This window comes from Micropterus salmoides, unplaced genomic scaffold (assembly GCF_014851395.1).
Source record: "Micropterus salmoides isolate LMB-PRFRI ecotype aquatic unplaced genomic scaffold, ASM1485139v1 Ms_hic_scaffold_18, whole genome shotgun sequence".
NCBI lineage: Eukaryota > Metazoa > Chordata > Actinopteri > Centrarchiformes > Centrarchidae > Micropterus > Micropterus salmoides.
Genome location: NW_024040928.1, coordinates 13,382,735 through 13,452,527, shown reverse-complemented (window position 1 = coordinate 13,452,527; position 69,793 = coordinate 13,382,735). Strand labels below are relative to the sequence as shown.

Below are 69,793 nucleotides of genomic sequence, written 5' to 3'. Positions count from 1 at the left end.
AGGAAAACAGAAGGACACCAAAAACTACAACTCATGACACCATAAGCTGTTTTCTTTGGTTAATTTCAGACAGATGACAACGATTTCACACCTATAGAGAGCCTAAGTCCCTCCCCTGCTGATGGACCGCCATTTATTTCGGAAAAGATTTGTACTGTAGTCAAAGGCAAGAGACAACACATTTTTTTATCCCGTTTGAATTGTGCCCTGAATTCCACATATGATGTTTGTCAATTTTAAATATAAATTTGAAAGTCAAGAAATTCGCAATTTATTGTAAAACTGTTGAGGTATGAGACTGTGAAAATACTTAATTACAAAGATCACAAACCCAAAAGTTGTGTATGTGACGTCGTAACTTTTTCTCTCAGTGACTGAAGCTAATGTTACTGAAGCTAACGTCAAAGAGCTGACATGAGAAGATGATGTGATGACCAAGAGTCCTTAGCAACATAATACATGGACGTCTTTGATATGACGTCAGAACCCTAACTTTACGCTGATCATGTTAGTCCATGTTTTAAGTTTTAAAATAAAAAAATCTGGTTGTCTCTGGCTAAATAACGGCATTAAAGTAGATTTCTACAACTTTCTCTTGTTCTGTCAGTTACAAACGTTTCTTTCTTTTGGAGAAGAGGCTTATGCTATAAGTTGAAACATGAGTGAAAGTTTTTCAGGCAGAAATTGAAAACTAAAAGACTGGCTGGGATGTGTGTGTGTGTGTGTGTGTGCGTGTGTGTGTGTGGGTGCGTGCGTGGCATGTGTGTGTGTGAGAATATTCAGACAAATGCTTACCTGGACAATGGCCTGAGGAATCAGAGGCCCAACTGAGCCATCTGGTCCTACAGCCTGGAACTGACCAGTCAGCATTAAGTAGACAACTCTCTCTCTCTCTCTCTCTCTGTCTTTCTTTTTCTCCCCTCTCTCCCCCTCATGCACACACTTATCCACAAATGCACTGACAGACAGGCCGTGGATCTTTGCAGTCTCAGGGGAGCTCTGATGGCCTTTGTGAGGTAGCCATGCTGGAGGCGACAGTCCTGACACACGCTGTTCCACCATGACATGTTGGCTTCGTTATTCCTCCAATGAGGGGAGGATTTGGTGTCATCCTTCCCCCTCTGCATGGAAAATTAAATCAAGCTTTGTGTGCCTTTTTCCAGTGAGACAGTAATGTGATGAGGTATATTTTTATTGCAGAGAATTTAAATTCATATATTCATCGGTATGCAGCAGAGAAACCCAGCTTGAGATCCTGTAAGACTAAATGTCTTTCCTGGTCAAGACGTTTTTGTGTGTCTGCTGTTTTGTGTAATAAATGTTGTTTTGGATTAGAATTAAAACAAATTGATGTGTATGCGGACATCCATTTCGTTGGGTGTTAATTATTTCCAACTGTAAGTTCGTAGAAGCTAGTTAGTCTCAAACTGATATGTTACTTTGGGTTCCATCACTGAAACCTATTGTCTTAGCCAGAAATTTTCTAGTCTACTCAAAAGGAAAAAACTGGTAAATGTTGGTAGTACTTTATCAAACTTAAATGTTTATTTGTACATACATGGAGAGATGTGCGTTTCAGAGTTTGTAGTATTAAAGCAATTCAGAATGAGAATATCCAATTATGCTAACCTAGCTGACCTTAAGTCATTTAGCAAAACATTTTGTTATTTTGAGGTATGTTGTGTAATTTAAAAAAAATTTGTATTTAATCTCCACACATCATTGTTGAACACCAAGTGTATGGTCACATGCATCGGACATATTTGATATTATCTCTTACATTTCACTCTAAACAGGTCATATGAACAAGCTAACGTTAGATTTTTCAGTTGGTTCTCTTACTGTAGCTACCTAATATAAATATTACACCTGGCAGTTAGTGGGTGTAAATATTTAGTAACAACTAATCTCTATCTACAGTAATAACTGGTTTGTTCAACACTTTTCAATTCAGTGATGCGCAAACCTTCACTTAGTACATGTAGAGCTGGTGCTGATCTGTTATGTACAAAAAATCTAATTTTCAGTTGTCCAGTGGGGTAGTAGCCAACAATAAAACAAAATACACTGTTTAAAGCAGTCATGCCATTAAAGTTGTTTGCAAGCACACTCATTTTTTCAAAAATTTTAATAACTGGCAACTCCTGTATCTTACATCTATTCAACTTTAAAGAGTAAGTGACTCCCATTGGGAAGACCTCTGAATCAAATATACCAACCCGAAAGGTCAACTGTCTGCTTCCACTCCCACTCTTTAATTAAGGCTCAATAAATCTAGGCCAAGCAGGCACTCAAGGCCAGGATCCCAGCACTGAACAGATTCAACTAAATTTTAAATGCAAAGATAAGAGATACTGAATAAAGAGAGAATGAGAGAGTCCAGATAATATACTAATGAAAGGCTATTTTGCAGAGGTGGGAGTAAGTCACACATGTCCAAGTCACAAGCAAGTCTCAAGTTACTGTGATGAAAGTCAAGTCAAGTCAAAGCTTGGATCAAGCAAGTCACAAGTCAAGGCATAGGAAAATCTTAGGAATTCAGTTTATGTTTAAATAGTTTAAGAGAGGTGGCAATTCAACTGTATGATCATTTTTGAAGATGTAGTGAGTTTTTCTGTTCTAACTATATTGAACTATAAAGGTGTCAATTATTTAGTCAACTAATAGCTTCACTGATTATTGAAATGAGGTAGAGTAATGTAACAGAGTAATAGAAACACTTATCAGTAACAGTAACCTCTTACCATTCCTGTAAAATTCGTTTTAAACTATATTTGTATTTAATATATTTTTTGTTTCCCCTTGAAAAAAGTTTGCTAACAAATGCATGATGCAGACAACTACAGCTGGGATTTATTAGCTGGAAAATACTGTGGGTCCACAGCATAAAGCCTTACCTAGTCCAATTTTAAATTTTATACCAATACCATGAAAAAGGAACATCTTACACAGGTTTTTCTAAGGGTATGCCTTAGCATATGTTTTTCAAAAACAGCACTGCCCCTTGGCAGCAAGGGGCTGCTGCTGCATCCTGTCGTAGATTGACACAGATGTGTTATTTTGCTGGTGGATCATGAACTTCATGAGCTGGATATCGTTATTTTCAGAATTTTACTGGCTACACAAAGTGCCAGTCATCAGCACAATTGCTTGCAATTTGCTCAGCCTACCCTATCTATAATAGGGGCTGGCCCTTCCTTATAGCACGGACGGGACGTGAGCTCCTATTGAGTCGAATTAGCTGTCAGTCAAAAGGTCAGAGTTCAGCTGCTAATTTGAATACAAGATATCTAGTTGTTTACATCCAAATTGGATTTATTACAGTTATAATGACATTCTAGCCACGTCTGCCATCAAATATGAAACGATTCCGCAGCAGTCTCTGGGGATTTATTGATGGAATAATGTGTTTTACACAAAATGTTTTTACTGGATTGGATGGTCTGGACCTTTGACAATGTAACAAGACCATTTTTGTTTGTGAGTATATTCGATCGGTGGATTAATATGAGGCTTCAAAGGTGAGTCGCGACAATTTTGATTGTACTGGTTGGTCTGACAGGGGCACTGATTGTACCAGCTGCGGTGATTATATCTTGAAATGGTTTGCATTAGTCGAATCACAGGGATTTTAGCTTTCAAATGGTGTATCATATAGCAGTTGTGGGCACATAACAAAAGCTGTCATCAGGACCATGTTACCACTAGGAATGTTTAGAGGTTTTCACATAAAGTTAACGTTACAACAGCACCAAACTGCAGCCAAACAACTGGGTTAGCTTAAACTTAACGCTAGCTTTCTATGCGTTTGACCAGCCTATAAGTTAGCTAAAAAGCCACAGTCACGTAACGTACCTTTCTTTATAGGTTCTGTAGTGACGGATGAAGTTGGATGTTGTGGTGGTCGTTTCACTGAGCTGCAGACCTTGCACGCCGACGTTCTTTTCTTCCTACCGTCATCGACAACATGATCCTTAAATGTCTGTATTGTACGTTACACATAACGGTCTTTTTCCACACCGCTGGTTACGGAGATTCGGACTGCTTTGTGAAAGCACACATGGGTGCAGGATTATCACAAACGTTAACATGAGGGAATGCAATCAAGTCATCTGTCTCAAGTCTAAGTGAAGTCTCAAGTCATGAATACCAAGTCAAAGTCAAGTCGAGTCTTTTGTCTGTTTTAGTCAAGCAAGTCTCAAGTCTTCAAATTAGCAACTCGAGTCTGACTCGAGTCAAGTCAAACCTCTGCTATTTTGTCTACGACACATTTGTAGGCTTCAAAAGGGGATGTTTTGGTCCACGTCCTCCACCCTGTACCTCAGCCATTCATGCACAGTTATAAAAACACCAAACATGCAGAACAGTTTACTGACAATATGTATCAACCATAGACTGTATATAAAAAGGTATCACTGTATAGTAGTATGAAAGGGCTGTATAATATGTAATATGTATTCATCATATGGCGCCCGATGTCAGTTGGGATTGGCTCCAGCCCCCGCGACCCTGTATGCAGGATAAGCGGTTGACGATGGATGGATGGATGGTATTCATCATGTCAAATGCTGAACATCGTCCCACACTGAGCAAACACACACAAATACTAGTGGTGAGCGATTACCTACATGACAGCCCACGTGTCAGTGACAAGATGGTGAGTGCTTTGTTCCCCTGTGTCAGATGAGAGCTGTTAGATAACCAAGAGAGACGCAGCGTTAGGTATAATGTCCTACAGCGCCGGTCACCTGCCTACCTTGTGCCACTGCCCTTCAGCTGAGGAGCTCTGAGTCAACAGGCCCGCTACACAACATCTGTATTGACTCTTAACCTCTGTTTTGTTTTGTCAAACATTTTAAGTACAGTATGTCTAGTGACTGTTCTGTCTTGTTTGTACATTTTGTGTCTGTGTCTCATTCATTTGAATCTTTCTTGAGCAATGTCCCGTCACTTTTTGTAACCCTAGTACAACCAGTTTCTAGTGCATTCAAACACACTGCAACAACAGTCTTTTTACTATTAATATTTGTCACTGTAGCATTTATAAAATATTCCTCGTATCCCATAAACTCATTTGTTTCCTTTCTTCTCTGGACTCTTCTAGTATTTCAGGCCCTCATACCAATAAATGCCCTGGTGTAAACAGCTAATATTTTCATGCTGACCTGGTTTCTCTGTATTGTTTGTTCTGCTGTGGTTTACTCAAGCTTTTGTGTTCTCTTTTGTCTGCATTAGCTATGCTGTGCAAACTTGTCTCAACTGCTTCGATATGGTGACGTCCTCTGCAATAGAAATGAGCAAACAGACAACCTGTGCTCAGTACAAAGGACCATGAGAAGGTCATCCCTCCTCAGTGGTTCATTAGTTTTTCAACCACCAAAAGGATGATAAAGATGGATATGATAAGCACAAAAGTCTTTTTCTACTTAACCACCAGGACAACCCAAAGTCTAGCTACATCATTACTCAGTTTAATCTCTTCCTGTACTTGTTCCTGTATCATAGTAGTGAGAGAGTGAGATACTACCTGGCTCTTCCTAAATGGGTGTGGATAATTCCCAACGGCAAAATACTAGCAAGATAATGAGCGGGGAACCACTTCAAGATAGAGGAACTATTTATTCAAGCATGAATCATTGCTGCCTGAGGAACTGAACTGTAATGCCTAAAAGTGTGCTTGCATTCTACAGCCATATTTAGAAAATAGGCAACACATTTTTATCTTCACAACAGTCTGCATTAGTACTGTTGTACTTATCTTTCAGATTTTTCCTAAAGCTAAAATATGCCATATTTCTTCCACTAAATTTTCCTGTGGGTTTTTTCAGTTACAATCCTACCCTTTCCATCTTTCAACAAAACAATGTCTTATTTCAATGTCACTTTGCCATCGGAGTGCACGGATTAATGTGAACATTTCAAATGCAAAACCAGACCTGGAACCATACCCAGACCTTTTCACATTGTTATATTTACATGACCCAGGGCTTCCTGACACATGTTTTCACTGTGTTTCATTTGACACCAACTTAAATCATCATCCCTTTGCACTTTACTTTGTTTGTCCACACTAGTGTTAGTATAGTTTGGCATGGAATATGCTGGACTAAGAAGCTTCAACCACAACAAGAAGAGAACTGCCTCACTAGGAGCCAAAGTCCTGCCCTACTTTCAAGCAGTAGCCTCTGTTCAACTGACATGAGTCTTTGGCATTCACACACTGTCAAACCTATTAGTTTAGTTATTGAATGCTAAAAAAGAATCCTGATAGTGCCTGTGCTAAAAATACAGTGACAAAATAAGTATAGGAAAAGATAAAATGCAATATCATTTCTCTGTGTCCCATGATGTATTTATCAAATATGGGTACATTGTGTAAATACAATCCACATGTACATAAGTACATTGTGGATTTCTGAATTTGTCTCTTTATTACATTATTGTGGTGATATGGTGTGAAGCATAATGCTGTAAATGATAATCGAGATAAACACATCTTATCTGGGCCACATTTTGGCAACTACAATGTTACATTAACATGACAAAACTTATTATAGCTAAGGAAATTGCTAAAAACCCACTGTACACTGGAGAGTCAATACTTGACTTACACTGGCCAGGTAGCTAGAAACATGATGCCAAACGGATGCTAATGTAAGTCTGTATTGTATTAGGCAACTGTTCGCTAACACATTTGCCATGTCAACTTCATAAGGTGATATTAGGTGCATTCGAGATGACGGCGGCTGACTTTTGCCAACTTGATAGTCTAACGTGAGCTGCAGGTGACTGCAGGGGCGGGGAATAAAAACGGCACCGTCAAGTCGGACACATTCTACCTGCGTGAGCTTACTGTGAGCTGAGATCAATGATTGATCTCAGACCAGACAATAGTGTGGTTCCAACTTGGTGCAGCCGGGGAAAAGCAACTGCGGCCGCTGGCCACCTTGCTCCCACGAGGTTTTAATGTCATGTGACATGGTGAAGTTTTGCAGCACCAGCGAAAGTCGGACACAATTTCTAACCAGCATGCCTTATATATATGTTATTAATATAAGTCCAGCATGCATCACGTTAAGTCAGCGCTGCGCAGCGCCGCATGAAGTCAAACGCACCTAGTATGTCTCTGTTGTCTCTCCTACACCCAAGTGGCCAAAAATAATCTAATGCAGGTTTAAGGAAATGTAAGTTACCTTAAAACTTTGAATAATATCCCAGGCTTTTATTTGCTAAAATCACTGAATTGACCCTGCCTATATTTGAGACAGGCGTCCATATGGGACAGGCCTTTAATTCCTTTTGCATAAAAATGAAACTACTATGAAACAGTTTATTTATTTCAAACAGAATATTACTTGTATAAAACTTATCCAATAATATCAATTACACGTCATTCATTTGATCTGATCTTTATTTTGAAGTAACATCACAAAAACAACAAGTTGCAAGAAGAGAGAAGTTAGCAGACAGAGGGCGAGGGACTTCACATGACAGGATTTACAACTTGGATTAATTCTTATGAAAAGTTGTTTTAATTATTTTGACTGGTCGACCCTTACAGACTAAAAGAATATAAATAATCAAGGAACAGACACATTCGGACTTAACAAGCAGATTTAACGAGTGCTTCAAAGGTAAGGGCAGTCAGCACTTTTTTTCCTTTTCCTCTCCAGGCAGGTTACACAAAAATAAAATCTACCGGTAAAGAATTAGACTCTGGGGCTCGTTGTTTCCGTTAAATGAACTTCACGACTGAATTGTGGAGAATCTAACCGATCTAACTATGTGTAGCATGTCCATACTGACATATTGATCATACGTTTAAACATTGATATTTGTATTAATGATCTAAGCAGCTTAGAAGCAGTTTAGAAGCAGCTAAAGCGTGTGACCCTGCGGTTTTATACATCCAAAGAACTTATATAAAAACCAGACCAGGCGTTTAATGGGGACCTGCTTTTATTTGCCAAAATGTGTTCCAACACCAGGCCAGTAAAGGAGATAGGCGGCTATTTGGGACTGAGCTATTAATTTAAGTTCTACGGTATGCAACTTTGTTGGGCAAGCAAGTCACTGAAATTGAAGATAATGCTAACTTAGTGATTCAATCACATTTTCCTATGCAAACCTTAGGGTAAAATACTATTTTTTACCTGTCATTTCGCTTTTTCAGACAGGTCAATATACTGCACCTAACAAAGAATGACTGCAAACATTTGGCCTTTTGTGGCCGAGTAGCTCCGCACATACACATGGGGTTTCTTGGCTGAGTTTGCTTAACCTGGTTGAACTGCAGCATTTTCTCAGGACTTTCCGCCCGCTGTGGAAAATACCCTGAACCCAAATTTGTCAGAAGGCCTTGTGAGAAAGGAGCATGGTGAGAGAAGGAGAGGCTGGTTGTGAGAAAGAGCAAGCTTGCTGTGTGTGACACATGACATTCAAAGTGAGAGAAAAGGAGAAGGGGGGAAAAAGGAACAATCAAAGTCAAAAGGCAAATGCCAGAGCTAGGATAAAGGAAAGACATAAAGACTGGAAACCACTGATTGCTGGTTTTGTCTTTACTGTTCCATATTCTGCTCTGTTTCTCCTACGACCAAGAAAAGACCTTTCTTTTCAATGACCAAGCCCACAGCCTATGATTTGAACTCTGATATCAGATGGCATGCTGCACGAGGTTGTGTTAGTTTGAGCAATATGTGTAAACCAATCTAACACAAGGAAACATAATGATTGCAGGTAACACCAGGATTGGATTTCTCTCAACCTTTCTTTGTCAGTTGCCTTTTCTCTTGTTATCCATCTCATTCTTTCTATATATCTCTCTCTCATACACACACACATTCACATATAACCCTTTCCAAACTGAAAATCAAATATTTCTGTGTGTACATTTTTAATAAAAACACAGGAAAAGATAACATTTCACCGACTTATTGCACTGAGCTTTGGCCAAAAGAAGCGAGAAAACGGCTGTTGGCTGTGACTGTTCTCTCCACATACATTTCAGTGAGAAGGCCCTCTGCGGGCGGCCTATCACATCCCTGCAGCCAGCATGAAAACAGATCCTTTATATATTCCAACTGGCTAGACTTTCCAGTTTCCTCGTGGATATAAAATGGAAGGATGCTACGTTTTAATTTCTCCCTGTGCCCGATAAGTGAGGTGAAAGTTAAATGCTTGGTTTGGCTGAGGCTACCGGCAGAGTCCTCAAAGTCACGTACAGCGGGGCGAAACCAGCTTGAATGAGCCTTTTCCTTCAATGGAACATCCACAAGAGGGGGAGATGAAAGATAAATCAAGAAAAAAGGGCGGAAACGGAGGAAAATTAAATAACTGCTGACTTATCCCTGTTCCCATTCTGTTTGAAAGATTATGAGTTGATGGGTGGATGTGTATGCTGGTGCAACAAAACACGTCGTTTCATACCTAACCTGACTTTTGGGTGGTATCCATTTCATTCCTCGCTATGTTGTATATGTGTGCAATCATGGAGCGTGACATAGCACAATGCCCATTTCCTAGCCAAAACACAGAGGGTGGGACACACACAGGCTCTGTGGTAAATGTCACATACGCCTCAACAGGGTGCGTCCCTCATGTACCCTCCTTTCCTAAATTGGTAATGGGGGGGAGTGCAACACATGCTTATCTGCATGCATGACGTGCACTACTCATGTCAGTCTCATCTCACGCTGCATTAAGTCATGATCAGATGTTAAGCAATGAGAGGAGACGTGTTTAATAGGGAGCAAAGAGGGGAGGGGTAGTGTGCTGAAAAGTAGAACAGCAGACGTGATCAGAAGAATATGAAAGGAGAGAGAGATTTTGATCATTACTTAAAAAGTCTACTTAATTTTAATTAACTTACTAAAAGATTCATAGCTTTGTGATACCAATGATGACTTTTTTAATAATAAATATACATCAGAATCTGATATAAACACACATAAGCATGCCTGAGCAGTGCTTCACATGAATTCATGATGTGTGGTTTAAAGAAATATAACCTTTAGACACACTTCGGCGTGGCCGTAGGGATGGCTGCGTCAATCAATCCGCCACGTTGATCCAGACTAAAATATCACAACAACTATATATTTAATTTGGTACATACATGCATGTGGACATGTGGTGTAAAAATGTTTCTCCAGCCAGACAGTCGTACAGTTCACTCCTATTTCTCTCTCAAAACATGTTGTCCAACCACCACACAGGACAGTTTGGCATTTATTTACCTTTCCTACATCAGCAGGTCGGACATAAAAACAACTCAATGTAAAACAGTTACTTCTGAGTACATACTGTTTGCATGACAACAGTAAGTCTGCAACAGAACAGACCATAAAGGATGACACCAAGACACATGACGAGTACTTTGACTCCTTCATTTCCAGTGACCTGTAGACTTGTTTTCTTGTAACAGACTCATAATCTGATGGCTATCTATCTTTTACTAGATACTATCAAGAGTTACTGCATACCAGAGACAACGATGACATAAGTCAGACTTTGAGGTACAGATAAAGAACAATGAACTCCATTTGGCATTTATATAAGGTGTTTTAATGTGGGACAACAGTTGTGTTACAAAACAACTGGAGAAATACTTCTACAGTCATGAAGTTATGTTTTGAGGAACAGATTTTTTGGGTAAGCCTGAGGCACACACTGTACCAGCTCTAGTTTCTATTAGTATTGTCAGTGTTTGTATGCCTTCTTTTCAGAATGGTTACCTCCTGAGCTGTCATGCAGGACACACACCTGCAGTTTAAACTTTTAAAGGATGTGGGATTACATTGCTGTTCCTACATTCAGAAATTGTGCTCTTGACTTTCTTGAAAATGGCAATAAATAAGCTTTTGCCTTATCTGATTTTATCTTGTTTGGTCTGTACTTTTTCAAATTCTAAGCCCTGACACACGCTACTCGATGCATTTCAACTGCTCCACAGTAGAGGATGATGGTACAAAATATTCAGCAAAGAATGATTGAAAAAGGTATGAACGTCCCAGTGTTTTGCAAAGTGATATGGTCCCACTTCACTTGATGTTTCTATTTGATCTCTGCTGGTTTATATATTTGTTTTCTTCCATTGTGACTTTCTCTGACTTTTGTATTCTACAAATGTGACTTAATTACAGGCTCCAGTAATCCAAGGAGGAGGCATTTGTTGTTGAAATTCCTAAGAATTGCCGACAGAGGTTGAACTAACAACAAAACTTTCTCCACATTTGAAGAGACTGGAGCAACAGAAAATGTTCCTCTAATCCAGACCTGCCACTGCTGTTCCTCCCTCAGTGTTTGATCGTGATAGTCTTCACCTCGGTGAAGAAGTGGTAGGAATCCTTCCCCCCTTCCCTCCCCACCCCAGATCTTTTCATCCCTCCAAACGGCAGGTTCAGATCTCTCACCAGCCAGCAGTTGGTCCACACCATACCTGCCTGTAAGCGCTTGACCAACCGGTGAACCTTTCCCACGTCCCGGGACCACACGGTGGCCCCCAGACCATAACGTACGCCGTTACCTTTGGAAACAGCCTCTTCCTCTGTGTCAAAGGGGCTGATGCATGTGACAGGGCCAAAGATCTCTTCCTGCATGACGCGGGAGCTGTCAGATATGCCTGAGATGACAGTGGCTGGCATAAAGTAGCCACTGGTGTTGCTCTCAGGCAGGTCCAGCTGGTCAACCCCTTCACCACAGTGGACGATACCGCCTTCAGATTTGGCAAGTGCTACGAAGCTTCGAACCTGGGGATCACGGAAAAGAGGGATTTCAACTTCAAGTCCACGAGTCTTTATAAATGGAAAAATGTTCTTTCACTTTATTTCATCACCTTCTCCAGGTGTTCTTTGCTGATGAGCGCCCCATTGTTATTGCTGGGGTCAGAGGGCACGCCAGTCTTCCACTTCTTAGCTGCAGCCACAAACCTTTCCAGGAACTCAGAGTAAATACTCCTCTCTACATAAATCCTACTGGTGCACAAGCAGATTTCCCCCTGAGAGAAGGAAGGAACGGAAATACAGAGGATTTTGTCTAAAGCACTCACACTTGCTCAGGGGATTGTTTTCATGCAGCCACCTTGTGACAAAATATGGGCCATGATCGCCCCCGTGTGGACAAATCATGTCATCTTCATCATGCATGCATTCAATACACAATAAGAATAAAACTAATCTTTACTTACGTGGCACTTTCAAAAACAAAATCACAAGTGTTTTAACGAGTAAACAGATAAAAGGCCACAAGGACCTTCTAACCCAACTATAATCTGGCCCCTGGACGATCCTCTGTTCTTTTGTGTGAAGTGTTCTGTTTTTCTATGCTAGAATACAACATGATCCAAAGTTTGCTGTGTGTTAGAAATATTCAACATATCAATTGAGTTCTTGAGAAAGTTTGCCAGCAAAGAAATGTAGCAATAGTAAAAGTAAGGTAAAAACAAACTTTTAAAAAAAAAAGTCTTAAACAGAGCCTGAAAACACTCTTTCTTACCTGATTGGAGAAACTAGAGCGAATTGTGGTCTCAATGCACTGGTCCAAGTCTGCATCAGCAAATATAATGGCAGGGTTTTTACCTCCCAGCTCCAGTGAGAGCTTCTTACAGTAGGGAGCGCTCCGCCTTGTGATGTGCTGGGCAGTTGCTGTGGAACCAGTGAAGGAGACCAACGGGACATCAGGATGGCCAACAAGGGCATCGCCTGCTCTCGGGCCAGTGCCAAATACGATGTTGACTACTCCTGGAGGAACACCTGCAGCGATAGATAGGTGTCCATCATTCATTTCTTATTACTCATGTCTAATAAAGGTGATAGTGTAAAGTGTTTTAATTGTAATCATGCAAAGTATAAAGATGGATGTATACATAAAGATAATATAAAGAATCATGTTTATGTGCAATAATTCATGAGAGAACTCTTATATACTCTAGCATCTCTGTGTGTGCGTGACTTGCTATTGTATTGTGGGTGCTGTAGTCCTACCAGCCTGCTGCATCAACTTGCACATCATCCATGCAGTTACAGAGGTCATCTCACTGGGTTTTGCCACCACTGTGTTGCCCGTAGCGATTGCGGGTGCAATCTTCCAGGTCAGCAAGTACAGGGGGAGATTCCAGGGGCTGATCAGACCAGCTACCCACAACAACAATACCATTTAAAAACACATAAAGAAAAAACATAACCTTTACAGGTTTTAATGCAAACACACTGAGCTCTCACCCACTCCCACAGGGCAGCGGATAGTGTAGTTGATACAGCCCATGTGGTCCATCTGGCTGCAGTCAGTGGTGTGGTGGAGCACCGATGACGCAAAGAAGCGGAAGTTGTATGCTGATCGAGGGATGTCCACAGTCCGTGCAAATGTTACTGTTTTACCTGTAATGTTACAGCGAAAATGTAGAAGTAATGAATGGCAGAGAATGATACAGCACTGGAATGATTTAACTAATGTCCTGTACTATGTGTTGGTGTTTTATTTAGGTTATAAACATTCTGCCTTAGTTGGTGCGTACAAAAACACAAAGATACCAGACAAATTATGTAGCAAATTTGTGTAATGAAACACTGATCAAATACTTTGATCATTCTATCTTTAATACTATTATCAAAATGTCCCTTTCATAGCTGTGAATGTTTGCATCATCAACACACAGATTACCATAAAATTGAACCATAAGCGCAAATTACTTTCATGCTCTTTTGATTTTACTGACCCCATGTCATGACCCTTCCTCCGGCACCGTTTTATTCCCGCGGCTGGTACAAGCCAAAAAATAACTATATCATCAGTATGTTGTTGACCGCAACGCCAAAGAGCCAGGCTCGTTGGTATGGCAGTTACAGCGCATACTCAACCGTAGTGACGTTGGTCCGTCACAATGCCACTAACATAAACAAGGAATCTCAAAGGATTAATAGACAAAGGAGCAGTCAGAAGCAAATCTGTACAGTTTAATTTAGTGAATTACGATAATTATCGCATTTGGTACTGACTAAATAATTGTAACCATGTTTATAGTTGCAACAAATAGTCAATCCACTTAAAATGAATGAACATTTTATGGTTCCAACGGCAAATGTGAGAATTTGCTGCTTTTCCCTGTCTTACATTATAGCAAACTGAATATCTTTGGGTTTTGGACTGTTGGTCAGACTAAAGATATTGATATTGATAATGATATCTGATAACATTAACCAGAGCTATAGGAAAGTTAGAGGACATTTTTAACTATTTTCTGATGATTAGTAGACAAAACAATTAACCAATTAATCCAGAAAATAACTGGCAGATTAATTGGTAATGACAATAACCGATGTAGGCCTGAACATGTTATTAATCATCAGTTACCACTGCACTTGAACAGAAATAGAAACAGAAATAGACTAAGGGTTTAAAAATTTGAATTTGAGTGTTAAACAGTGTTGTCTCACTGTCTACCTGACTGATAACCTGACTGACTCTTGTGTTGATACAACATGTGCTTAAATAGTACAAGTCACCTTGGTCTCTGGATTCGGCTTGGGCAAACTCCTCCAGGTGGGCATCTATCAGGTCGGCCAGCTTGTTGAGAACCTGTGCTCGCTGCTCTGGGCTGCGGGCGGACCAGCCGGGGAAAGCTTCTGTAGCTGCTGCCACCGCGGCCTCCACCTGCAGACAGCAAAACCACTGACAGATTAGCTCCTTATTCTGTGTGACTTTCAGGTGACTCTTACTCCACATCTGTGGTTCCAAACATAGGGGTCACAAGCACATTATAAATAAAGTCTGTGTATACATTATAATATTGGCTGAAAACTTTGATTTCACAAAAAAGGTGAATTGGGTCGAAATGATAACTCAATATCAGTGGTGGAAGAAGTATTCAGATCCTTGACTTAAGTAGTTTGTGCAGAGGATGTGAAATGTTATCCATAGTTTTGAGTAGTTTGTGCAACAACCATGCAATATGATTAATATTACTGCTGCCTTAATGTGTATGTAGTATTTTACTGCTGTATAGGGTTGTTCTAACTTTAAACTACTTTATCTACTGCAATACATCATTTTCTATAAGGTCATCATATCTTTGTAGCATTGCTGTCCTGTGAGAACCACATACTATATCTCTAAAAAGTCAACTTTTCATGAACTCAGAAAAAACAGCCATTTCCCAGGCTGATCCAAGGTCGGTTTTAATTACTTTATTTAGATTATGAAGTAGGATCACTTCATTCTTCAGTATATCAGGAAAAATCTAATGCAAACACATTTTGAGATACATGGTTTTCACTGGACAGGAAAAGTCTGTAGAAGTAGTAGTATTTGTATTGGAGTAGAAGTATAAGTAGCATGGAAATAGAAAATACTCAAGTAAAGCACAAGTACCTCAAATTTTTACAGTACTCGAGTAAATGTAATCAGTTACGTTCCACCACTGCTCACTATAATCTCGCCACTGTTAAGCGCATTATATTAAGGTTTATTGACATGTGTTTAATGATTACTTGACTGTTGACTCTGCAAAGAGCAAAGGTGCTTCCCTCTGACGATAAGCTCTCTGAAACTGTACATCTGAACTAACTTGACCGCTGTTCAACAAGAATAGGCCTACGTGACACATAAAAACACTTTTCCAGTTCATTTCCTCGGCCATCTGCAAGTTCTCTATGCAAAATAAAATCTGGTTTACATACAGTAACAGTGCTTGTAATAAAATACAATCCAGCACGATATCCCTGCAATAAAAGATTACCTTTGTAAAGCTAATGAGATTCAAATAGTTACTTTAACAAAGCAGGAAAGTAAGCACTGCTCCAGTAATGATAGTTTATTTCTGTTTACCATTTTTCGTAATTGATTCTTTATTAATGCATATTGTCTGCTATGTAGCAGAAGGGAGTTACACAATTTAATTTCACTCTATAACTTGTTATATTGTGACAATAAAACTACCATGGACATGATTAACTCAAAAACACTGATACAAGACAAGCAAAGGTCTCAGAAATTGCAACATAAGCCAAACAGGACAACAGATCTTATCTAACCCGACAAATATTTCTTTGCACTTGCATTCACTCTCAGTACAAATGAGGCTCCTGCAGAGAAAGTACCAAATGCAGAGAGCAGTATCATAAAAATAAAGATAATTGGATAAATTGCTGTCTGGGAATGTCCCACCTCCTCCTGGCCGCTGTCAGGCACTTTGCAGTACACCTCTCCGGTGGACGGGTCATAGGAGTCGATGTGACTCCGACAAGGGACGAACTTCCCTCCGATGTAGTTCTCCAGAACCAGGTATGAGCGCTGCTCCACGGTTTTCGACATGGCTGTGGACCGATGCTACCAAACTAATAAAAACACACCGAGAAAGTGACAGCAGACCGTTTCTATCCACATGAATCCAACTGCAAAGAGAAGAAAACCCGGCCTCGCACTGATCCTCCCACTTTTCACAATGAAACGTACTGTGATAGGTTAATTATTCTCTCAGGCACCGGTTACTAGGCTAATCATTAAAACAATCAATTCAGTTTTCCAAAGCAGGTGTAGAAACTAATAACAAACCAAAAAAAAAAAAAAACATTATGGTACCGGTATGATAACTCATGATAAGTCATTTTTGGAGCGACTTCTTTCTCTATTGAGCCCACTCAGGTGAGACAGGTGTACCCTGGACTGCCCCACTGTGTTGGAGTTCAACTTCTGAGATCATTCTTGACCTTGTCGACCAGAAGCAAGGTTATTCTCATAGTGCTCAAGAAAAAATATCTAGCTACATTTTAACTGGGCAAACTCCCATCTGCTGGTGAAGAATATGTTGGACCTCGAGGTGAGATTGATTTGCTGCAGCAGGTAAAGAAGAGTTGCAGGCCTGCAGCCAAGGCCTGGCCTTTGTGCTTTAATTTAGTTTCCTATTTTAAAAATAAACTGGACATCAGTGTGTCTAACTCTCATTTTTCATGTGTTGTAGTATTATTCCCATGAGCACAAGGAGAATTGCTATCACGCACTGGAGTGGCCACAGAAGAACTCACCCTCCTGTCATGACTAATGGTGAGAAGATGATAATGCATTTGGTGTTTGTTTTACGTTTGTGTGCACATGTGGGAGAACCATTTGAGTCATTTTTTTTTTAGAAGGTACTGATTCTGAAAGGCAGCTTCTGGTGAAGAAGCCACAGCATCACTCATCCATTTACAGAGAAAGTGATTCACCATCATGGTATGGGGCCTTGTAGCATTACAGTTTTTATTATCATCCTCCTATTAGCTCCTCTAGATGTCCCACAGGCCTGCATAGACACAAAGACTTGCAGGTTTGTTTTTTTAATAGTGTTCCAAGGTGAATAACACTTGACCGCATGATTTGATGCAACTTGACTGATGAAATCTGTCCTTTTGCACTAATTTCTCACACACTGTCTGTACGTTGTGAACAAGGTGTTTTAAGCATGTTGCATGAACGTGTGTGTGCATCTTTGTGCTTATTACTGGAGTACCTACACACTGTGGTGGAAGGTCCTCTACGCTGGGCTGAATTTGGAGGGCGCGACAATCACTGACACAAGCACAATCAATATCAAGTAAACTAACAGTCCAAAGCAAGCAAATATGTCTTCAAGAGTCTTTCAGGCAGTGTCTACTTGATCACCATTCTTCTGGAATGAGTCATCGTGATTTTTTTAGACCTTCACCCATGCTACGGTAGATAATTTTGTTTGTGACTGATGGCAATGCAGGCAGCAACTATGGCAGCTGTACAAGTGAGTCAGATCAAATTGAATGAATGTCCATCAGCGGTCAACTATCAGATAGTGGAGGAATTTTCTTTCTGTCCATTCTCAGCCTAACTAACCCATTATCTGACTTTCATGCACAATTTCTGGTGGGCATACAGTTTCCTGTGTATGCAGCCCGGAAACCCTCACAAATGCAAAGACACTTTAATTTGTCATTATGAAAATCTGGATCTGATTGTAATTTCTTTTTAAATCAATTTAGCACTATTTTGTTCTTTTAATTTGTGTGTTATCCTACCCTGAATGTGTCACACTTTTTTGGTGAGTGTATGGCTTTTGCGGACAGAAGTGTACACTAACAGATCTTTTTGTCCCCTTTGATTCATAATTCACATATAAAACTCTATAATTCTTCAACAAAGCTTATATTTAGTTCCCCTTAGAGTTCTTTAGGTTATTGTTTTTGTTTACTCACTTACAGATTAGTCAGACATGTCTACATTTAATTTTGAAACCATAAAACAGCTTTGATTTTCTGTAATTGCTTTGTCTCCATCTCTTAGGAATTCAGTGGGATTTGTGATGCCTTTGAAAAAGTGTTTGTCTTGGGATTCATTTTCATTCACACTTTCCACTGACTAGTCTACCTTAATTCAATTCTGATCTCCTCTGATGTTTCCCGTCTTTCTCACACTTTACCTGAACATCTCCATGACTGTCTGTTTCCACCATCTCAACAATTACTTTTGTAAAAACTAGAATTGCTGAGCAACTTTGTCCACCGCAGTCACACGTGTATATCGCCTCAGGAGTCCACAGCTAGAAACAGAAAAACTAGTTTAGTTAAGTGTTGTGAGCATTTTTTTTCACTCCCTACGGTGCTCAGTGACCGCATCAGTGTGTTTGTGGTGCTTTCCACTCCAGCGGGAACAACCCCCGCTTTGTAAACGTCAAACCTGACGGGAAATTATCACCGCTATATTTTCACTTCCTACTAACTTTTAAATATGTCCTTCGACAGATAGGGAAAAAACCAAACAGCTTTTCTTTCACACTTTGATGCCAGTGTGCTGGCGTTCAGGATGCTCATTTTCACATACTTAATGCCATAAAGCTGTTGCAAGGAGTTTGTTTTCAGTTGGACAGGTAGAGACAGTGAAATCAAAACTCCACCACGTATTACTTATGTCATGTTCATTTCACATCATCTTCCTTCACACCATCATCAACCATCTAGTCCAATTTAATACATGGAGAAACAGAAACACAGCTCCTTCAACTCTCCTCCTCCTCCACTTAGCTGAGTCTTTGATTCAGATCGGCACTTTAAAAAGCAATGTTGTGCTTAACTGTAGAAGCATTTCAAGTAATGTATCTTTTGTTACCATCAATAAAAGTTTCCCTTTTTTTTTCCCAGACACTACTCTACCTTAGTAAGAGTGGACCTTGTCCTGTCAGCTATGTAATTTAAGATGCAAAATATACTTATTAAAAATATCAAATGTTTTACCTTTGCTGCGTGACATTACATCTTAGTCTTTCATTTCTGTCTCAATTTAAAATAAATGTCATTACACCACAGCTCATTTGTAAACAACTCCAGTTAAACTATCTGCACTGGCCGCCACACCACGATTCTTCTGATCAGCCGTAGCTCCTCCAAGTAAAATGAATGACTGTGGAAACCTCAGCATGGTAGGATTGTATTTCAGAGTTTGATTGTATTATTGATTTGGCTTGATCAAACAGTTACTTGAGAGCAACAGGTTTTTACTAACAGACGGATGGACATACAGGTGGGGGAAGTGTTAAGGTAGCTGGGTAATGTGCCTGTTTGATGGAGGAGGCTACTCAGCATCTTGCTACATGGTTGTTATCTGTGCAGTTTAGTGTTGATCAGAGCTGTCAGGTGAAGCAGCAACTGTAGCGCTGGATAGAGAGATGGATGGATGGATGAATGTGACGCTCTGAGTCCATGCGTGACATCTCCTGAGGAATTGCACTTCGTCTCTGGCTGCATGCAGTCTCCAGATCCAAGGTCTGACTGGCATTGTACCAATGGATATGCTCATCATCCTTTGATCTGCAGGGAGGAAAAAGGACACTTTATCAAAGAGGGGTAAAAAGTTGATTTCATCTCAAAAGATAGCTCTTCCACAGGATTGAATTTCAATATTAATTACTTCTTACAGGCCTAAATCCTGAGATATAAAAGATATATAAAGTAGATTGGTCCACTTCAACAACAGGATAGTAGTTTCAAACATCCACCTGTTTACATGCAAGAATATGCAATCAATATGTTGCTTTGACTTTGTCCTAAAGTGGGTTGCACTTTACCTCAGTGACGACCCCTGCAGCAATGGTGGAGCCGACATATCGTAGCATGAAGCGGCCCAGTTCCTTGTAGTCCTTGTACAGCTCTAATGCCACAGGCCTCTGGGTCTGGATCTCCACGATGGCATTCATACCCTTACTCAAACACCTTAACAGGAACAGAGAACCTGGATTTTAATGTTCTAACAAGAATTTGATTTTCTAGCATTATATCATTTAGATAGAAAGTAATATGGAGCACTTACGAAAAATTAAATTAGCTGTACACTTCAGCGCTACACATTCAATTTAATTAGGAAATACCCACAGACCATCTCTTTATGACTGGAGAACAGTAAGGTAAATACTTATGTCTACTTCATATTTATAATGAAAACTGCATCCCACCAACACTCACTTTGGTTTCTTCTTGAGGACCTCACCGCTGCTCTTGTGTAGAACACTGATCAGTTTCCTAATGGTTGCAGGCTCACTGACTGTTTGGTAATGCAGCAAGATCTACACAAACAAACAATGAACGAACATGCATATAGAATGAAACAGAGCATGTGCATCCAGCACACATGTGCAATTAATATTTTTTTAAAAACTTGGTAGTAAGTGTATGTGTGAGTGTGTATGTGCTTGCCCTTACTGGGAAGCCTTGTGTGATGGGGACCTCGATATTGAAGAGAAGGATTCGGGCTCTGAATCGAGTACAGACTCGAATTGGCTCCTTAGGCTCACAGAACACACAGCCCACACTGGAAGGAAGCAGTTATCGCTAAATACAGCCGAACGTTCACAATCCAAACATATACAACAGACATCACCAGTGAAGACGGTGACAGCAAAACAGACCTCCGTACTTATAGTAAATAATAAGTCGCAAAAGTTTTGTTTACTTGATCTTGATGATGTCCATGCCGGTGACAGTCAGGCTGACATGGTCTCCGGCTGCAGCCCAGTCCAGAGCCTCGTCATGTAGAGTAATACCTGCAGTAGACAGACACTAGTGTTTTGTCACCCAACTGCCACAGGATGGCAGTGTTGATCACCACTCACTCGCTAGTCATCCACATTCAAAAAAGGCGCGATCAGATATAGTCTATGGCTCAGATCCTGCAGGTGTGTTTGAAGCTGACATTCTATTCACTCAACAAGAATTCTGCCAGAGAAAGTAACTTTCTAATAATGTATGATCTGACATCTTTAGGGCAACATTTTGAATTAATTTGCATTGTGTATTTTCCTTTTGTTAATCTCTTCTTTTGAGCATACTACTCATTGTTGCTATTACATGCTGAAAAGACTTGCCCCTTAAAGTTACAGTAATGTATTGTCTGGACGCTGAAACAAGAACAATAGTGTAATAATAATGGAGCTTTGATGAGACTTTTTAAACTGCTCTCATGATCATTTTATAATAGGGGAATCTCTGTGTCTTTTCTTAGTGCCATCTATCAAGAGAAAATATTCCGTAGGACACAATGCTAGACTGCAGCAAAGACACACCAGCGCTTACCTTTGACAGTACACGTTTCATTGGGGGGCATAGCCAGTATTCTGTCTCCTGTCTGAATATAACCAGCCTCTATTTTCCCAGTAACACAGAAGCCTGAACCCTGGTCTGTGAAGAGAAAATGCAACATCAGCAGTCTTTTCATTTAGAAAAAGAGAAATGAAAAGTCATGTGAACAAAATATGCAGTTTGAAAGTATGTATGTGTCGTGACTTTACCTTTGAATACATCTGAGACGCACAGTCTGAAAGGTTTCTCTACAGACCTCTGAGGAGCTTTGAAGGCATCTTTAGCAGAGATGGGAAAAGACAAACCAAAATAAAAAATAAAAAAAAGAGGAAGAAAACAATGAGAAACCGGGATGTCCAGTGGAGATGAATAATTTTCTCTGGTACTGGATGAATAATGGCCATTAGTTCGGTTGATCAGCACTTGTGACTAATGTCACAAAACGGTGAAGAAACTAGAAATCACTTCCCTCTTATTCATCCACAAATCATTCGGTGCTGCCGTGAGTAATTCTAAAGCAATATTCCACTCAGAATTTGTGCGCTACGTAACATACATTCACCAGCCCCCCTGTAGGCTTTCCCGGTGGCTAGCATTAATAGCATTCGTAAAAACATCTCAAACCACTCCAGGAGCATAACCACCTTCTCCACTCGTATGCTCAGTATATTGCTTACGCTACAGTTATAGCAATATACGGCTGCAGCAGCTCTGAAACAAAAATGCAATCTGATTGGAACAAATTGAGCATACAAAAAGGCAAGACAGCAAAGAAGTGAATTATTAATTTTCTGGTGCACACTTTCACAGTGCAAAGTTGCCACCACATAACTGAATGAATTTAAGGTGATCACAACTGTGATTCTCTGTGACTGAAGAAACTACAAAGGTTTTAGAGTCATTTCTCAAACAGGGGTAGGGGGGCTAATATATTTTGGTTAGTTGACTTAAGATGTACTTAATCTACTTATGCCTACAGTACCACTTAAAAAAAAACACGGAAAAAGTTGTTGGCTGCATTTGTTTTGGCTTTTAATGTGTTCCAGGAACTCTCTTGAAGTGATCACTTGCTTTTTTTCTTTTTTTTTTACTTAACTGTAGAAGCATTTCAAGTAGGATTACTACAGGCGGCCATTTAATGCAGTGCAATCACCTTGCACAAAAAAACTTAACAAATGACATTCATGCTTGTTCACGCAGTTGCAAGAGACCCATGATGGAAAAAAGGGCAGAAATGCACTCTGCAGCTTTTATATTTTTTTACTTTCCCTCAGAGAAACCTATGTCTAAGAGTCAAAGGGAAGTAAACACTTTGGGCAGATCGAACCCTGCCAAGGTGCATTACCAATCTGCTCCAGCAGGCTGGGGCCAAAGAACCACGAGGTAAGCTGCGACACTGAACTTCTGGTGACGAGGTTCTCTCCTGACAGGCCGCTCGTGGGGATGTAAAAAACATCAGAATCCTGAACAAAAATACCGGGTCAAACAACCGCAAAGAAAACCAGCAAATACTTCTTCTTAGCCAAATATATAAAATGACAGTCAATATACTGCTGCCAGTAAAGACTTGATAATCCCAAGATGTCAAGAAGTTATCAGTGGAAACTCACCTTAAATCCGGCCTGCTTGAGAAAATGGCCCAGTTTGGAAATTATTTCTTGGAAACGCTCTTGTTGCCAGTTCACCTGAATTATATACACACACAAAGCAAAAAGGAAAAATACACAGAAAGTTTCCTCTTCAGCATGGCTTTGAAATGGAAATGTTACCACATTCACAACATGACACAACATGCCAGTGATTATAGGAAACAAAACATGAAAATACAATCAATCACACACAAAGCTCCGCAAGGCCTTCGTCTCTCCAGACAGAAACGTTTAGAAGTGTTAAAGTCTGGAACTAACCACTAAAAAAGGTCCATTTTAATTGCAGTCCAACATCTGTGAAGTGTAAGGCAGCCAACACAAAATTCTGCTGCTTGCTAAACTGTTTTTTCTTTTTTCCTAAAATGTGTTTGTGAGTATTACTTGGATCATTTCAAGGAGATCATTTTTTTATTTCACCATTTTAATTAATTCTCCAGCATATTTTAGTCTTTTAGTGCATCCTGTGTCAGTAATGTGTAGCAGGTCTGACCTGGTCCATCTTGTTGACAGCTACAGCCAGCTGAGTGACACCAAGCGAACGCACCAACAGGGCATGCTCTCTGGTCTGACCGCCCGCCTCGAAGCCTGCCTCAAATTCTCCTCGGCTGGCATCCACCACAAGCACCGCCACATCGGCCTGGGAGAGAGAACCCGAGGGGAAAGATTAGATCCACGTGCATCCGTTTCTGCTGAGGCATCGGAAGCACGTGCTTTCAAAAATCAAACAAAAACTCAACTCACCGGGTATTTTAACAGGTGGATTCTGTTTTAAACACACGTACATGTAAAATGAGGCTTGACAATAGTGTCTGTAATGTTAGAAATACTTTTCCAGCCCTATCAAACCATCAAATTAGATATCTTAATGTCTTATGCTCAGGTCCTGCACAGAGGCTGATACAGAACGTAAAATAACCTAAAAAGACAAACTGTAGTTAGAGCTTAAAGCCAGTGTGACACAAGACTAACGATGCTCACAATTTACTGCTGATGTTCCAATAAAGGTTTATTGGAACAATCAAGTGACTTTCTCTACAAAATATTAATTTCATCAGTACATGTGCTCAACAATCTAGATGGAGACAAGAGATGAACTCATTTGCTGCTCTTCAATTATGGATATTTTAACTTGTATTAAGTACTAGAAAGCAAACAACAGTCAAATATTTCATATAGGCAGTACAGTTAAATATTGCAATTTTTTGTTCTAAATTAATTAAACGCATGCTATACTGGAGATAATTTCAGGCTGTGAAAACATCATCTTGAGCGTCTGAGTATGTGACTTTCTGATACCTTCATTTGTGTAAAAACAGAAACCCCTTAGTCACTACACGATGAGACTGAACGTGAGGACAGTCATTTGGCAAAAAGAGAAATTACATTAATGCCTCAAAACAGACACAGACAAGCACACCCATGCCTGCAAAAACACCATGCGACACCAACACCCAAAACCACGAAAGCTATTTCAAATCATGCTGACAGGTGTGGCATACTGAAGGAGGGAGAGAAACCATTTTGATCAAGCGGAGGTTTGCAAAGGAAAAAGGAGAAAAAGCTTTCACCGTGATCATCATAAATGGTTAAGCCACAAATATACCTAACTTCAGAGGTACTGGAAGAATCTTAATATTTTTGTACTAATTGTATACAATCAATATTTATCAGAGATGCACAATATAACAATGTGCACTGATAGAGGAACTTTCTTTCAAACATAAACTGAGATTTTACAAAGCCATGTGGTAAATCAAGCAGGACTGCTTTATGGCAATATTGGATTTTTGTATCAATGTATTGCAGTACTTTTATATGTCACGTATTTAATTAGCTGGATTACCCAAATACAGTTATTCCAGTCTGCTTATATTATCCATGAACAGCTTTTCAATTGATTCTTCATGTGCGTTTCTATGCAAATGATGTATCTCAGTAAACAGAATTCCCCATTTGCGATCAGGTGGAAGGCTGCAGGAACATCTTAGGTGAAGATCAAGAATAATGTGCATCAAGAACATAAGCTGGATTTTGTCCATATCATCCTTTCCTATACTACATTATATTTATAAGTCACCTCTTCCATACATGTACTCTACACTTGCTGTGGAATATTGGAAGAACTGCCCCAATAGTCTTTCACTAGCATTATAAACATTGTGTTTCATTAAACAGTATTTAACATACATGTTTTTAATCTATTCATCTGCATCCTGTTCATCTGTTTTGTGTTATTGTAACACATGGGATCATCCACCCTGGGGAACAAAAAGTAAAATAAAATGCTCACTAAAAACGTAATGTTTTCAAAAAGAATATTTTGACTTAAACCAGATTGAACTGGTCCTGCACCATTATTGTACTTTTCAACATAGATACACACTCAGACTGTTCCTCACACCTGTAACAGCAACATTAGGAGGTACATACTTTAATACCTGGAGATATCTCCTCCTTCACTGCTTGAACACTTCTACACTGTATACCTGTGCAGCTCCTGTGATCATGTTGGGGATGAAGTCTTTGTGTCCTGGCGCATCCATCAGGGTCACCACCTTAGAGTTTGTCTCAAATTTGGTCATGCCCACATCCATTGTCACACCTCTGGAGCAAATAAATCAGAGGATTTCTTTTTTATAACCATTTGACCGAGTTCAAAAAAATGCATCTGCAAATGTGTACAATAATTTATGTACAAGTACAAAACTATGTGTGACTGCCATATAAGGGAGGGTAGATTTAAAGCCTAAAGTCAATTTCAGCGAAAGAGCAACGTCTTCTAGTGGGGCGTGGCTCTCAGTCAGCATTACACATTTGATTCAGAAGGTACTGATAAGTGAATATGGATTGCCGGCCCGAGTCACTTTCTGTTTCTGGCGTACTTCGCTTCCGTTTCACTCCGGTAACAACAACAGAAGGGGGGGGGACAGGAACATATTTCACATGTCTAAGGTGCACTATCAGTGATGACACTTATCAGCAAAACTAGTGTAGGGAAGATCTGGTCCTTCTATGTACATTTGTTACCAAACCTGACCCCTGTCCCATACATGAAGGGGGGGACAACAGAGACATTTCATGTTTGTGTGATGCTTCACGCTCAAAATGTACCTGTCCCTCTCCTCGCCAGTTTCATCCAGGACCCAAGCATAAGCGAAGGAGGCCTTTCCCGCCTTCTTTGATTCCTGCTCATATTTGTGCATGGTGCGCTTGTTGACATTGCCCAGCAGATAAAGAAGGTGGCCCATCAGTGTGCTTTTACCTGCATCCACATGGCCTGCAGAGAAGAATAACGTAATGATGCCAAGGCGTTAAGGATGTAGAAAGAAAAGAAACAGAAACTGAAAAAAAGGGGCTCATGGGGGGCTGGGAGTGACAGAAGACACCAGGGAGGGATGGAGGGGAGGGTGAGGATAGACAGAAAGACAGGAAGAATGTAACAAGAGTGATAAGATATGCAGGGGAAAGAGAGAAGATAAGATAAGGCAAAGTGGGAGAAAAAGATGTGGCATTGCACAAGAGGAGGGAGACAGACAGAAATGGGAACAAGGATGGTGAGTGAGAGGGGGAAGGGAGGGGACCGTGGTAACACGAAAGGTTTCACAGGCTGTGAGAAACTAGAATCATCTGCACTTCTGAAACTACCAAGTCACTTTTTCTGGTGAAACTAAGAATGAAAAAAAATATGATGAGCAACTGCACTGATCTGCAGGTCGACTCATTTACGACTATTTAACTTAGAAAATGTGCACAAAACAGGCAGACTGAAAATTAAAAGCAACTGCCCAGCGTTACAGAAAAGCCAGACATGTGTATGAGGAACATACTGTGTACATTTGCGAATTCAAGGATGTGGCAGAAAAAAACTGGAACTGTTTTTTTTTTCTTTTCTTCCAACAACCGCTGTGTGTTGCAACGTGTGGGTATTTTGATACTGTATTTCTAATTGTGTAAAATCCCCAACAATAAAAAATGTTGTGACTAAAACGAATGCTGATCTTTCCCCACTTTAGTATCCAGCTTTTTAATGACCAGTCTGAAAATGTTACAGTAATACTGTATATTGCTTAACAAATGAAGCAGTACTTCCTCTGTGTGTTTAACTGTTAGAACAATGTGTGCACTGAAGGATAGTATGCAAGTAAGTAATTGTTGTATGAAGATGGAAGTGGACATAATTGCATTCAATTGTGTTTTGCAGAACTTTACCCTTGTAATTGTGTTAATCCCTTAATGTGCAATGAACTGAAATAACAGTTTATGTGATGAGTGGTTTTAGTGGTGGTTTATGAGTGGTTTTGCATATTTCCTTCCTACCTATAACCACCAAATTTAACAGAGGTTTGCCACCCTGCCTCTTCTCCAGCTCAGCTTTGATATTGATTGCCTGCCGGGCCTTTCCAGAGGAGCGGCCTGGTGTGGGAACTGTGGGGGCCTCTTCTCCATTTGACCCTTTGGATGGAGTCTCGGGACGTTTGGACATGGCATCTGAGGTAGGGGCTGCGGCTGTGTTTTCAGGGCTGCCACCTCGACGTACTGAAGCAGTGACTACGCCGTTCTCCCCTATGCTGAGGAGAGAGATGTGGATGCGTTTTAACCCAGTTGAAACGTGGATTCTCTTTGCTGATAATGATGCCAGCATGCAGCTTCTAAATTCATTAGCAGCACTGATGTATTCATAAACACCCACTCAGGTTGAAGTGTCAGGAATGCTCATCAACAGCTCATTTAAATTTATAGTCCTTCCTACTAACCTGTCATTTTAAATAAAAATACTATTTTGCCAAAGATTCAATTATTTCCAATATAAAGAGAGGGGGGCATCTCATCACAGGTTATTTCTTTTGTACCGTTTTATGAGAACAATGTGTATTTGTGTACAGAGGTGTGTTAGATACCTGGGAACATCGAAGCCCATGGTCTGCTTCTTGCCAGAGACGGTCATGCGGGCCACTTTCGGTACCACTTCAGAGTCCAGTTTATTGTGAGACACATCTCTGCTTTTAGCTAAAAGGGAACAGAGGAACAAAATTGCACACTTTCACAAAAAGGTAATCATGACTCACTGTGGCCAACGCCTACTACACGAGGAGCATATTGCATTTTTTTTTCTATTTAAAAAAGGGCACAGCTTATCTGTATTAGATCAGAACAGCCACAAACCATCTCTCATAACCAGGGTGAAACTAAAAAATTTCTCCCACTACATTTTCCAGATACATTTATTGATCCTCAGTAAAGCCCGTGATTATTGTATGAAGGCGATATAAACATTTACACACCCATTTTCAGAGGTCACTTGATAGTTGACAGTCAGCGTATTGGCCGAAGATTTAGCATTTGTCTACACATGGGATTTCATCTTCTGGTTTCTGCTTCTTCTGCTTTCCTAGCTCTAGACATGGAGTTGTTGATAATAGTGCATTATGCATCTCCACAACATCAGAAAAATGTCTTAATGGGTTTTTCCCTTTTCAAAATGACTAATTTCCAACACATGCATGTGCAAAATAGTAACATAAAATACACGGTAACGTAATAAAACACCAACATAGCTTCTTCAGCAATGAAAACCACTGTGGTGTTGATCCAGAGGATATTACTACAATTACAGCTACTGTCCTGGTCATAGCTGTGTGTCTTCCTGGCATATAAAGAATATATTCTCTAGTGTAAGCATATGATGCAATCAGTTGAGCCTCCACCTATCTGATTGGTAGTTCATATTCTGCAGGAGCGAGACTTGCTGAGGTCATTGCTTTGTCATCCCAGTCCCAAATGGCCACCAGTCCCAGTCATATCAACCCGCTAGTGATTCATTTAGACTGGGGTGCACAGCCAAGCCTACTGCACCCTGTGTGTGTCTTTGTGTGAATGTGTGTGGCAGTGACATCCTGGCTCAGAGAGGGTTAATTTCAGAAGTGGCCGTTGCCTCCTGTCTCCACGTAAATAGAGCAGTGTGACACAGCATTTCACAGAATGAATCTCTTGAAAATGTGTCACCTCAGCAAAGTACAGGGCAGGAGGTGAATGTGTGTATTATCACTCACTCACTTACTCTCTCTCTCTCTCACACGCGCACACACGCGCGCGCACACACACCCCTGATTAAAGGAAACTTGCATAAAGACCTCCACAAAATACATATCTCCCATTTTTTACAACTTGGAAAAGTGATGTTGGTCATAAAATGTCATTTCTGTAGATTATATTTTTGGTTAGTATCAAAACAGGACAAACTCCCACCCGCTGTCCTCACTGATTTTATTTCATTTTAGTCCTAGGACCTTCATCAGCCAAAAAAACAAAATACTATACAGAGGTTTGTTCCCTTTTAATGCTTGTCCGTTCAGTCTTCATCTTATAGCATGCATTTTAGCAAGCATACTAATCCCTTATGTGGCTCCTTCATGCAATGCTTCATTCAGTTTATTAATCTTTTTGTTTTTTAAAAACACAGTTTATTCATCATAAAAAAAATACCCTGAAGGAAAATGAGGGGAGAGGAGGTGTGATTCAACAGAATTATTAATGGACTTTCTCCAACCAAGCTTTCTCTGAATGACTCGCTCTGCAATAGAGAAAAAGCCCCTTTCATTCTGAAACACTGATACACAACTGAGGCTGCTCACCACACCTGAAGATGCTTCTTTTTTTTTCTTTTTTTTTTAAGTAATGGCATTTACATGCTCAAAAGTTGGAAAACATGGACAACCGAGGCAAAGCTGCTTCGAAGATATTCTCATTTTTAAAAAGAAAATGTTATAGCTTATTAAAACTGCTAGCTGCACATAAAAATGAGGACAGATAAATGTATTTTTACACAGAAAGTTCAGACAACGACCCGTACTTGTAATAGTTGGGCCCATGCAGAAAAGGCACCTAAAAACAGTTCTAGATGTTTAACACCACTGTCATTGCTGAAGTCTGCATCATCACGGTGTGATCTGTCGTGCAGTAGGCAGCAACATGAGAAAAAGTACTCACTGGGGAATTTAGGTTCTTCCTGCAGCTGGGGGCTTTTCTTGTCCATACAGTGACATGGAGGTTTCTACCACCTGTGTCAAACAGGACAACAGCTTGCCAGCTTGCAATTCACTTACAAGGAACATCAGCTGTAAAACAAATGATCTCATTAGATCATATTAAATCTAATAAGGGCATTAGGATCACCTGTTTAAACTGCATTTATGAAATAAGCTACAACATAAAACCTACACATCCTACACAGTACTTCACCTCTATATTTTAACCTGGGGTTCAACAGACAGGCGCACCCTACATAACACTCCCAAGGTCTTAAACAATGAACAACCACCTTGTTAACTACCGGACAAGTTGCTCTGTCAAAAGGCTGTAACACCTTTGCAAACAACTGCCATGCCAGATCATTTTCTTGGGTTGGCCTCAGGACAGCCTTAACAGGAAGGCAGCCTGAGAACAACTATACAGTGCAATCAGGCTTGGAGCAGGATCTCTTTACACTGTTTGGACTGGCAGGTAAACAGCTGGCGTCCTCCCATCCAGGATTTCTCTAATATATGGGACCCTTGCAGACTAAGAGCAAGTGAGTCATCTGTACACCTTGGCCTGAGGGCCCAACTGAGCACAGGATCAGAGGAGTCCGCCCAGGATATGCAAATATCAACCCCCATCCAAATACACACGAGTATGCAAGCAAATGTTAAATAACAAGGGTTGGTGATGGGGTCACTGACAACCTTGCAGGGCAAGGTAGTTGCGCAAGTCAGACTAAAAGACCAAAAAAAAAAAAGAAAGAGAGGATGCAGGATGGAGTAGGATGCTATACCTTGATACTGAATTCCCTGCATTAGGTGTTTTAACTGATAATGTCTATGTTCTTTGTCCATGTCTGATAGCATCAAGTACACACCGTGCCATCCTCTGAATTTCAGGAAAGCACAACACGTACCCAAGGATGTTATAGCAGAATATTTTATGAACTGCTTTGAGGGTCATCACAGTAAAAACACCTGACTGGGGAATACAGTCAAACATTAGCCAAGCTCGCTAAAGTGGCACACTTACGGTTTATTAAATGTGCACTGCCCCTGTAACTTTAAACTGTATAAATAAAAAAACAACTTTAAAAAAAACTGAGAATTCTGGAAATAATTTTGATAATGAGGCTCCCCACCACTTGAGGCCGCTAAAGGCTGTGAAAGACGAGAATTATGTTCAACTCAAAACTTTAAAAAGGCATCCTACCGTGGGGGAAAGTGTTGGGGGGGGGGGGGGTTATATTTGATCAATTTAAACTTTCAGTCTAGGCTACATATGCTGATTTCCACCAGAGGGAATGAAGTCACAGTATGTTTGGAATTACAACCTCACTTGCACACGTTAGCCTACGTCTGTTCAAAATGAATGTATATACCAGGGAACCAAACTAACAGCTAAACTTCATTCACGCTTGAAAAGTCGATGAAAATATGAATGAAATGACTATGAAAGGAAATGGGACCGCTGGCTGAGGGAAGAGCTCTGAGTGAGACCCATTTGACCACTTTCAAAATGAGTCACACACACAGTCGGTACCACCACTCAAACATTTCAGAGTATCACATATATAAAAAATACCTCCTCGTCTTCTACACCTACCTAGTCAGCAGACAGTCAACCTTGAGTCATACCAACCACCTGAGAAGTCTCAACTACTGTTTACAGGCAGATTTCATAACAGCTTGATAACCATAATGTCAACGCACAGTTGCAGTTTAACAAAATAACAGACCTATTAACATTCTAGAAACTATTTTAAGTGACACTCTGTGGTGCATTCACTTTCCATTCTGTGCTCTCCTGCTTAACTTAGTCACAGAGTCCAGTCCAGTGGTGGCCAATTTTTTGAGTGACGAACATCAAAACAGCACATCTGAAGTTTCTAGACGCAATAATAAAGATTAATGCTTGAGCTCTCAAAGAAAAGCTGTCTGTATGGTAACAGACCGGCATGGTAATCATAATGTGAAGGTAATTTTCAGTTTGCGTCTCTGAAAGACTTATAATACTCAATAGAGGCAAGATAGCCAAAAATACTATGTGTGGAGCGTAGAGGATCATCTTTCTTTATATTTTCTACATATCTTGTAAGGCACCAATATAGCAAGGATAATTCCTTGTATGTGCAAACCTAATTGGCAGTAAACTTGATTCTGATTCAATGTGGTTCCTTTTAGGCACTCAAATCAAACTGACCATGCCGTGAATTTAGTTGTTTTCCTGTTCTGCATGTTAGTCAAGCAGCTGGATATGAATAGCAGTGTTGCCTGTCTGTTGTGCAAAATTGAAATGACCTGAGTCATGATCATACTGTCATGATCATACTGGTCATCCCGGCTGCATCAAGCACTGAATGTTTGTGAAAATTTGAGATAAAAAAATCACAAATGCTTAACTTCCAAATCTGGCAAGCAACAGCAAAACTGTAAATTCTAGTATATGGATCGGTACAAATATGCCTAAGAACATCCATAGTTACTCAAGAAGACTCTACAATGTGGTGAATCATGACCCCTCTAAACAAGATGCTTCTGCACCTCCACTGATACGTTCGCACATAAAATGATTGCTGTCATAGCAGAGGGTTTTTGATCCAAGCATTACCACAAAATGCATACGATAAATGAACCAGAAAGCTCTCTGAAACCGCCGGGCATGCCTGCTGCAAACTGTCACATCACTGCTTTATGAGGACTTTTAGGACTTTTTATTTGCCTATAGCCACTGTGGAAGTAAACGCTTGCATTTCTTGTAAGAAGTGCAGCTTTTTCCATTTAAGTAAAGACTCACATTTCACTCTAAGCCTTTTTTTCCTGTTAACATGTTGCACCACAACAAAGCAGCAGTACTGATGGCATGCAAGTCCATGTTCACCCGCTTTTCTTTTGACCACTTGTTGTGAGTAAAATGGTATTTTCCAGTGTTGGCACCACATCACAACAGAACTATGTTTGTGCAACATCTCCGCCTTGCAGAAATGCAGCGCCTGTAAAGACACAATATGATTTGATCTGTCAAAGCTTTAGACAAAGCTGTGAAAGTTGAGAGACATGATCAGATTTTCCTACGTAGGTGGTGTAAAAGACACACACACACACACACACACACACACACACACACACACACACACAGACAGTGTAAGATGATCGGCTGCTGTGCTGAGTCGGTGTGTGCTTGAGGTGACATTTTCTCCAAGAGTGCAGCTTCCTGCCATAACCCACACACTGGCTCGCCTTAAGAGGAAAGGACAAAACTGTTGCTGGTCAAACCCAGTTGTTAATAACACTCATTTCGATCACATCTTCCCTTACAAAACAGACCACAACAACCCTAATACGCCCAATTATTTCCAAACATCATAATGCTCACAGGATTAAGCTGACACCGGGAAACCTGTTAGACTTGCAATGTTTGACATGACTATTACCTCTATCTGCCCTTTATTATCTATCATTTCCTTCAGGCTCACCAGTCTGTTTGACCCCCCGAGGGTCCATTTACTCCATTTTCTGTACCTGTAAACTGTTCACACACATCTAGCCCAAACCCTACCTCTTCACTCAAAGACAGTTCTCACCTTTAGGACAATAATGAGATACTGCAAAAAAAAAAAAAAGATTAAACCGTAAGGAAAGTTTGATGTCAGCCCTTATCAACTTCCCCTGTCTCATGCCTACAACATGGACCAGGGGCCTGATGACAACAGTAAGAATATTCCCCATTTTTAGGGTCAACAAGACCGCATATACAACAGGTCTCCTCACAGTTCTTCGTACATGATGTTATCTACCAACCCTTGAAGCAGTCCTTATCCAATCTTAAGTCATTCATTTCTTTAAGCGCAAGATTCTTCAAATCAATACCAATGACTCACACTAGAAATTGGAACAGCATTAAGAAACTTTGGGCTAACCTGAAAAAAAAAAAAAAAAAAAAAATGCACACACTGCACCAGATTCATAATGCAGGGGTTTTCTTTCTAAAACTTTTCACTTCACAAAATGGACATGGCCTCTATTCAACGTGTGAATATTATTACATTAATACCAATAGTTCGTTCTTAAGCATAGACTTAACTACAAACATGCATACTCAGATTTCAAATAGGGAAAAGAGCACTGTTTTAACAGGGTAACAGAGAATTAGTTCAATACAACAACCCTAAAAAGATGTATTTTAACACTCAGACTCACAAAAAGCACGCCCACACACAACCAGAGAAAAATGTCCAGACACAGGTGCATTCAGGGTCCATATACTCAGTCATCTTTATTTCAAAATTGACAAATTAACCTCTAGCAGAGTGTGATGGCACACCCCGCATAAATCAAATTCATTTGTACATTGTAATATTAAAAGCTTGTAAGAAAGTACTCATTCTCTGCACTCTTTATTCACAGTGCCTGCATTCATAGTAAACTCTTATCAAATATTAAAGATTAAAAGTGTTCATTTGTCTCGTGTGTGTGTGTGTGTTCGTTCTCTCTCCCTCATGGGAAAATCTCCAGGTGTCTTCTAAACCAAAATGTCTACCCCATGATCTCAAACACAAGCAGCAGTAAACCAGTACAATGGTTAACTGATCCATATTCCAATAGCTGCAGCACACCTGCAAAAAAATCAACCTCTTTTTTCCTCTTTTGAGGGTTCATGCAGCTCGAAACTAGAAAAGAGGCCATGCAAAAAGAGATACACTTTGAATTTTCCCTGGCTAAGATTAAACTACTTTACTTTCATACAAACATGTCAATTAAAAAGCCAATGGCCATCTTAGCATACAAAAAATAAGAATCAAATTTAAAATGTAGAAAAAATGTTAACTACAGTAAATGATGAAAAAAAGTTAAAAATACTGTACGTTTACATAGCTGCGAGTATTTTCAAGCTGCCAGTGTGACTGACTTTGATCCTGTTTGACCTAAACATCATTGTTCTGCATGTAGTAGCAACGTAAGAATCGTCTGCCTGTATAAAATAAAGCAATACATGAATGCTATAGTAATACTGTTTTTAGCTGTTTTTAAGCAGCGTTCAGCAGTGAGTGTGTTATTCGGTCATGCTGTTGGTCCAAAACGTTTCTGTACTCCACATGACTGATTGTGGGACACAGTTAAAAAAGGTTCATAAAGACTGAGGACCCTGAGTGCTGTATCTCTTTGACTTTAGTTCACTTGGTGGAGCAAGGGCAACAAAGATCTCCCCAATCTGGTTGCAACCGAATTAAGTGCTTTTTATTTCCTCTTGTCTACCTGGTGAAGGCTTTTTGCTGATTAGCACGGACAATGTCGTCGGGGGACGGAGTGTTGAAGCGGAATGGTATAATTGGTGAGAGTGGAGTTTGCTGCTCTTTGATGTTGTCTTGCGATTTACAGAGAAAGGCCTGGTAACCACTACCTGCCCTTAACCCTCTTATTTTCCCCTTCCTCTTCGGTTGTCTGTGGCTCTGAATCGACAAAGTAATGGCAAATACTGATGGTTGTGCAAAAACAGAAGAGCCCAGCCCCAAGACAACTGGAGCTTGGGAGGACGGTGAAGGGAGGTCGTGGTCGAAGTGACGAGGGCCCGCTCCATCTGACTGGGCGATGAGTGCGCTCAAATCAATAGTCTGCCTCAGCTTAGGTGACCTGGAGTTTTGGTGGTATTGTTTGTGGTCGAGTTTGTGCTTGGTAGCACCCTCTATAGTACTTTCTGCCAACACACCAGCCCTCTCTGGTTTTGCTGGTGAAGGGAGCGAGGCTACAGAGAAATGTGACCCACTTGAGGTGGTTGAGGTTTTGCTTTTGTGTTCAGACGCCAAATGTGACAAAGCGGGCAGCTCAGAGATGCCAGGTGGTTGTTTCAGAGCATCTGCTGGAGATTCAGTGCTGACGGGTTCAAAGGAAGTTAAGGAACTGTTGGTTTGATGCTGCAGGGCAAGCTGAGACAATGAGACAGCCCCAGTCCCGGAGCATGCAGGAATAATCTTAGCTCGTTTAGAAAAGAGGAGTGTGTTTTCTGGTCGTTCGTGTGTTTTCCTGTTTTGATGCTGTGAAGCAAGCTCAGACAACGAGAGCATTTGTGCTGGTGCAGCTATCCCCTGGCACTTCACAGAGGTTTTGCTGCTTTGGGGAGTAGGGAAGCAGTTACTGATAGTTGTTGGGCTGCGGTTTGAATGCTCCTGGATTAAATCAGCCAATGACAAACTTCCCTTCGGATCAGCCATTGTGGCTTTGCCTCCAGTCCCAACTCCCACTGAGTGTTGATTGCCTTGGAGGACAGAACTTAGACTCCCGAACCCAGGAGGAGCAGCCAGAGAAGAGCTTGCAGTTGTTGTCTTGGGGATGTTTAGCGAAAGACTACTGAGTGAAACTGAAAGCAGGGAGGGAGCGGAGCTGTGAGATGCTGAAGACATGTTTAAAGATGCCAAAGTTCCCAAAGAAAGACTATTCTGATTGGATATAATGGACGGAGGTGAATTAGGTCCAATGGTGAGAGCACTTAATGAGGGAACATCCAAACCTCGCACTGTGTCATCTACTCCTGACACCTTCTGCTCATGCTCAGACATGAGCTGTGCCAGACCGGTCGCACTAATGCCAGGACCAACGTTTTGACGAATACAATTTTGATTTTCAGAGCTGCTAACCACTGGCTCAGCCTTATGTTGCGATAAGAGGTCACGCAAGTTTGGTGCATTCGCTTGCACATGTGATGGTGTATGCTTGCACTCATCAGTGTGGGGTTTATGTGCCTTGGATGTAATGTCTGTGTGAGAAGCAGACAAGCAGGCTCCTTACCTTACGAAAGCCAAGTGCAGTTGTCAAAGAGGAGGGACAGGAGGACCACAGAACAGAAGTCAGTTGAGTCATACCATAAACAAGAGGGAAAAGAACAGACAGAAGGCAATTTCTTAAACATCTGCATAATTTTGAAATAAACAATGAAATGCCCCTGGCTGTGAAGCTTCCATGTACACAACACCGGTGAACTTTTCACTTTCTTTTTTATATTCTGCTCAGCGAGTCTCGTTCATCAAGCTAAACCAGTAGCACAAAGAGACTAGCAACAGCAGAGGGAGCCAGCAGGGAAAAACAGCGTCTATAGCCACACCTCTCACATCTAACTGGATAAATTTAGGGTTTCTTAAGACCAAACCATAGTATTTTTCGGTCGAGTTTGAATGAAACGTTTTACCACGAGTTACAGTTTTTTTCTGAGTTGCTGAAATTTATTCTTTCCTTTTATTTATTTATTTTTGTACATTTATTGCTGTACATTTTGAATTGCTTTTGGGTATAACAAAGTAGGTGGGGGGGGGTTAATAAGTATTTTTTCTTCTTCCCACGCCTTTTCGAATATGTAATGGCCATTGACAAGAGTTTAAAAAGTCTTCGGCTGTAACTATTATTAATTTATTTATTATTGTTATTGTTATTCTAATCACTTTGATTTGTTTATTTCATTGCATTTTCTTGTTTCTTTTAACATATATTCAAAATAAACATAAAAAATTTGCTTTTCTTAGTTCAGTCAAAGAGAGAAACTTGAAATCAGAAGGTGTACGGTTGTATCTGTTTAATAAGGAAACTAGGTGTAAGAATATTTCCCTTGACATTCTGAGAGTATATTTTGTTTGTTTTTAATCAGACTAGAGCCGCACACCCACACCTGTGGAAATTTTTAATATATCACCCAACCCTATTATGAACTAGGAACAGTGAAATAGATCAATAATTTTGAAAACAAAATAAAAACTGTTTCAGATCCTGCGCTTTGTTTTGCGAATAACTAGAGATTAATTAAATTATCAAATGCCACTATCAGCCATTCTCTTAATATGTAACTACAGTGGACCAGTCAAGGATGACAATTCCTGACCAACAAAATTATAATAAATTTGATCCAGTCCAGGCGTACCTTTCTCAGCAATGACCTCTTGTTTGGTTCTTTGTGGAAGCGGCGCTTTTTCCAAGCTAACTCTTGCTACCGAAGCCGTCTCTTCACTTTTACTTCCGGTAAGTGGGACTGTCTTAGTGTCTTCAGACAAAACTGCATCCAGTGCCCTCTGTGGGTCGAATCCACATTTTATGGCTGCCTGGGTCAGCACTGAGTCTGGCACTGCATCTCCCAGCACAGTCCGCATATGGTCCAGACAGGAATACAGCTTGGCTACAGAGCACAACACACACGTTAGACACACACTGTATTTGTGATTCAGAATACAAGAACAACAATAAATCAAGAAAATGAAAATAAAATCACTAATTTAACACGGTCTTTGTCTCCAATTAGCACATTTTTCAAAGACAAAGATTAAAGGTAAGTCAGAAGCGCCGTCATTTCTCACTGGCTTCCCGTTGCATGGATTTCATTTTGTTACCTTGATCAAGAGGATCAAGGTTGTCGCTGATGGTAGGGGACAAGGGTACAACCTCATCTTCATATTCTTCCTCTAAAGGCTCCTCCTTTGGCACTTGCCTCTCTTGACGTGAGTAGATGAACTGATTCGCTGTATAAACCAAAAAGATCTTGTGGTATATGGTGTATAATTTATGTGGTCTTTTAATCAGATCAATCCTTCATTGAAAATTAAAATAAACCTTTTAAAAATTATTCATGTTTTTGGAAGTAGCGATTGTTTTCTTTAACTGGAAAAAAAACAAGTTAAAGAAAATTCTTGTATATTAAAATTGTCTATTAATCAGCAAACATTCACACTTTCTGATATACCATTAACATTTACTGATACCAACCTGTTGCTGGTGATATACAGCAGTAGTCATCGTCCACAGACTGTCCATATATGTCATCATCGTCAAAGTCTAGAAAAAAATGTAACTGAGCTTCAAAAGGTTTGCCTTTCTCTGCTTTACACACACATTCAGGTGTAGAAATGCAGATGTAGTAAAGAGAAAGAGTCTTTTGTTAGAGCTGTCACTTTGCCTTGTCAGCAACTTTACAGAATGCATTACAAACTGTAACTTTATATTGGAAGCCAGGTAACTTTCTGTAACGTTACGTTAATTAAGTTAACTTTCTTACCATTAGATTTCACAAAATGGGAGGTTTAACAAGTGAATACGGTAATGGGATGTTAATAAACCATATCCAACAATGAATTCGAGTTTTGTATCATTTCTTGCAAATAAAACGGCAAAGATAACAAGCTAGCTAACTTTACGTAGCTGTCATCTACTTTCGTTAACATAAACATTAACGTTACCTACATTAGTAGTTACAGACACATCACATAGATTTTTAAAATTATAACGTTAGCCGAAAGGTTTGGGTATGTACGTAGATACTTGTAGAATAACGCATTTCATCTTGTGCCAGGTACCAAGTGACACGACAACAACGTTATCTTGCCAACTAGCTAGCGTTAGCCGCTAGAGCTAACGTTACAATCAACAATGAACTTTAGCTTAGCCGCTAACGAGTTTAGCGGGCCTGGCCGTGACGCTTAAACCGTTACCCGCGCGTAGTTAATGTTATCTACCTTCATCGTAGTTGTAACCTCGAACATTTCTATGTCGAGACATGTTGCTTATGTGTCTTCTCTCGGCCCCAGTGTAAATGTTTTTCGGCTCACAGGCTCTTGTGACATGTATAACTGCCCTACTGCCCGGTTGCCATTGCTGCTTAGCTGCTGCTGCTGCTGCTGCGTGAGATTACAGCAGCAGGCAGGTCAGATTTGTTTCTGCAACTTCGGGAATAGTTTAACTAAAAAACAAGAGTGATTTTGCCGTGTTTGTGTCTCTTAATTGACGTTCAACAATCTAGTCACTTAAATAAATTTTAAAAACTTATTTTCACATACAATTTTTTTATTTGACTGACGTAACTTCCTGCTGCAGTCTCTTTATTGTGGCCTGAGATCAGATTTCCCCAACAAGCTTCAGAATATGCGCCCTGTCTGACGGAGAGAAACTGACTTTCAGTCAGTTGCTGTCTGCAGAGCTGATTATGAGCAGTTGAACGGATACAAGTTTATCGAAATAGGAGGGAAGTAAACTTCAAACAATTCCGTATAATTTTATAATAAATAATAAGGGGTCTTAGCAGGAAGAGATGTAAGATAAGTATAGAGAATGGAGATCTAATGATTATGTTCACTTGGATCTAAAAAAAACCCACTACAGTTGTTTTTTTGGCTGGTTAACAGAAAAAGGAGTAAATTTGTAGCAAGTTTTTTCCTCCTAGGAGCAGGGAATGGTGTTTTAGAGAGAGAAGATGCGCAGGGACCAAAGGATATAGGCTACTAAATGACAGTACCCAACCACAGCCTGTTCACCCAGCTGCCTGCTGGGAGGAGATATAGACCTTATAAGTTTCTCCTGCTGCACCACTAGACTTCTAGACACTTTACAACCTGTTGCAATGTGACAAATAAACCTATAATTATACCATCTACCTTCTTCACAGCATATTTGAACATCTTAAGACGACAATAGATGTTAACTTATGGGTGCTACAGCTTCATCACTTTCTGAAGGGTAACCATATAGGCTGGCAATAATTGCAAGAAAGAAAATAATTCCCTATTCAATCTGCCTTGTATGAAATGATGTATAAATATAAATTATGTTTTCACATTTTAACAATCTAATTTAACGTTTGGCCTTACATGAACAAACTGTTAAATAGGAATTTTTCTGTTTAAAACAACAGATTTGTGTTTACAAAGAAATTCTTTGAAAATGACACTGGCTGAAAACACACATACAGTAAGTCTGTTGTTCACCTGCTGCAGCAGAGAACAAGTTCTATTAACCTTTTGTGTTCCAAAAAGCCTACACACACACAGAAAACATTGGTTATATTTCATTGTTTTGATAAAATTATTGCTAGGGACAATTCAGTAGTCGCTGGATACTGGTAAGGTACATATCCTTATCATCCCTGAACTAAAAGAACAGTGAAAGGGTTAAAGCTGTCATTAGTCCTTTTCTAGGAAAATCCAGTGACTCTTATGATGATGACGGAGATAATGACTATGGTGATGATATAGGTAGTGAATGCTCCTGCATATACCCAAACACTGTTGTGTTTTATGAGTGAGCTTGAAATTCATATCATGATATCTTATTAATGCGAAAGAGGAAGCACAATATCACAGATGAAAATGGCAAAGTGGTTAAGAGCTTTTTCCTCTCTGCACAACCTTGAGAAAAATATTTCAGTGTAACAGGTCAAGAGCAGTGCACTTAAAGAACATGAGAGCATCTGCCTGCACAAAGTATACGTACTTTCAATCCCACCTATGATCTTGGGGTGTGAATGTCTAAACCATTTGTTGTCAAAGGTTATGCCCCATGGTTAGAGACAAACCCATTTGAGCCCACACTCACACAAGCACACGCACCCAATGAATGACATCATTTTTTCCTACTACCTTTGTACCACAAGAAACTTATAGCCTGTCTACCACAAAAGGGAAAAAATAAGATATTTTTTTACCCCTGTGAGTGCATGTGTGTGTGCACATGTTTATCTGTGACTTGGTCTTTGCATATCTATGTACTTTATAGTCACACACAAATATATGTGCAGGTGTATGCATGTGTGGTTTTTGATTCATTATGTTGTCCTGAGCTCATCTACGGTAGCCTGTGTGCCAATGAAAGAGAAGAAGAAGAAAATGTCAGACAATAATCTGATACCGGTGATGCAGGTGAAGAATACACTTGCACATCTGTACGGTGAAATGAAATATGAGGTTTGGCGTGTCTCCCCAATCTAAAAATAGAGCAGAATAAAGAAAGACGTCTGCTTAGGTAATTGTAAAGACCTTCTCACAATGAATGGTTCATATTGCAACTGGCAGTTTGATGAAGAGCAGCTTTAATTGGCAGAGGTTAGTAAGAACCGAAGGGGCATCATTCATATCGAGAGGGGATAATGAAGGAGTTTTTTATTTATTGTGCACAACGTTTTACCTTAGGTGAAGAGTGAGCGTATGTGTCCGCGCGTGCATGTGTCTCTAAGTGGGTGGAGGTTTCCCCTCTAAAATTCCACTTCCTGCATTTTGAAGTCTTAGTTGCACATCTTGTCAAAATAAACAACTGCACATGCACACATGGAACACACGCATACATACAAATAAACAAACACAAACACGCTCACTTTACAGGGTCACACAGGTGACAGTGAGAGAACTCTTCCTTTGCATCACTAAAATGTTTCTAGGACATTCAAAAAACCAACAGCAGAAAACAGCACCTGATATGTAATGGAAATGGAACATACTGCCTGAGTGAAATGTCGTGTATGAAACAGTAACAACATTAAAATTCAAATAGTGTATCCAGCTTTTCTCTTGTATTGGCCTTCTTTGACATAACCATTTACGGTTCAAAAAACACAGACATGGTGAACAAGACACAGCTAAAACTTTACTCTGAGTATTTAGTACAGTGTGATGCCAAATAAATGCTTGTTTGTTGTTTGTTGTTTTTGTTTGTGTGTGTTTGTTATTGTTTTTTAAATAGTCCTGTTTTCTTTACATATGCAAATTGGGAAGTGAATTAAATAGGCATTTGTGGTGCAACAAGGCTGAGGTGTGATTTTTCACACCTCTGCACAGGATCTGAACATTTGTTTCCTTTGAACGTCTTCTAAGCACTATCTGGTCAAATCTGATGTGGCCACAGAGTTCACGGAAATTCTGATCAATGAATCAGTGGCGGGGGGAGAGGGATTTATGAGAGAATTAATGTTGGGCTGATTAGAGGGATTTACACAGATGGATGGACAGATTGCTAGAAGAATGAGCGGATCAGTGGATGGGTGCTTTGTTTAAATGATGTAGACATTATATTATTTAATGGCTAATAAACTGCATAGTTTGCATCCATCATATTTCATCTGTAATTGAATTACAAGCATTTATTTAGGAGATGCACTAAATGGTTGTCAGCAAATGGATGGCAATGGTTTAGAATCAAGTGAAAGCAAAGGATTGCAAATCTGTCAACAACAGCATGTAAATCTGAAAAAATTAATCCTGGTGTAATTGTAGAAGACAAAGTCTATGTACAAGTGGGTGAGGGGTGAAGTCGGTCACAAAAGTTGGCAGTGGGGATGAGGTAATGCTTTACATAATTTGCCAAGGGCACCAGGTATCATAGGAAGAGTTTTTCACAGGAACTCACCCCCCAGGGAAAATGCAAAACCTACACCCTTGGAAGTCTTTACCAGGTGGTGTGAGGTGCTTAAATTGGCAAACTGTGAAATTAAAAGGTAATACTTTTTTTTATTTTGATTCACTATTTACACACAGTATGTATTCATTAACATACTTACAAAAAGTAATGTTCCTGAATAATGATTGGTGGATTTCAATTACAATCACTATAATAATGTAGAAATCCTATGCATGCTAATATACATTTATTACCAATTTTAAGCAATTAGTCAACATGTAGGTTTATTTAACCACATAATCATACAGGATCTCTTTCACTACCTATTTGACTTGGGATCAGCCCTTCCCCAGTGCAGGCCTTAGACACACAGACAATTACATGTTTGGCCTTCCCAACACTTGATTTGAAAGCCTGGTGGGATGATATCTCAAGCCCAGGGGCCATCATTAAAAATCATTCAAATGAACCAACCTGTGCACACAATGCTTTGCAAAGGGGCCAGCCATCACAATACCTGCCCTTAACCTGTCCAATCGCGCCCATGCAAATGTCCTCAGCTGAAGAGTCAATGGGAGTCAGGCTTCCTTCTCAAAGTACTATAGGAGAATTTGCATACCCCGGCTCCCTTCCTTCAATTTGGTTTCAGATAACAAAATATAATTTTTAATATTACCCTCGAGGGAAAAAACACAATGGGGGTGTGTGCAGAAAAAAGCTAAAGACACACACTTACAGATATACTTAACATACACACAAATCAGGCAAACATGGACAGAATTACATTTAAATACTTGTTTATACTCTTTATGAAGAATGACTTGGGTTATTTCTTCTGGTTCTTTCACTGTGTTAATAAAGTTGTTAACACTTGTTATTTAATTATTTTGACCTGTATCTTTTTTACTGACCTACTTTTCTTTCTATGTGGGGCATCTTGCATTGGAATCTAGCACAATATAATTCAAATTTTATTTGAATAGATTAGAAGTAACACTTCCTTGAGGCAAAAGTGACTGGAACAATGCTTGTGTACAGGTGTGTATAGGATTTGATGCCTACAGGTGACTGCAACCAGGCAACCATGTGTTAGCCTAGTTTATTTGACAGGCCAGCAGTTAGATGTAGCCTAGTGGCACTAAATGTTAACAACAACATATTTTAATGACACAAATGTCTAGCTTCTGAACCAAAAAATCCATTTTCATCACTGGATTGTATAAATAATAATGCACATAACAATTTTTAAAAATATGTTTCATGCTGTCCTTCATTTAACCCACTTCCAATCCTGTAAATCTTGACATTTCTCTCTGTCTTCACTTCAGTGAACCCACTGCTGAAGCTGTTGAATAAAATAGTGAAATTTGCAGTTCATGACCGTGTGTGTATAGCCTTTTATCAGGCCACTATTATGATGACTGGCCTGGGACAATAGGCTGGTCTGGGGTGATAGTAATTATAAGTGACCAGGACAATACGGTCGCGTATGGAGGAACTCATACAATGAGAGGACACATTTATACAAATAAAGCATTAACCCCCCTCCCTGCAATGAATGGGTGAGCGAGGACAGTGGAGCAGGGACGATGAAGAACTCAACCAAAACAAAATAATCAAAATACATGGAGGCCTCAACAGATTAATGCATAAGTTATGCAATAGAGCTAAGTAAGGAGCATTATGCTATTCATCATTGAGAGAGAGTTGCTGAAAACAGGCTCAACTTGTTCCTAATTTAAATGTGGTTTATTTTGAACAAGTGCAAAGACATCATCAGCAAGCTGCCGCTTAAGAAACTCAATAGGCAACCTGAAAATATAAAGACAGTCATGAAGCAGTTGTCCTATGAGTCATGTGCAATACATTCCCACAAAAAGTTTAAGTGCCACTGCATTTCTTTAACTTTCTTTATCTGGGCTAGCACAAAAGCTCATTTTATCGCCGAACGATTAGACCAAGGTGTTGCATGTTTTATCACTGAGAAACATCTGTAGCTACTTGTAACCACGATTAACCCCAGCAGGCACTCCACAAACAGGTAGCCGAGCACAGAAAGCATTGCAACTTCACTTTCCTCGCACGCCAAAACCCATTCCGTAAGTGTTTACTTAGCCCAGACACATGAGTTTCCTTCTCCTTTTGACCAGAGGAGAAGTAACTCACGAAAATTGTTGACAAAAAGCGTGTAGCGCGGATGGCCAGGCAAAACGCGCCTTTGGCAAGTCTACAAGATGATGTGGTGCCTTCAAGAACGCTTCGTAATTTTGAACACATCTATGAGGCCATTTACCGTGTTTTGGAGGTGTAGCTACAGTGTAACCATTGAGGCGCCAAATTTGTCCCACCAACACTCAATTTACCCATTTGTTTTATCAGGGTATTTGTATTATCATCCAATTGTTATGGTGTGGATCTTGCTAAGCAGTGTAAGATTATTTTAATTAAGATAGTAGCTTATAGGATGTTCTTAGCAAATAAATTAAAGATTAAGATTAAGATACTTTAATATTTGTTTCTATTAACACATTAATATTTCATTTAATTTTAATCGCTTTGGATATGAACCAAAACATGACTTTTCCAATGTTCGTTCAACCCGTAAATGGAAATCTTCGGACGGCGTTGAAGTGGACTTTTCTTGGGACATGCGCATTCGGCCGCACACGCTGTGGAGCGCCAAATTTACCGGGATGCGAAGGAGGGGAGGAGCGGTGGAGAGGCTGCTGCAGTTTAAATTAATGTCAACCTGCCTCCCCGACTGGAGAACAAACCCAGCGCAGATAGCGAAAGTACATGCTTAGCGCAACCTGTGAGCCGCTCTACAGATATTTACATGGCTCGGCGGCCAAGAAACAGGTAAGCTCAAACAGACAAATTACTCTTACATTCACTTTAACTTTCTTTTTCCCTCTAACTTACGTGCGTGTTATATCTTACGTAGTTAACGTTACTGTTTTATTCTTACGCTGGGCATCGTTTCTGTCGGGAGAGCTGAGGGGTTTGGAGTGCATCTTGTTGACAGAGTTCGTTGGGTTTGTTTATTAGCGCTTAATTTTTTAAAGCTCTTTTTGTGTTTGTGAATCGTTTTGTTTTCTTGGCCGTTGAGTAGTGGTGTGGGTGTTTTCGCTCGCGCGCCCATGACAGGTGGCGGTGGTCATCTGGCATGTGCGCTCCTCGCGCTGCTGTCAGTGGTGGGAGCGAGAAAGGGTTTCTCTCTCTCTGTCTCTCTCTCTGTCTTACTCACGCACGCACGCACACACACACACACACACACACACACACACACTGTCTCTCTCTCACATAGATACACGCACGCATTAATAACATTAGGCGGGCGGACAGGCGCGTGCAGAAGACGGAGCGTGGACATTGGTTTTAACAGGAGACTATAATGAATACAAACTCACACAATGCAGCACGGCTTCTATCTATCTATGTCTAAACCACGCACTCAGAGACTTGAATGTATTGCAACAAGCTATTTCATGTCCTAACATGAGTTTATGAAGGTTTTGATAATATTTAAACTGTAGGCTATTGCGCTCGGATTTTCCGGTGACCGTCACCCCAGCCAGCCACACAGACACATGTATTTTCATTTTCACGTTGTTGTCTTTTAACTTTCAGAGTGGATCTTATACTAGGCTACGGTTTAGCTTAAATATCATTTTAAACACGCCTTGATGAAACGTGCGTGCTGATTGCAGCAGCATCTCTGAAAGCGAGGGGCGCTCACTGTTATTTTGGAAACTGCTCTTTCACGGCGTACTCTATGAGCCCCTGTCTCGAGGAGAGGCTGTATTTTTTTGTATTTCCCTTGTTTTGATATACGAATCGCCACAAATTGAAGCTTCACTCACTCTCACCAGCTTAGAATTTTGTACACTATGCTGATGGTCATCGACCGGGACCAGCTTTCTCTGAAATGCATCAGGCTGATTTTTTTATATTTAGCTTGCGTGACATCTTTGTTGCTCTAGTTTTACCACTTGTAGTTTCAGTGCGGGATATTAGTTTATGCTCATAGTTTTAGAGATAACCTGGAGAAAGTGCACCCAACGCAAAACCAGGGTGCTGTCTGAGATAAGATCAATGATCAGTATTTTCTTGATGCAGTTTTCAGTTGATTCATCATTCTCAGCATGAGTAGAGTATGTTGTATTAATTGTGTTTTGTTTGCTTCTTTGTGCAAGCAAATTCTGTGTCATTTCGTTTCTGAGTATGAGCATGTTTTGATTGTTAAACAAACTCCTATGTCACAGCATTTTATGTTGATTTACTTAAAACATAAAATGACTGCTCTAAATCCATTTCTATTAATCTGGTAGTCATGCATTTTGGACAAAAAAAAAGGAACTTAATCCATCATAAATATCTTCTTGTACAGGCGGGTGTGCACACTCACACACACAGCACACACACACCTCTCAGTGGGTTTCTGTTCACCTGTTGCTGTGTGACACCAAAGTACCCTACCAGCTTCCACGTTGTCCATGCTCAAGATTCTGATTGGTTAACCATCCACTTGGTGTAAGCATGTGTGTGGTGTGTGTGGTTTGTGTGTGTGTGTGTGTGTAGGCATGCATGCATGGCTGTGCTGTACAATGTCAATGCAGGCCTGAACATGCCAGGGTCACAAAAATCATGATTGCATGTGCCAATCCCAGTATCTGTGGAAACCAAAAACACTGGAACCTGTTCATCCATTCCCTCCCTCCCCCTTGCTGCCCCCCCCCCCTCTCTTTCTCTCTCTCTCTCTCTCTCTCTCTCTCTCTCTCTGTCTCTCCCCTTGTGGGTGTCTTGGCTAAAGGCCTGCACCCAAACCTTCAAGAATGACTGGTTCTGTCTGTGTTGACACCTGATGAGTTAAAGAGTGGGCTGAGTTCTTTATTCACTGTGTAAAGAGACGATTAGGGAGTAGTTTGGAAATAGACAGGTACTTATTGTGTTATTATTTAACTTCTATTATCTTTTACTATTCACACAGCCTCCACTTTAAATGTCTCTTTTTCTCCCTCTCTCCCTGTGTGTGTGTGTGTATGTATGTATGCAGTGTTTACAGTAGTGAGGAGGATGAGGAGGAGACTGAGATGTATGAACATGATTATGATGGAACACTGGCCAAGGCAGGGAAACGACACCTCGGCAAAACACGCTGGACACGAGAAGAGGTACACATAGTCACCTATCTAAAAACCTAGAAACCTGTTGTTCGATACAAAATATTTGACACAGCTTACATGTTACACAGAAGTTGCCTAAGGCAAAATCACTTCCCCAGTAACTTGGGAACCTGTCTTTTTATTGTCTAGTCCAACCACATTCAATTATGTTCATTTTATATTGTCGGTGGTGGCATTCATTGCAGTGGCATATATTATATGTCTGACAATCTGCAAAATGTATTGTCTGTTTTCAGGATGAGAAGCTGAAGAAACTTGTCGAGCTTCATGGATCAGAAGACTGGAAACTCATTGCAAGCTTATTAACTGTAAGTAGTAGTGCGTACATACATGCACCAATGCATGCAGGCACACAGAAATAAACATAAGCAGCATTTGACAACATAGTGTTGTGGCAAAGTTGTGTTTCATTTCTGTTATTTCCGAATGAGTCTTAAGGTCCATCTATGTAACTTAGATCTGCTGATTTATATGCATGTAACCTCCCATAGTTACAGGATGATTACTAATCCCCTTGCTCTCTGGCCTACCAGAATCGTACAGATGTGCAGTGCCAGCACAGGTGGCAGAAGGTTCTCAACCCAGAACTCATCAAAGGGCCATGGACCAAAGAGGAGGACCAGAGGGTAAGAAAACAACCTTCTAGGACTTTAATGGAAGCTTTAAAATGCACACAGGACATCATGGGTAACAGAAAATACTGGATATCAATGATGAAGCCACATTTGTCTTTGCATATATTATATTAGAACCTTCACAGCAATGCTCTTTGATCAAATTAACTTCATAATGTCTACACAAAGATGTCTTAGAGAGCCATCAGTATTTACTTTTAACACTATTGGGTCAGGGCAGCATTTGGTAATTTGGATTTAGTAGATACTACTACTACTACTACTACTACTACTACTCACAGGAAACAGGCAAAAAAACCCAAAACAACAATTACTTATGTTCCTGTGTGATTAAAGCAACTATTCTGTAGCAACTCCCTGGCTGCTGTTGCACATTTTTAGTTTCCCAAAAAGGTACCGTTACTCAACAAGTAACATGCTTGGTCTCTTAAAACACGTGAAGTATTTATTTGGACTAGTCCAAAGGAGTTATATTTCCACCCAGATGCCACTGTAATGATTAGCAGAGTGGCTAACGTTCCTCTGGAAACTCCCTCACTGCTCACCACCAGGTGTTCTCAATCACCTCTACAAGTTGAAAGATAACAAAAGAAGGAAGGAGGGAGGAGAGGAGAGGAGAAGCACTCAATGACACAGTGCGTAAGATTCTGTGATGATTCTGAGTAACTAACAAGTTTTGTATTGTCATTTTCTCCCTTTTGTTGCCATATCATATCTATTCTATCCCTCATATACCCTTGATCTTTTACCTTCTTTTTCTTACTCTGTACCCCTTTACTTCTCCCTCTCCCACCTGTTATTGCTCATTCCTTCCTCTTTTCTCATGCCCCTCTACTACCATTTACTCCTCCCCCCCACACACACACACAAACACACAAACACACACACACCCTAGGTGATTGAACTGGTCCAGAAGTATGGAGCCAAGCGCTGGTCGGTGATCGCCAAGCACCTAAAGGGGCGCATCGGCAAGCAATGCCGTGAGCGCTGGCACAACCACCTGAATCCAGAGGTGAAGAAGACCTCGTGGACAGAAGAGGAGGATCGCATCATCTACCAGGCACATGAGAAGCTGGGCAATCGGTGGGCCGAAATCGCTAAGCTGTTACCTGGCAGGTAAGACAGAAAATTAAGAAGAGGCAAAGGTGGAAAAAGAGAAGCTAGATGAATCACTGAACTCTGCTGGTTTGCTGTGCAATATTGCGGTTGAGAGGGTGCAATGGAGAAGGGGGAGGAGGCTTAAGGAACAATGAAAAAAGAAGAAACAAATGAGAAAAGGGACAAAGTGAACACACAGAAAATAAAAGAAGATTGAGGTGTGAATACAGGAAGTATTGTCATTGTTTTGAAAGATATGAATACAGAATGACTGGGTGTAAAAAAAGGTTAAAAGACAGTGCCAGGACAAAAACTATACTGTAGCTTTTTGACATGATTGTAATTGCTCTGAACTGATAATGATCATTTTTGTGTGTGTCTAAGCGTATGCGTGACTGAGACTGTGTCAATCTGCGGCAACCTCTGTGTGCGCCTGTATTGATAGTGCTATCAAGTAGCGCCAGTGGTCCAGCATGTTGTGCGTGCTTTGTTTTGTAATGAACAACCTGTATGTAAATGTGCTTGTTGTTCGTGACCCGCAGGACTGACAACGCTATAAAGAATCACTGGAATTCCACTATGAGGCGAAAGGTGGAACAGGAGGGCTATCTTCAGGCCACATCGAAGAACAGCAGCTCCTCACTCTCCATCAGCCATGGCTACGTCAAGGTCAACAGTCACATGGGTTTCCCCCACAACTCGCCCAGTCACGCGCAGCTGCCTCCCTTGTCGCCATACGCCTACATCCCCGACACACACCGAGTGAGTGGGCTCTAAATCAAAACTTGGAATGCTGGCAGGAAAACTAAGTGACGCCAATTATGTAACTGCAGGTGATTCATTTATTTGATGTGTCTTTCCGATTGCCTTAACAGGTACCGTTCCCCATGGCCTTGCATTTGAACATCCTGAACATTCCCCAGCATGGAACCGCTGCTATACAGGTAAGAACAGAAAGTTAACGCAGTGTTCCTGATAACTATAGTGAGGCAACAGGAGGGATTGTAAGACAAGAACAGGTTCGAATTGCTGCTAAAATCCACCTCCTGCTCTCTTTTTCTCAGAGACACTATAGTGAGGAGGACCCTGAGAAGGAGCAGAGGGTGAAAGAGATCGAACTGCTGCTCATGTCAACAGAAGATGAGCTGAGAGGCCAGCCGTCACTACCAGTGAGTCACGTGTGTGTGTGTGTGTGTGTGTGTGTGTGTGTGTATGTATGTATGTGACTGAGCTGCGAAATGTTAGTGTGACAGCACAATTTATGTGCATGTGTATTTGACCCCGGCTTTAAGGACAGTGGTTGGATATGTGTGTGTTTGCGTGAATAAGGAGGAGGAAACATCTGGGGGGTCTGTTTCTGCAAAAGTGATGAAATAGGACCATATCACCATTTTTGCGTGTGTGCATGACCCCTTGTGCAACCCTCTACACTTCTGTCACTCTTTATGTTAAAGTTCCCTTTCTTCTTCTCTTTTTTGCATTTTGTTCATTTTTGCACCTCTTCCCTTATTGTCAGGCTTGCATTTTCTCTCTTGTGCTTGTTTGACACTCACATTTTCAGACAACCATTCTTTGACAGCTATTTCTAGTCCTCACTCTTTGTATTCTTTTCTCCCGCAGATGAATTTGCCCTATTCAAGCTGGGCCAGCCAGAGCTCTTTGACTGACAGCTCAGAGTGTATGGGAATGTTACCTCGTCACCAGGCAGCTGCCCCTGCCCTGCCTCTCGACCAAAGCTGCCTACCCGAGGAGAGCGCCTCTGCAACACGTGCCCACAGCAATAACATTCGCAACAATAACAATAACAGCAATGGCCATCACAGCAGTCCAACGTTCTCAAATACTATTCCAGAGTTCATGGAATCTGTCATTGATTCGGTAAATATCTGCCTTTAGTGCGTAGTTGGGCCATAAGTTAAGATGACATTTTTGTGTGCTATGGCCAGTGAGGTCTAGTTGGAAAAAGATAGCTTAGCAATTAGCAACATAGATTTTCCCCAGTATTGGGCCTTGACCCATATTTTCCCACCCTTTTCCTAGAGCCTCTCCTCAGTGGAGGAGGCCACTACCAGTGGGCTCTTGGATAGGAGCGTTCTCAGAACAGACAGGGCCTTGCCCAGTCAGGGTTCAAGTACTGCTCACGGAGCATGGGCTGGTTTCATCTGCTCAACTCCCAAGCCTTCACCAGGCAGAAACCTACCTTTTTCACCCTCACAGGTAGTTAAAGTAGTCGCATGTGGTCAGAATCCATCCAGTCACCAACTTGTCACCTGATGACAGCAACAACCAATCATTCAGATTTAGTGTTTCTGCTGTTGTTTTCCATCTTTTTGGTTGATTTCAGTCATTTCATTTATAACACCTGCCCACTTTTCTCCTTTCCTCTCGATTTCTGTAGCTTCGAGCAATTGTGCTCCCATGATCTGCCAGATTGTTACTACTTTCAAATAAACCTGTTGGCTACTTTGAATGATTGGTTTCCTTCCTTCTCTTTCACAGTTTCTCAACCAGTCAATGAGCTCAGAACACTCCGACAACGACAGTTTACCAATGAGCTCGCCCGTGGACTCCAAGCCTCTGATCGACCACACTGTCAGGCCCCAGAAAGAGAATGACATGTGAGTGGCTCCACCTCAAACATATTTTATTATGCAGAACTGTGGTAAATGGGTCTTTACAGTCATCTCTCTTTCGTTCTCTCAGGTTCAGAACTCCAAATATTCGTCGTTCGATCCTGGAATCATCTCCTTGTACACCCACACCTTTCAGGTCACCAATGGCCCTGCAGGAGGCCAAGTATGGACCCCTTAAACTACTGGTGAGAAAGAGAAAATATCTTAAATCTTGAATTTGTCATGTTAACCTCTGTTGTACTTGCTGTTGTCCATGTGACTCACTTGAGGATTTGTGTCTTTTCCAGAATGGCCCTTTGGAGCAGCAGTCCATCAAGCAGGAGCCAATGGAGTGTGCCATTGATCAGCCTCCTCTGAAGAAGATAAAGCAAGAGGTACTTTCCGCTCAACATAAGCACATACACATACACAAAAAAACAACTAATGTGAGACTGACTTGAGAAGTTTTAGTTTTTATGTTGAGAAACAAAGGCAAAGCTGAAAAGTGGAATATACTTTCAGTTTGCAGTTGTGGTAGCAAATGTGGGTAAATGAGAAAAAAATCAGCAGCATTTATGGGTAACCAAGTTTGTATGACTCTTCACAAATATGTACGTTGCCTGACCGTGATGTGTTTGGGGTCCTAGGTGGAGTCCCCGTGTGAGAGGAGCCCGTGTATGCAGTGGGAAGGACAAGACCTTCACACACAGCTCTTCTCACCCAACGGCCCCGCTCAGGAAGTACCTGTAAGCATCCCAACAGTTCATGTTTATCAATGTGAAGCTATCCTTAATTACAAATTTCTTCAAATCTTACTCTTCACCTCAAATAACAATTGACCTCAGAATATATGGAAGGTATCCCTTCTTCTGCATTCTGTACTATTTTACTTTGAGTACTGTTGTCGTATTTGATGTAACATTGGTTGTGTAAATCAGCCTGGCTTCTCTTGTTAAGATACATTTTTTTTACATTTTCTTTCAGGACCTAGTTACTAGCTCATTACTGAGTGAAGATGGACACAAAACCTACCACCTCTCTCGCAGAGGCATGGGCAGCCCACTACAGGTGTGGATAAGTTTGTATGTATTGATGGATTTAAGGGGGGGAAAAAGAATACTAAAATTGTGGAGATTGCATGTTGCCATAAAAACTCATCATCCTCTCTTTCCGTTGACAGCAGCAGCTCAGTTCCTGGGAGCAGGTAACCTGTGGGAAAACAGAGGAGATCGTTTTGGCCTCGGAGCAGAGCCACAAGTACATCAACACTTACTCTACGAGGACACTGGTCATGTAGACCGAGACACATGTTGATCTGAAAACATCAACAATCCCTGCGCTGGACGCAGCGCTGCAGGTTTCATATTTGTTGTGGTACAACAGTTGGGAGAGGCTCTTTGCCATTGGTGTTTTTACACTCACACTTGTTGGATTTCAACCAACCAAAGACTGTACTTTTTTTGTTTTTAAAATCTTTTATATAGAATTTGCTTTTGGTTTTTGGAAATGTAAGTCCTATCACTTTTTGTCTCGTCGTTGTATTATTATTAATGTTGTATTATAAATGGGAAACGGTGGCTATATAATTTGCAATGGGCTGTATTATTAATTCTGAATTTTGATATTAATATAAAGAACAAGTTGATTAATTTATTTCTTTTGCTTTGATGATAGCTTTGTTGTAGTGGTTTTCTTTTACAATTGGCCAATGGAGCAGTGTTGTAAGTTAAGTATTTAAGCCCTGTTAGCATTATCATAAATCCAAAGGCATATTAATTAATTCAAAACTGACCTCTGTATTTCAGACACCTTTCTCTTTTTTTGTCCTTGTTTTTTTTACAGATTACAAATGGGTCTACTGAGAATTTCAAGTGTTTTTTCTGTGCCACCTCATGTAAACACAACTACTGAACAAGAACAGCTACATCTGTTCTTATCATTATTCAACTATGAGTAATCATGTTTTACACAACAGAAGGGGCCAGCCTTATTAGTATTACCTGGTTACCACACTGGCACCTTTATTTCCTAAAAATTTACTTCTCATTTCAACTTTTAATTAATTTCTGGCGTTCACAGTATCCTGTAGGGGGAAACATTCAATGAACAAACATTATATTTGTTAAAATTTAAGTATATAAAAAAAATAGGATATTTATACATTTAAAAATCTTAAATGGGCATACGTGTTTCAAACCATGAGCTTCACCCAGTAAGAGTAAGACCAAGCTGCACTTGAATTTTATATTCTCCATAAAAAGCGAGAGTACTAAACACTGATATTTTATATTATACTACAAACAAAAGCCCATTTTAAACTTTTGTATGTAAGTTGTTTTTCTACAGTTCTTTGAATACTATTGTTTTGTACTGCATATTCAATCAGCATTTTGTTTTCTTACTAAGACTGCAGTAGCCCGTGTCAAACACTTAGCAGACAATCTTTTTATACGTTTAATGCCTTGTTTTTGTACTAGCTTTCGAGCAAAAATTATTTTATAAAAGCATTTATACATGCCAAGTTTTCATGTTTTTATACTTTTATATACTGCCTAGTAAATAAAGTGTGTTGTTGTTTTTTACAGCTCTGTTTCATTCTGGGAATACCATTTTAAAGAACGTAACATAATGTCTGAAATTGAAGGCGTCACAGTGATGGCAATTTAAAAGATTTCAAAGACTACACAACATTTCCATATATTTAAGCTGCAAATACACTTTTATAAATCATAACAGTAGCACAAATAGCCTGTAGTGGTTCAAGTTACAATTGTAAACAGCAGTGTGAAGGCACACCATTGTCTAGAGTAATTCCTCTGTTTAAAGTGAATTAACTGTTTGCTCTTGGGTGTCTCCAAAGTGGAACCTATCTCTAGTATTCAAATTTTTCTGAGAACTGTAGTATTCAAATACCCCCCACACCCCACCCTCCCGGCACACACGCACACACACACACACATACATAATCCTGCAAAATTGTGCAGAGCATATCATAAAACTTTCCCTCCATCTGCCAATTACTAAGTGAGTTTCCCAGCCAGTACAGGTAATAAGCAAATATACCCAACCGCTGCCTCTTTCTCTGTGGATAAGGGTGATGGCTCACGCGCATTTTCCATAAATACAAGGAGAAAGTTTCCTCTGGTGAAGAAACTGACCCTCAACTCCTTCACACAGAGTTCGAGATTTACTTCAGACACAGATGTGAGCACATGTGAAAATGTACTGTGTACAATGACTGTATAAAACCCCACACTCATCATTGTTCTCCAAATACACACACTTGCACACATGTATGAGCTCCAAATTTAGTCTCTTGAGGAGACTTGTTTTCCTGTGAGGCCATGAAAGCCAAGGGGCCCAGACTCAGACCAGGAGCTATATTTACACCACCTCCCTCGGAGCTCTCTCCCCCCTCACCTCCCTCTAGCCACCTGCACCCCCTCCTCACCGTGAGCCACCACAGTGCCCTCAAATATAGATTCCCATCTCAAGTAGTAGTCTCGGAGGGATGCATAAACAGAAATGACACTCATCATGACAGACACAGCTAACAGGAACCGTGATATTTAAGGCAGGGCCAAACAGAAATAGTTTCCTCGGGGGTGCATGCATGCTTACTGCAGCTTTGAGTGACAAATATTTATTTATTTTTTTACATCTATATATATATATAACATGTTTAACTGTTGTACCAATAATGGTGTAAACAGACAGCAACATTGGGTTTGAAATTCCCTGTCAGCTCTTGTAGTGTGTGTGGTTTTGTGTGTGTGTGTGTGGAGGGGGCTTGTGGAAAGAGGCCAGAGCAAGAAGCAGACTTTCATATTGGGAATTTCACCATCTTCTACTACACCCAAACGAAAAGAAAAAAAAAACAACAAAACCCAAAGCCCCAAACCCCACGAGATTTACAGACACCTGCTTCCACTGAGTGAGAAGGCAGCTGCCTGTGTGTGCATGTGTGTGTGTGGATGGTAGTTTATTGATAAAAACAATGTAGACCCAGATGGAATCATAAGACATGACATCCTACAATGTGAATAGTTGGTCATCCCATATCTTTACTATTTAGTGACCTCAGACAGTAGACTGGACCAGAAACCTCCCAGCTCTTAAGTGTTAGCTCCTGTTATCAAGTGGAAAGAGTAATATGAGGAATGTGACTTTGTTATCATCAACAGTGCAGTGCAGCAATCATTTGAGAAAGGCATCAGAAGAGTGTGATAATGCACAATATCAACAAAACACTGATATTGAATTTTGTCAAGTTCATTTCAGTTCAGAAGAGGGCTTTTGTTCCCAAGGGGCAAAGAGACACTAAAATAACACAGAAATTCTTATAAACATGTATAAGGCAAACCCAAGTATTTTAAAATGCAAAAACTGTTAAAATAGGCAGCTTTTTAGAATGGATGGACAAACAAAATTCCAAAAGTCAAAAATAATGAGAAGGGCTGTTGGGTTTTGCATTTAGGCGTGTTAAAATGTGCAGCCAGTGCAGTCAAAGTTTAAATGACTCCTATTTATATCCTCTTTAACAAAAAAAACATGCACTGACCTTTCTGCAAAGGAGGAAATGCAAAGATGTCAGGTATTTCTGTCACAGGCCCAAATATGGCTTCCACAGTGTTCCCCTTATCAATGGTGTGATGTGTCCAGTTGCACCTTTGTCTGCTTGGATTCTAGTTTAGCTTTGAGTCCATGGCAACAACGATGTAAAGACATTGCAGTAAAGTAAGTCAAGTCAAGAAAATCATGACTTCTGGATGTAGCATGTAACTGGTAAAAAACTTTTTTTTCTAAATGCAAACAGGACCTTCAGATAGTTATTTTCACATTTAGACATTATTGGACAATGTCAACAATTTGAGACAACATAAAAAAGGTTAAAAAGGTAAACTTTAAAAAAAAAATACACACATGAAAATGGTATTTTTTTTAAAACAAAATATTCAGCTCTAAATGTCAAAGCAGAAGTTCACTCTCACTGCTTCATTTTTTTTAATTCCATCCTTTCCCTTTTCAAATCAAACGTGTCTGTTGCAAGAAGATTGGCTCATAAATTCAGTTTGGCGTGTCACAATAGATTTATAGCCGGATGTTGCAGAAGTGGCGGGCTCCTGAACACACACGTGCATGCTCACAATATGCACACACTCCATGCACTCACATAGTGGCCAGCGTGCTCTGTGCTTGCATAGATTACTCTAGCCTGATTTCCTCATTCCCTGGGTGATGTTGTGGTCAAAGATACTCAGGCAAGAGCAGCCGCTCCCTGCTGGCAGCGGTCAGGGAGGAGGGCTGGGCTGGGCTGGCCGGGCCTGATAACTACCCTACCCATCCAACAGAGATGAGGAGAGAAGTGGAGGGCAGAGAAGAAGACAAGGGATGAAGATACAGGGAGAGAAAAAACAAGAGGGTTCAGTGAGATTGAAACAGTGTTATACTTCTATGAATCCATAGCTTAGCTTAACTTAGAGAAAAAGTACAGGGAAAGAGCTAGACTGATTCTGTTAAAAGGTTTTTAAAAAGTCTGATTAGCAGGCCCTCTAAAACACATTAATTAACACATTGAATCTCATTGGTTTAATTGTTACACAAACAGAAATGTTAAAAACAAAATTTGTGGTTATAAAGAGAGCTAGGGTTACGGTTACTTTCATAAAGAACTTGTCCAGCATGTAGTAGACAGATGGATAAATTCTTTGTTCACAGAAAATATTTTGACATATTTGACATTTAGGATGGTTGAATTCCATTTAGATGTTCCAGTTTCAGGGTCCTGATGTTGTTCATGCTGGCTCGCTGTCATAGCTTACGGGGACGCTTGAAAAGAACCATGCAACCATTGTTAATGTTATTAGTAACACCAGTGCTTTTGGTACTATCACAAGTCAAAATGTCGGCTGTGAAAAAGACCCATTATTTGCCAAGAATTAGTTACAGCACGTAAGTACAAATTGTCGTTTTTACATTTTTGCTTGAGCATCGATTAAACAAATGTTGCAATGTGTTAATGTGTCAGCTTTAGTGACGACATATATTTGAACTTAGGTGATCCAACCTAGCTGTTTGCCCCTGCTTCCAGTCTATGCTAAGTTAAGCTAATCCCCTCCCAGCTCTAGCTCCAGACTTAAAGGGAGAGTAAGTGATTCCTCAACTGCCAAACAAATAACACCCCTCCCTTCAGTGCTCCCTCAGAAGCTCCACCCCCTATATTTCAATCCCCAAGGTTTCTCCAGAGTTGAAATGCTTTCACCCTTCCCTTGTCAAATAACTTTCTTCTGTGTTTCTACAACATATTCTCACTCCCAAGTCATCACATATGGAGCATCATAGTTCAACGCACTGAGGAAAGCTCTGGAGCATCACATTGAACGCAAAAGGTAGGTGTAGGATATTTAACATAGAAATCCAAATAAGGCCAGAAAGCGGACTTTAAAACAGGAGACCCGTGTTTATTTCCTGTGTGAGACAAAAAGTCAACATTGAATGTATTTTTAAGTTCACATGAAACCATGTCTAATTGTTTTTATTGCATATGCCTTGCACTATATGTCACCAATACGCCAGCATCTGGCCCAACAATGATAAAAAACGCTGTTTTGTAGGTATCCTTGATGGTATTTTAGATTTAGTCATTTCCTGGAAAACGATTTTAAAATGTTGACTCGTCCTGCACTCGGGGGTGTGTATTAATCTAGCGTCTAATGAATGGGGCACCCAGCAGGGAGAGATGGCGGGTAGCTGCTCCGGAATGGGCGCCAGAACTGGAGGCGGGCGAGTGGGCAACGAAACCGCGCTCAGCAGCCTCCCAGTGAACACAGCCTGAACAGAACCGAACACATCCTCAACGACCGACAGGGAATACAGTACCGAGGTAATTTACAGAGCTTCAGGATGGACACATAGCGTTACTTTTTGCTGAACCGTTAACTGCTGCTAACTTCATCTGTCTGCTTCTGAAGCTAGTTAGCTTGGTTAGCCATGCAGCTATGAGTCATGTTAGCTGACTGCAGCCCCTAGAGCCAAACCTGGCAAGAAAACCACCTCAATACTGTATTCCCTGTCATCAAACTGGTCTCTGAGAGTTTCAGAGGATGTGTTCGGTCCTGGTCCTTGTCTCTGTTCAATCGGGAGCTGGAACCGGCCCGCACAGAGTCTGCATGATGGGGTACGGGAGTAACGCACATTCAGTGCTGATGGCTACTGCAAACATCAGTCAATATCCCTCCCTAGCTTTGTGTTTTAACAGGAAACACATACATATTTGGAAGCAAATAGCACTCCGCTTTCCGTTTCATGTGTTATGTAGGTTCCGTAAGTTACACAAGTAATGAAACACAACATTACATAGTTATTTTTTAACCCAAACCATGATCTTTTCCTAAACCTAACCAAGTACTTTTGTTGCCCAAACCTAACAAAATTTCGATCTTTTCACAATAACCGGACATCACATGTTTAATGTTGCTTACTTGACAGGACTTTGCATATTTATTGCTGCTGACTTGACCGCAGAGCCATAAACGTCAATTACGTCAAAGGGGTACACAGGGTGTTAAAAAGTGACGCCAAGGGGTCTTGACCAAGCGTCCAAATGTGATGAGTTGGGAGTGAGAGTGTGTTGATTAATACTCTTCAGACCTTTTCCTCTGCTGTTTCTCGGTTGTCTCTCCTTCTTCACAGTACCAGCACATTTGAATGTGTCGATGTATAGAACTCTCTCTCCCACTGCCTACCTCCTCCATCAATCCTGTTGTGTGGCAAGGTCCACACCACTTTCATTGTTGTCCATTTGCAGGCCGAGGGTTGTGCAGGAAAACGGGGTTTATTTTTCAAAGCACACACAAAGCAGAGAGTTGGCAAACCGTGAGGAAATATTTGTTTTCAGAGATCTGCAAATTTGTATATGTAAAAAACACTGAGGATAGTAAAGAGAGGAAACAGAACATCCTATGGTTTGAGGATGAGATAAAGTGAAATAAACTGTTCATCAGAGCTCAATGAGAAGTTGTGGTACAGTTAAGCAGCATGGGCAATCCCTCTGTTTATATACAGCATGTAGTAAATATGAGCTTGATCTTGACAGTATGGTTCATCCGAAAAGTGCTTAAAAAATCTACTGAAATGAAAATTATATGGGACAAGCCTGCCCTGAATTGGCCCAAATAGGGCCACAGACAGTGAAACCTATATGTGACCAAATACCACAGATGCAGGCTTATTTTGTGCTACAGGTGACACATTTAAACTCAATTCAGTCACAATTCAGTTGTAAAACTATGTTTTACCCCTATATTATAGCGTACAGAACTCAATACAGTACTCTCTAAATTCCTAGTTTGCAAAAGGTTACTATGTTACAACAAATGCTGCAGAAGGGTCTCTGAGGTCCATCTAGAGTTAAGAATAGATGGGTTTTGAATATTTTTCCGTGCCCAAAATGTACACATTTGTCTGCCACGTGAGGGCCATAACACACGGACAGTATACAACATGACCCACGTGCACCCACTGACTCACAATCACAAAATGCATACGCTCACACATAACCATAGCACACAGATTGTGCAGATAGACCCTTGCCATGTGGAGAGAGAGTGAGGGTGGAGAGATAGGAGGGTAAGAGAGATGAACACACATATGAGAGAGAGAGAGAGAGAGAGAGAGAGAGAGAGAGAGAGAGAGATGGGGACTGTTGGAGCTGGTGCTGAGGCGATTAGACACATCTGTAACAGTTACTGTCTTCCCAGATTTGGCTGCGATTCGTTTGGCCGTTTATTTGTTGTTTCTTTGGACCAAAGAATGTATAGAGCAATGTGCCTGCTGCAGATAGCCCAAAACAATAACTGTTAGCATTACATAAAGTGGGTCAGGACTGCTAAACAGTGTCAAAGAGAAAAAAACCCCAGACGTTTGGCCATTTGATAAAAGACTAACAAAGAGGAGAATAAACAACAATATAGAGGAGGAGGTCAGCACAGAAGAAAGCATGAAAGATAGTTGGGTTCTTTGTTTACTTACATCATAAAATAACAGACTTATAAGAGGATCCAAGGTGATGGCGTCTTTATGAAGTACAACAATAACATTACTTTTTTGATTTGAGTTTTGGATGAAGAATGAAAATAAGACCTGTTGCAAATGAAGTCTTCCAATGATCACACATTTTTGTCAATCAACACAATAGTCTCAAAGAACATCACCACCCTTTTCAGGATTTTTGAATCATGCAAATTTAATATAACAGACAATGGGGCTGCAATCAAAAAATATTTAAATTATCATTATTCTGCTTTCCTGATGAGTGATCTAGAAATTGTGTTGAAAAATGCCCATCCAAGGTCTAAAGTGACATCTTGATATTGCTTATCTTGTCCAACCCGACAAAGCCCAAAGATCTTTTACTTTGCAATCACACACGATAAATAAAAGCAGCAAATTCTCACTTTTGAAGAGCTGAAACCATATAACATTTGGCAGTGGTGGAAAAATTACTTAAACGATTAATTATTTAAAAAAGTAGACCTAAGAGACCTTATTTGCTGTTGATCAACTAATCGACTAATCATTTTCAGCTCCACATCGAATCAAGACTTGACTGCTAGTACTTTTTGCTTTGAAATAAAATGTGAAACTGTGTATGTTGATTAAGCTTGCTTTGCTCCAGGTTTTAGACTCACAAAGTATAATATGCAATACACATTTATATTTGGGATTGTGCCTTGCGAGTACAAAAAACACATCTTGTTACTGTAACATGCATCTCCAACATCCACAACAAAGCTGTCCTACCCTGTTTTTTTTTTACATGAAAATTTCCACAATGAAAAGGCCTGTTGCACATCCTTCTGTGACTATGATGACAATCCAGCTGGCTCCTGCTTTGATTTGTTCAAGTCCTAGTTAGATTGCGAAAAATTGCAAAAAAAAATGTATTCACATAATTGTTATAATGTAGACTGGACAAGATTGTGCTTATAATTTTTTTGTTAACATGACCTCTGAACACAAAGGATAATGTGCTCACAAGCATGAAGGGGTATACATGACTGTTAACTTACAGCATATAGAGAAGCATACATGATAGAAAGACAAGAGAAAATCCCACGCATTAAAAAACATTAAGCAATATTTTTTTAAAAGATGTATCTACACAGGTGTCATGAGTTAAACAGGGTCTTTAAAAATAACCACACACACACACACACACACACACACACACACACACACACACACACACACACGCACACATACACGCACACACACACAGACACAGACATCCCAACAGCCTTCTGGTGCTGAGTGTGTGGTCAGGTTTGTCACCCAGTTTCCTGACTTGCTGAGGGCAAGGCCTTTTCCCAGCAACACCCTGAAGCACACACACACACACACACACACACACTCCAGACACATAGACTTCATTTTGTCTACTTTCACATTGGCTCTGTCTAGATTTTCACGCAAGAAAACTGAAAGACAGAGAGAGTGAGAAAAGTTTTTTTTTCAAATAAGTGGTAGACTTAAAAGTAGTTTAATGTTGCAATCGCTCTGAATCAAGTCTGGGAATTTCTGTGTTACTGTATGTATGTGTGTGTGTGCGTGTGTGTGTGTGTGTGTTTGCTCGTGTTTCTATTTGGGTTTGGCATTGGGTCAGGGGGTCACGTGGCTAACTTGTTGTCTTGAGAATTTGTACTTACATGCAGTCACAAGTATCCCACCACCCCCACCCAAACACACACACAAACACACACACACACGCACACATTTACACAGCATTAAATGACATGTTTTCCCGCTCAGGCTTGGTCCAGCTTCCCTATTCACCTGGGTAAATAGAGCAGAAGGAAGGGCCTTTCAATGGCGCACACACATACACACACACACACACACACACACACACACACGCACATACATACACATTCAACATAACCCCACCCTGCACTGCCATCACTGCAACTGCACACAAACACTCACAATACAATTCTTCCTCAATCTAATATCTACTAGCACACACACATAAATTCATCTCTTAAATCACTACTCTCCTCTCCTTGTTTCCTCTCCTCTCCTCTTCTCTGTCCGTCCACTCCATTGTTGTCTCTAAGTGATCCTGACAAGTCGATTCACATGGCATGATCACGCCTGACCACCCCGATTTAGGACTCTTGTCACCAGGGTACCCCAGCCGTCAATAAATCTGCCCTCGATCCGCCCCCCACCCCTCCAAAACACACTCACACACCCCCTTTAGATACACCCCCTACTGCCCTTGAGCTCATTTGGAGGGTGGGTGTGGTTGGAGGTAATGGGGTGAAAGTTGTGTGCATGTGTGTGTGTGCGCGCGCATGTGAGCAAGCAGAAGTGGGCATAATTGCACCAATGAGATAACAATACTCAGACCTCAGGCTTGTTTGTGGTCTGCAGTCCAACACACAGCCAGGCTGAAAAGGCAAACACACACACACAGATAGGCACACAAACTTTCCCTTTGTATGCAAGACACCTGTTATGAAATAAACTGGTGAACAAAGCGATGGCTGTCACATCATTAATTCCAAGTTAGACAGCCAAAGCGAGCAAATGTTTCTCTACACAATCAAGTTTCACTTTTGTGTGTGTTTGTGTGTGTGTGGTACAACTGTTGGAGACGACATATGGGTGGAAAGTGCATGATGAGGGACACAAAACCAAAAAAACAACGGTACAGCTGGCAGCGAATGCATCACACAGCTTTGTAGGACAGTACTGCAGTGTTCTGTGAAATGGTCATTATGAGAGACAAGCTGCTACACACACTTTGTAACACAGAAACACAGAACTTTTATTATATTTATATACACGCTACTAAACATAAACACAATTAGTGAAACATGCTACTCACTATTTCCTAAAGCCAATGGTATTCAGTTTAACATCTCATGAGACAAAATCTCACATTTGAGACACTGAAACCAGAAAATATTTAACATTTTGCTTCTGTCAAGTGAAATAGTTGCCAAATTATATTCAGCCAAAAGATTAATTGATTAATTGATTAATCGATTAATCGTTTATAGTCATGTGAGTGTCTGCTAAGACAGCAGAAAGATTTAAGTGGGATCTATCTTAAATGTGTGCATGAAAGTTAAACAGTAGGTTGGCAAAATAAATAAATAAATAAAAAACTACTACTCACAAAGCTTTCAACGATTGCTCATGGTTTTCCTCTCCAGATGGTGCTCAAGTTGTCTTCACATGACCTAAGCATGGAACTTCAGTTATGTGATAACAAGGGGTTACATACAAGTTTCATACTTAGGTGACGTTATGTCAACTAGGCAACTAAGCTGACATGGGTCATTGACATGAGTCCATGAAAACTGAGCACACTCCATCCACTGAGAGAAGATCATAAAATACAGTTGAAAAACTGCAAAAAGCTAGTACACAAGTGACACAAAGTCAGGGCCAGGTTTCGTGCACCTAGTCCTGACTTCAGTATGCTTTACGAACGAAGTGCTTCTTCACACAACTTTACTTACTCCACCTTTCATCTGTACAAAATAGCGTAACATCATGAATTACTTTGTGGAACGGCTGCCCGAAAAGTTTTGCCTTTCCCCCATTTTAATGATTCAACGTGCCTCACCCTTCTCTAGAGCACTTTTGCCCGTAGATGAGTCAGAGCGACAATTTGTACAAAGTTAGTTGTGTGGAAACTTACTGTAGCTGAAGATAAGGAATGAAGACTTGCAGGCTTCTTTGTTGTTGTTGTTGTTTTTGTTTTTTTTAAAGTTATATTGGTTTTGTTTGTGTACCAGAGACATAAACAAATGCAGATGTAAAACATAGAAATGGTCATATATTATTAGTACAATAAACTGCTTAACTGAGGCATTTTAAATAATTCTCCTTTGTATTTTTTTCTTTTGTAAATGTAAAACCTTACATGTAAGAGTTTTTAACTGGTTATGTAACGTCTCAGTTTATTATTTACACTCACTGGCCACTTTATCAGGTATATCTGTTCAATTGCTTGTTAACATAAATAGCTAATCAGCTAATCACATGGCAGCAACTCAATGCATTTAGACATGTAGATTTGCACAATTTGTGTACAAGTCACACAAGCTCACCAAAATTGGACAATAGAAGATTGGAAAAACTTTCAGATGGTAGGGACAGAATTTGGCCTGAACAACATGAAAGCATGGATCCACCCTGCCTTGTATCAACTGTTCAGGCTGGTGGTGGTGGTGTAATGGCATGGCATATTTTCTTGGCACACTTTGTGCCTATTAGTACCAATTGAGCATCGTTTAAACTCCAATGGCCTCCACAGTCACCAGATCTCAATCCAATAGAGCACCTTTGGCATGTGGTGGAGCAGGAGATTCGCATCATGGAGGTGCAGCCAACAAATCCGCAGCAACTGTGTGATGCTATCATGTCAATATGGACCAAAGTCTCTGAGGAATGTTTCCAGCACCTTGTTCAAAGTATACCACGAAGAATTAAGGCAGTTCTGAAGGCAAAAGGGGGTCCATCCCCAAACTTGCATGGTGTACCTAATAAAGTGACCCGTGAGTGTATATGACCTACATAAGCAAACAAGACCATCAGCAATGGATTGGCTATTTCTCCAACTGCCTATCACCGGGTCCGATTCCCTGAGAATTCAGACAAAACAATTTGCAGCACACAGACCGGAAGAGCCTATATTGTGAGTAGTACATTAGCCAGTTAAAAGGGAGTATGAAGAAGATTTTCTTAAGAGAATTTTTATTTTTGACGTAATTAGTGGTGATGGCTAATACTGGGGCAGGATAGGCAAAGAGAAACAGGGAAAGTGATAGAACACTAGTCAGCCTTGATCAGTCATTCAACACATGGAGAGGGATTTCAAAAGATATAAAACTATATCTTCCTCCTAGACTGTTATGCAATATGTCTATTTATTGGACTTTGTACAGTCTATGGAGGTATAGGTCACGGTGGACATTACTGTAATACAACTGGCTGATAATATAACATTTTGCACAAAAAGGTGTAAATGTGTCCATTTGTGGACAAAATACTTGTGTAAGCAAACTTGAAACAACTACATAAATTATGGCGGGTATATTGTTTATGTTGTATTGTATTAGATGGTATAGGCCACACAAAAACATACACACGGTGTCAACTCCTGACCGTGATGTAATTTTCTTTTCTGTCATGTCTTCTATGGAACTTGACAGGAAGAGACGCAAATGCTGACAAAGTACACACTTACCCGAATGCCTCTGAGTGTGTGTGTGTGTGTGTGTGTGTGTGTGTGTGTAGCGTCTGTGTGCCTGTGAGAGTGAGCACGCACACTCAGTGTGTACAAATGGGTTGTGCTAATAATGCTTTTCTTTTACCTTCAGTATTAGCAAGAGAGAGTAAAAAGCCTGTGGGCTCAACAGTTACTGTGAGAGTGGAGGCACAAATACAAACAAAGGAGGGAGGGTTTTCAGAAAAGCAGAAATTTCTTATAAAGATGGTAAAAGGAAAACCTTTTGTCTAAATAGGAATTATTGCAATACCATTTCATATATATATATGTATATATATTTCCATACTGCCTGAAATCCAATCCATAGGTCTCCAGTGGCTGTGGAGAAATGATCTTATCAAAGGTGGGAAATTCTGAACAAACAGTTCTGTGCGTGTGTATGTGTGATAAATATATTCTGCGATACAGACGGCAGGTTTTTGAGACACCTGTCCCCCTAAAGATAAGAGCAACAGATACCATAGAGCCGGCAAGGTGTGTTTCTCCTAGTTCTTATCTGAGCTGATGTATCTTGAAAGTCAGATGGCATGACAACATACTGCAAATAAGATTAGATTATGCAATAGAGGGACTGTCTGTCTGTCTGTCTGTCTGTCTAGCATGCAAAGTAAAGTGAGATTGCTTATCCTTTTTTTGTATAGAAGAAATTGCTACAAGATAAAACAGACTAATTATTTTAGGTCGTATTCAGTAACAAGTAAATGGCACTGGCTTATGGTGAGACTTATGACCTTTGTGGTCGACACAGTTTAACCCAGTGGAAAGCAGAGAGAACTATAAAGCATATTGGGCAAATATTTGATGTGTATTTTAAAAAAATCTATACAGCAGTGTTTTCTTTTTGTTTATTTTTCATCATTTGTAAAAGGTAGTTTTCAGTCTCCAGGACGCAGTCTACAGTTTGCATCAGATGAGGAAAATATATAATAGTATATAATAGTTCCTTGAGTATAGTGATCAGGGAAATATGACCCACTTCACTAACCAATTTGACGAATAGATGATATTTCAGTGCTCAACTACCAGCACTATTCCTGAAAAAGGAGAAGAGAAGTTGATATCTAGCAGGTAAAGTTCTGCTTTTTCAAAATTATACAAATGTTGTGTCACAGTGCTCCTAAACAAATGTGCATCATCAGCATTAAGAGTGATGAACCAGCAGCCAAGTTTGCAATGTGTTCTCAAAAAGTGTTTGGTTTTTTTTCTCACACACAAAAGCGTTCACATGTCAGCCTAATTTTTGGTCAGTTCTAATTGTTAACCCCTTAACTTGTATTGTTGTGAATTTTCATCACACCACTTCCATTCAGACTGCAGCCGAGATATGTGTATGTATTCCCCCAATGCTGTTTGTGCATATTTGATATGTACCAAAGAACCTTTTGCAAGCACTGGTTTCTCGTTTATGCCTGTTGTCACTAATTTGCATCATACCTACATCACACCTGAATTTATCTCTTTTCTGTGTTCTATAGACAAAACAATCTCCTCTTCATTTAGCATCAGCTTGAAAGCAAATGAAAACAAAAATAATACATTTTCTTATATAACTGTAAATAAATTAAGGCATCAAGGGGTTAATTCATTATTAACATTAATGATTGTGAACTTATCTGTGTTCTCTCTCGACAATCAGCTGCCTTTATCTCTTTTGACTGAAAAACAATGTTGCTGTAAACTACATGGTTTACTAGTTGACATAGGCAACTGAACACAAATTCAAATATTGTATACCACTACAAACATTACTGTAATAATAAAACTAATAGACATTCTGCCCTGATATACATGTTCCTGTTGTGTGACAATAATGAGCTTTTTTAAACAGATTAGCTTTGGCTTTTTTGTAATTCACAAACTGCTCAATAGATATGAAGTTTAAAAGACTGATGGGGGAAGCAGTAAAAAACAACAATAACCAATTTTTAAAAATGAAATCTGTTTATTCATGTCTCACACTAACAGAAGAATTAGAAATATTGTACACACCTTGAAAATTGGTTCACACACACACAGACATAAAACCACAGGCTTCACTGTGTAGTTATCTGGATGCAACATTGGGGTAATGTGACCAAGCAGAGGCATCTTAGCTCATCAGCGAAATAAAGGGGTGGGGGTTGAGGTGTGTGTGCATGTGTGAGGATGTGGAGTGTGTGTGTGTGGGGGGGGGGGGGGGTAGCATTGAGGGTGGCAGGAGCACAGCCGTGCAGAGAGATAAGAAGTTGTGGGATTGTCAAGTCGAGAGGGAGAAAAAAAGCTGAGAAAACAGATGGATATAGACTCTTTATGTGTGATGTGAGTGTGTGTGTTTATACCACAGCTTCACGGCTTCATTGCATGGGGTGCCACCATTTGAGGTCCCATTTTACAGTGGATGCACTTCAAAATAATCACCAATCATATTCCTTCTCATTACAAATATTTATTGCATGGATCACATGATTCACCCAAGAACATTTAGTGATTATGAATATGTTGCTTTAATAAACAGAAAAAAACATTGCTTTTAGTCGACATGAAACTCAGAAACACTGAGCTTGTCATTTTGTACATAAGCGGGAATACAGAAAAAGAGTAGCCTGTGATATTCTA

General features: G+C 40.3%; 3 protein-coding genes across 8 annotated transcripts; 1 reads left to right on the top strand and 2 right to left on the bottom strand.

The window, feature by feature from the left end:
• Window positions 1–9,890: 9,890 nt before the first annotated feature.
• aldh8a1 (aldehyde dehydrogenase 8 family, member A1) lies at window positions 9,891–16,413 on the bottom strand. Its single transcript, XM_038726962.1, has 7 exons — window positions 16,159–16,413; window positions 14,499–14,646; window positions 13,218–13,373; window positions 12,981–13,130; window positions 12,493–12,749; window positions 11,834–11,995; window positions 9,891–11,747 (listed from the first exon to the last, which is right to left on the bottom strand). The coding sequence occupies exons 1-7, from the start codon at window positions 16,303–16,305 to the stop codon at window positions 11,295–11,297; spliced, it is 1,473 nt and encodes a 490-aa protein (XP_038582890.1). The 5' UTR covers window positions 16,306–16,413; the 3' UTR covers window positions 9,891–11,294.
• A 2,483-nt stretch (window positions 16,414–18,896) lies between these two features.
• Window positions 18,897–39,917, bottom strand: hbs1l (HBS1-like translational GTPase). 3 transcript variants are annotated; one of them, XM_038726959.1, is made up of 18 exons: window positions 39,717–39,897; window positions 38,971–39,039; window positions 38,598–38,726; window positions 38,135–38,386; window positions 28,114–28,222; window positions 27,533–27,783; window positions 26,327–26,492; window positions 25,702–25,819; window positions 23,706–23,852; window positions 23,177–23,251; window positions 22,912–23,029; window positions 21,776–21,844; window positions 21,561–21,665; window positions 20,941–21,031; window positions 20,691–20,799; window positions 20,454–20,554; window positions 20,060–20,204; window positions 18,897–19,802 (listed from the first exon to the last, which is right to left on the bottom strand). In XM_038726959.1, the coding sequence occupies exons 1-18, from the start codon at window positions 39,757–39,759 to the stop codon at window positions 19,791–19,793; spliced, it is 2,109 nt and encodes a 702-aa protein (XP_038582887.1). In that variant the 5' UTR covers window positions 39,760–39,897; the 3' UTR covers window positions 18,897–19,790. The 3 variants fall into 3 exon arrangements, with proteins under 3 accessions (XP_038582887.1, XP_038582889.1, XP_038582888.1); XM_038726961.1 differs by lacking the exons at window positions 38,135–38,386; window positions 38,598–38,726; window positions 38,971–39,039; window positions 39,717–39,897 and adding an exon at window positions 28,498–28,582; XM_038726960.1 differs by lacking the exons at window positions 18,897–19,802; window positions 20,060–20,204; window positions 20,454–20,554; ... (9 more) ...; window positions 27,533–27,783; window positions 28,114–28,222 and adding an exon at window positions 34,482–37,009 and having other exon boundaries at window positions 39,717–39,917.
• A 6,160-nt stretch (window positions 39,918–46,077) lies between these two features.
• Window positions 46,078–55,475, top strand: myb (v-myb avian myeloblastosis viral oncogene homolog). Of its 4 annotated transcripts, none has more exons than XM_038727295.1 (16): window positions 46,078–46,221; window positions 48,419–48,536; window positions 48,785–48,856; window positions 49,082–49,174; window positions 50,079–50,299; window positions 50,824–51,043; window positions 51,157–51,225; window positions 51,346–51,450; window positions 51,902–52,159; window positions 52,322–52,498; window positions 52,781–52,899; window positions 52,985–53,099; window positions 53,202–53,288; window positions 53,541–53,639; window positions 53,878–53,961; window positions 54,077–55,475. In XM_038727295.1, the coding sequence occupies exons 1-16, from the start codon at window positions 46,199–46,201 to the stop codon at window positions 54,188–54,190; spliced, it is 1,974 nt and encodes a 657-aa protein (XP_038583223.1). In that variant the 5' UTR covers window positions 46,078–46,198; the 3' UTR covers window positions 54,191–55,475. The 4 variants fall into 4 exon arrangements, with proteins under 4 accessions (XP_038583223.1, XP_038583225.1, XP_038583224.1 ...); XM_038727299.1 differs by having other exon boundaries at window positions 46,142–46,221; window positions 54,074–55,475; XM_038727297.1 differs by lacking the exon at window positions 52,322–52,498 and having other exon boundaries at window positions 46,079–46,221; window positions 54,077–55,410.
• Window positions 55,476–69,793: the final 14,318 nt, after the last annotated feature.

Coding starts and splice junctions, on each gene's coding strand:
- myb (XM_038727299.1), top strand. CDS start 46,199: ATGGCTCGGCGGCCAAGAAACAG. Junction 51,044..51,156: donor ACATCCCCGACACACACCGA/GTGAGTGGGCTC, acceptor TTGCCTTAACAG/GTACCGTTCCCCATGGCCTT. Junction 52,160..52,321: donor TGGAATCTGTCATTGATTCG/GTAAATATCTGC, acceptor CCCTTTTCCTAG/AGCCTCTCCTCAGTGGAGGA.
- aldh8a1 (XM_038726962.1), bottom strand. CDS start 16,305: ATGTCGAAAACCGTGGAGCAGCGCTCATACCTGGTTCTGGAGAACTAC. Junction 13,131..13,217: donor CCGCTGCCCTGTGGGAGTGG/GTGAGAGCTCAG, acceptor TGTTGTGGGTAG/CTGGTCTGATCAGCCCCTGG. Junction 11,996..12,492: donor GCTCTAGTTTCTCCAATCAG/GTAAGAAAGAGT, acceptor TCCTTCTCTCAG/GGGGAAATCTGCTTGTGCAC.
- hbs1l (XM_038726959.1), bottom strand. CDS start 39,759: ATGTCTCGACATAGAAATGTTCGAGGTTACAACTACGATGAAG. Junction 25,820..26,326: donor ACTGGCGAGGAGAGGGACAG/GTACATTTTGAG, acceptor TATTTGCTCCAG/AGGTGTGACAATGGATGTGG. Junction 21,032..21,560: donor TGAAACGTGTACTGTCAAAG/GTAAGCGCTGGT, acceptor TGTCTACTGCAG/GTATTACTCTACATGACGAG.